This window comes from Papaver somniferum, chromosome 8, assembly GCF_003573695.1.
Source record: "Papaver somniferum cultivar HN1 chromosome 8, ASM357369v1, whole genome shotgun sequence".
Taxonomy (NCBI): domain Eukaryota; kingdom Viridiplantae; phylum Streptophyta; class Magnoliopsida; order Ranunculales; family Papaveraceae; genus Papaver; species Papaver somniferum.
Window position 1 is genome coordinate 141,122,710 of NC_039365.1, and position 72,089 is coordinate 141,194,798.

The 72,089-nt window shown below is 38.4% G+C and overlaps 1 protein-coding gene and 1 pseudogene across 1 annotated transcript; both read left to right on the forward strand.

Moving 5' to 3' along the window:
* Positions 1–22,747: 22,747 nt before the first annotated feature.
* On the forward strand, positions 22,748–24,728 carry LOC113306114 (flotillin-like protein 4). Its single transcript, XM_026555091.1, has 2 exons — positions 22,748–23,733; positions 24,192–24,728. Exons 1-2 carry the CDS (start codon positions 22,801–22,803, stop codon positions 24,726–24,728), a joined length of 1,470 nt encoding a protein of 489 aa, XP_026410876.1. The 5' UTR covers positions 22,748–22,800.
* A 17,788-nt stretch (positions 24,729–42,516) lies between these two features.
* On the forward strand, positions 42,517–44,415 carry LOC113304672 (annotated as a pseudogene).
* Positions 44,416–72,089: the final 27,674 nt, after the last annotated feature.

Sequence of the window (72,089 nt, forward strand, 5' to 3'; positions counted from 1 at the left end):
CGAGGCGATTATGACAATGGCACCACCAACTAATGCCAAAGATCTCCAGGCGTTTATTGTACGAATATCTTATATACGGCGCTTCGTGCCCGGTTTGGCTCAGATAATGTCGACGTTCTTGCCCCTACTAAGGAAAGGGACCATCTTCAAATGGGAGGAAACTCAACAGGTCGCGTTTGAAAAACTAAAACAATGCCTCGTCATCCCCCAAGTTCTCAAACCACCAATAAAAGGAGTGCCTCTTTACTTATACACGGCGTTCACGGGCTCAGCCATAGGGGCAGTCTTGGCACAAGATATGGGAGGAAACCAATTATCACCCATCTACTACATGGGTCGGGTTTTAAGAGACGCAGAATTGAGATACCCACGAGTGGAACAATCATGCCTAGCCCTCATCTACGCAACACAGAAACTAAGGTCGTATATTCTGACGCATAAGACGATCGTTGTAGCGGCGGCAAACCCCATAACTTACCTCGCCTCTAAGCCTGTCCTGACTGGGAGAACATCCCGATGGATATTGCAGTTATCATAGTTCGAACTCGATTATCAGCGACCTAAAGGAGTACGAGGGAAAGAGATCGCCGACCTAATGGCTATGTTTCCTGGAGAAGGAGATGACGAGATTCACGACCAGGTGCCGGGAGAGGTAGCTGCCGCCAAGATTAACAAGCCTTGGACCATGTTTTTTGATGGATCGTCATATGATACCGTCGGAGGAGAGGGAGTATTATTCAAATCACCACAAGGAGAATTGCTCTCATATTCATTCAAGTTGGACTTCCCCTGCAGTAATAATGTCGCCGAATATGAAGCTTTGATCATAGGGCTCAGAATAGCAAAGGATCTTGGCTTGGGAGGCGTCGAGATAAAAGGTGACTCGAGGTTGGTAACTAACCAAGTCAACAGGGATTTCCACGTCAAAGAGCCACATTTAGCTCCATATCGAGCAGAGGCTCAAAACCTGATAAGTCAGACAGGGTCGACCCTAGATCATACGGGCAGAGGCAAGAATAAACACGCATATGCATATTCCCTGGAAACACTAGCTAGCAAGATGCAACTAAATGATAAGGAATAGGGTACGGTAACATTTAGGAGGAAGGATCTTCCCAGCACCTGGAAAGAAGACATGGCCTTCGAAGATGCAGATGATTGAAGGCGGACTTACATCGACGATCTGACCAAAACGGAAGAGGATCGTGTAATACCTACCACGAACTATGAAACAATTCGTTTTGATCCAAGGAGCTCTTTACTATCGAGCAACAAGGGGATCTCTTGTCAGGTGCGTAAATAAGAGAGAAGCAGAAAAAATACTCCATGAGCTACACGCGACAACATGTAGGAAAACTACAGCAGTTCACCTCTGCAGAAAGCTTCAGAGGAGAGGGGTATACTTCCCTAGTATGTCAACGCAAGCAGCGGCCCCTCCAAGACAATTTCTCCGATTTCCAAGCCCAACCACAACCCGTCGAGGTCTGCACAGTCGACGGGATAGATTGGAGACAACCATATATGGATTCATCCAAAACGACAAATCACCCAGTGACAGAAAGGCGTCCCTAAAAATCCAAAAGAAAGCTGCGCGTTTTTTCATACATGAGGGGATCCTCTACCGCAGAAGCTATAATAACACTATGTTAAGGTGCTTATCGGACGAGGAGACCGCTGAAGTAATGACTCGGTCCCACAATACAGAACATCAAGGAATGCAGAAGTTGTTTCTACAACTCTATGAAGGCGGGTTTTACTGGCCCATTATGGAAAGAGATACCGCAGAACATATGAGAAGATGCCTCAGCTGCCAAACAAACGAAGACCTAATCAGAACACCCCACACCCTGTTGCATAGCGTGGTAACACCATGGCCGTTCCACAGTTGGGATTTAGACATTATAGGGAAGATCAACCCGATGTCCTTGAAGCGCCACAAGTACATAATAACCGCCACCAAGTACACCACTAAATAGGTCGAAGCGATACCTCTCAAAGACTATGTCGGGGCAACTATTGCACATTTATCAAAGAATACATTATTTGCAGGTTTGTCATGCCCATGATTATCAGGGCGGATAATGCAAAGTCGTTCGTAAACAAGGACGTAATAGATTTGCTACGCCAATATAATGTGAGGCTTCATACGTCAACCCCCTACTATCCTCAAGGGAACGGGAAAGCCGAGGCGAGAAATAAGATGCTCATCCAGATATTGAGCAGGATGGTGGAGGACCACCACCGAGAGTGGCATGAGCATCTCCTGCTCGCGGTATGGGCATACAGAATCTCGAAACGAAGTTCCACGGGGGTGTCGCCATATTCTATGGTTTATGGGGAGGACGCGATATTGCCGGCAGGGATTTCAATTCCATCCGCGAGGGTAGCAATGGCCAGTCATATGATGAGATTTTTAAAGTTGTTGTAGTAAAGATTTCGTTCAAGACTTGTGCAGGTTCGATTTTTAAATTAAATTTCTAAGCTAAACAAAGATAAACTTAAATAAAGTGATATCAAGATTTTAAAACTAGACCAAGACTCCGGATTCCACTATTCCTTTAACTGATTGGCTGATAAAGATTATTTCAAGAATTATTATTAAACCCTTTTTCACATTAACTCACTAATATCTGTAACGTTTCCAAACATTAAATTGTAATCCCTAAGCATGAATTATCAAAGAAATATTTCTAAGCATAAGACATCAAATTGATTCACAACTAATTAAGAAAAACCACTTTCATATCATAAAATACACAATTATAATGATCTTAGTGTATTAAATTAAATTAATAATAATTGAAATTATAAAAAGAAATTACCAATCAAGCATAAGTGAATAGTTTCCTCTGTCGCCTTGGTCAAGGGAGAATTAGCTCATCATCATGTTGGAAACACGCTCAAAAGTTGATTTCATTGTTCAAAGTGTTTACAAATGATGAAAATTGGGAGAACATAATTAACACTGGGTTTGTAACAATTATATTTGTTACAAACCCAACTGTTACAGAGAACGATAAATAGTAATTGTCGTTGACACTGTAGCGTAAACGACAGTCGCCTGTGCGTCTTATGTTCTTGGTGTTCTTCACAGCATCAGAAATGGAAGTTCTCTGCAACTTGATTTTCTCGCTCTGTAATGTTCTGAACTCTCCCTAATCACTTCGTAGCCCTTCTACAACATCACAACAGCCTATTTATACATCTCAACGACAATATATCTCGTCTTGATTGCAAAATATTCTTCATTATTCTCCATGCAGGGTACGGATTTTTCTTCCTCTGATTTTGATTTTCACACGCTATGCAGCTGTCAAATCTCCATATTTATCTTCTACACGCTCCAAATGGTTGCTTAACTCTGCCGTACATGTTTAAAACTCACTACAGCTCATAAAATCTCGTGATTGTCTCACTTTGTACATGTACTCCTTGTTTTCTTCTCTCCGATGATGTATCCCAAATTCACCGGTTCTGATGGACTTACCAGTCCTGTTAAGCTGAAACATGCCCAATCCAACCAATTGTAGTGTTGTAATCTCCCTAGAAGTCGTCCAAAACCAAAACAGCCATTAACGGGTTTATAAAGTACGTAACTCCCTGAATTACGTAATCTGAGTTTCCAGCCAATTCTAACCCAAAACATTGATCGTACCATGCATGTTAAGATCAATCAAGTAGAACCATGAAGTTTCAGCCATTGAGTCTACTTCTAGCACGCCCAAAAATTAAGTCCTAATCTGTTCTTCAACTGCAACAGTTACCCGCCACTTTTTAAGTTTGAAAGGTAGGAGATGACCTCTCCCTAACAGAGATGGGGGTGCGAATAGCAGCTGGCACCTAGCGGTGCCCTGAGGGTGCCCTTATCCAAAGTGAGAGTGTCTTTAGTAATTGTTCTCCGGGTGTCCAAAAAGCACTTTTCGAGCAAATTTTTCCACACAAATGTACTTCTTCAAAAACACTTACAAACACATAAAACACCATAATAAGTACAAAATCAAGCACTAACAATACAGACACCGAGGACAATTCAGACACAAAAATGTGTCTATCAAATACCCCCAAACTTATTATTTGCTAGTCCTCGAGCAAAACTAATCTAGAAAAATAAAATCCTAACTCACTAGGTGGCCGAGTTAATCTCGGAAAGGTTTACCAGAGGTGTACCCACAAAACCTTTACTCCATATCCTAGCTATCTACGCAGAACCTTGGAAGGCACTAAAGAATCTCCTTGGTTGGCATACAATCATTGACTATAGGAGGAAGTACCCTGATGCGAAATTCCAATTGTTGTACACGAGTTTGCACTCAAGCATACTAAAATTCATATATAAGTGACAGAGCTCTACTCAGATAGTTTCTGGACATCATAACCGGAGTCAACCAATCACATGGAAAGATCAAGAAGATGGGTGTAGAGAAAAACGTAGATGGTTTTGATGTTGACTAAGGTGAACGGTGTTTCCCATATCTGTCTGAAGGCCTCTACCAAGGTGAACCTATCCTAATGGACTGAGATACCGGTCAGACTAATATCAACACAACTGGCATATACAAGGGAACCAGTGGTCGACCTTATTGACTTTATTCCGGTTGGTCTGATGGTCTGGTCTCATTTTATTTTTTTTGGTATCTCAATCACTTTATTTCACACTAGAAATGGTAACAACTTGAATCGTGTGACCCACCAAATCACTTAGAAACATATTTAAAAGAAAATAAAAACAGAAGTGAAAAGGATTCAACGAGATATGGAGAAACTACCATGTTTTTTTTTTCTAACACCTGAGCTTTGTGCTTTTATGAATAGACTCTTTAGATGTTTCCATCTAATCAGATTGGTTCCTCAACTCCTACAACCAAGATGATTCCATCCACTTAGATTGGTTAGTGCCATCCTTAATAAACCTAAATTTCTAGGCTCTGGACTTTATTTATTTCAACTAAAAGCTAACAAAAAGTTTCTTCCCCACCCCCAAACTTAAACCTAACATTGTCCTCAATGTTTCTGATGAAAGCGCAATACCAAAAAGTAAAGTAACATGAGGAATAAGTAAAGAGAAAAGTCGGAAAGATAGTACCTGGGTGAAGATAGAAATCAAAAACTAATATACAACATACAATCGCCTCGATGGTCAATCAAGGGTAAGAAGGGTCCTCCAGAGGGACCTCCTCAACATCACCTGTAGGAAAGGGTTCTAAAAAGGGTTTCAATCTCTGACCATTAACCTTCGAAGAACTACTACCATCAGGTGTCTCGATCTCAACAGCTCCATGAGGAAAAACAGTACGGACCACAAAAGGACCGGTCCACCGAGAGCGTAACTTCCAGGGGAATAGATGCAAACGAGTATCATACAAAAGAACTTTTTGACTTGGAGAAAATGACTTTCTTAAAATATTTTTATCATGCACAAGTTTCATTTTGTTCTTATACTCCTTAGCACTATCGTATGCATCTCTACGAATCTCTTCCAACTCATTGAGATGGAGTTTCCTATGGGCTCCTGCCTTGTTAAGTGAAAAGTTTAGCTGCTTAACAACCCAATATGCTCTATGTTCTAACTCAACAGGTAAGTGACATGCCTTTCCATATACAAGTCGATAAGGTGACATTCCAATGGGGGTCTTAAACGCAGTACGGTAAGCCCATAAAGCATCAGTAAGCCTAGGCGACTAGTCTTTCCGATTAGGATTAACTGTTTTCTCTAATATACGTTTTATCTCCCTATTGGAAACCTCTACTTGACCACTAGTCTGTGGATGATATGGGGTATCTACCTTATGTGTAATACCATATTTCTTCATCAAAAGCCTAAAAGGTCCATTACAAAAGTGCGACCCTCCATCACTAATTATAGCTCGCGGTGTACCAAAACGTGTAAGTATATTATCTTTCAAGAACTCAATCACAACCCTATGGTCATTGGTTTTACAAGCAACCGCCTCAATCCACTTAGATACATAGTCTACGACGACAAGGATGTATAAGTTACCTAAAGAATTAGGAAACGGACCCATAAAGTCAATACCCCACACATCAAAGACCTCAACAACTAATATAGGGTTCAAGGGCATCATGTTCCTGCGGGAAATGGTTCCTAATTTCTGGTAACGTTCACAAGTAACACAATAACTGTGGGAGTCTTTAAACAACGAAGGCCAATAGAATCCACACTGTAATATCTTAGCAGCAGTCTTCTTAGCACTAAAGTGACCCCCACAAGCATGATCATGACAAAAGGAAATAATACCGGACTGGTCACCCTCAGGTATACATCTCCCAATAATATGGTCTGGACAATACTTAAGCAAATAAGGATAATCCCAAAAAAAGTGCTTAACCTCGGCTAAAAATCTAGAACGATCTTGTTTACCCCAATGTTGGGGCATTCGACTAGTAACAAGATAGTTCACTATATTCGCATACCAAGGTAATTGGGTAACAAAGAACAGTTGTCTATCAGGAAAGCTATCCCTTAAGGGAATCAACAACTAGCCTAGACAAGTGGTCTACTACTACATTTTTGGCACCCTTTTTGTCTCCAATGTCTGGAGAAAACTCTTGCAACAAAAGGATCCACCTAATCAATATAGGTTTGGTATCCTTCTTAGACAGAAGATATTTCAAAGCAGCATGATCAGTATATATTACGACCTTAGAACCTAAGAGATATGGTCTAAACTTGTCTAAGGCAAACACAATGGCTAATAGTTCCTTCTCTGTAGTGGTATAGTTCAACTGGGCATCATTCAAAGTTTTGCTAGCATAATAAATCACATGAAGTAATTTGTTTTCTCGCTGACCTAACACAACACCAATAGCATAATCTGAAGCATCATACATGATCTCTAAGGGTAGGTTCCAGTTAGGTGCCTAGACTATGGGGGTGGTAGTGAGTAAAGTTTTAAGCTTCTCAAAAGCCTCTAAACAAGCATCATCAAAGACAAACTTAACATCTTTTGCAAGAAAATTGCAAAGAGGTCTAGAAATCAAGCTAAAATCCTTAATGAATCGACGATAAAAACCTGCATGCCCTAAGAATGACCTAATATCTCTTACGTTTTTTTGGACCTGTAAAGTCTTGACAAGGTCAACTTTGGATTTATCTACCTCTATACCCTTAGAAGATACAATATTCCCTAGAGTAATCCCCGAACGAACCATGAAATGGCATTTCTCCAATTAAGCAGTAGATTCTTTTCCTTACACCTAGTCAACACTAATGACAAATGATACAAGCACCCATAGAAAGACAAACCAACCACTTAAAAGTCATCCATAAAGACATCTAAAAACTTTTCTACCATATCTGAAAATATGCTCATCATGCAACACTGAAAAGTCGCAGGGGCGTTACATAGCCCGAAAGGCATGCGTCTATACGCAAGAATTATTATTAAGCCCCTTTTCACATTAACTCATTAATATCTGTAAGGTTTCCAAACATTAAATTGTAATCCCTAAGCATGAATTATCAAAGAAATATTTCTGAGCATAAGACATCAAATTGATTCACAACTAATTAAGAAAAACCATTTTCATCTCATAAAACACACAATTATAATGATCTTAGTGGATTAAATTAAATTAATAATAATTGAAATTATAAAAATAAATTACCAATCAAGCATAAGTGAATAGTTTCCTCCGTTGCCTTGGTCAAGGGAGAATTAGCTCATCATCATGTTGGAAACACGCTCAAAAGTTGATTTCATTGTTCAAAGTGTTTACAATTGATGAAAAATGGGAGAAAATAATTAAAACCGGGTTTGTAACAATTATATTTGTTATAAACCCAATTGTTACAGAGAACGATAAATAGTAACTGTCGTTGACACTGTAGCGTAAACGACTGTCACCTGTGCGTCTTATGTTCTTGGTGTTCTTCACAGCAGTAGAAATGGAAGTTCATGTAACTTGATTTTCTCGCTCTGTAATGTTCTGAACTCTCCCTAATCACTTCGTAGCCCTTCTACTACATCACAGAAGCCTATTTATACATCTCAACAACAATATATCTCGTCTTGATTGCAAAATATTCTTCATTATTCTCCATGCAAGGTACGGATTTTTCTTCTTCTGATTTTGATTTTCACATGCTATGCAGCTATCAAATCTCCATATTTATCTTCTACACACTCCAAATGGTTGCTTAACTCTGTCGTACATGTTTAAAACTCATTACAGCTCATAAAATTCCGTGATTATCTCACTTTGTACACGTACTCCCTGTTTTCTTCTCTCTGATGATGTAGCATAAATTCACCGGTTTTGATGGACTTACCAGTCCTGTTGAGCTGAAAAAGACCCAATCCAACCAATTGTAGTGTTGTAATCTCCCTAAAAGTCGTCCAAAACCAAAATAGCCATTAACGGGTTTATAAAATACGTAACTCCCTGAATTACGTAATCTAAGTTTCCAGCCAATTCTAACCCAAAACATTGATCGTACCATGCATGTTAAGATCAATCAAGTCGAACCATGAAGTTTCAGCCATTCAGTCTACTTCTAGCACGCCTAAAAATTAATCCATAATATGTTCTTCAACTGCAACAGTTTCCCGCCATTTTTGAAGTTTGAAAGATAAGATATGACCTCCCCCTAACAGATATGGGGGTGCGAATAGCAGCTGGCACCTAGGGGTGCCTGAGTGTGCCCTTATCCAAAGTGAGAGTGCCTTTAGTAATTGTTCTCCGGGTGTCCAAAAAGCACTTTTTGAGCAACTTTTTCCACACAAATGTACTTCTTCAAAAACACCTACAAACAAATAAAACACCATAATAAGTACAAAATCAAGCACTAACAATACAGACACTGAGGAAAATTCAGACACAAAAATGTGTCTATCAAATACCCTCAAACTTATTATTTGCTAGTCCTCGAGAGAAACTAATCTAGAAAAATAAAATTCTAACTCACTAGGTGGTCCTTAAGTCAACTCCTCATGTGCAAAGAAATGCTAGTGCAAGGAAATTCGCCGCAAACTGGGAAGGACCTTTCAGAGTAAGGAGGTAGCAGAAAGCGGGTATTATAAGCTCAGACGCATGAATGGCACAAAGGTTAAGTCACCGATCAATGGCAAATGTCTAAAGAAGTTTTATGCATAAACAGATCAATGTAAAAACTATCGTTTTGAATAAAAGCCAACTTTTGATGTATGATTTGTAAAATCTACAAAGGTCGTGGGGACGCCAATGGCACCCGATCGACTGACAAAAGGCTGCGGGAATGCCAATGGCGCCCGATCGGTGGACAAATTTACTAAAGGTTGCAGGAATGCCAGTGGCGTCTGATCAACTGAAAAAAGGTTGCGGGAATGCCAATGGCGCCCGATCAACTGATAAAAGGCTGCGGGAATGCCAGTGGCGCCCGATCGCCTGACAAATTTACTAAAGGTTGTAGGAATGCTAATAGCGCCTGATCGACTAACAAAAGGTTGCGGGAATTCCAATGGCGCCCGATCGACTGACAAAAGGCTGCGGGAATGCCAATGGCGCCCGATCGGCTGAAAAATTTACTAAAGGTTGCAAGAATGCTAATGGCGCCTGATCAACTGACAAAAGGTTGCGGGAATGCCAATGGCGCCCGATCGACTGACAAAAGGCTCCGGGAACGCTAATGGCACCCGATCGGCTGACAAATTTACTAAAGGTTACAGGAATGCCAATGGCGCCTGGTCGACTGACAAAAGGTTGCGGGAATGCCAATGGTGCCCGATCGACTGACAAAAAGTTGCGCGAACGCCAATGGCACCCGATCGGCTGACAAATTTACTAAAGGTTGCAGGAATGCCAATGACGCCTGATCAACTGACAAAAGGTTGCGGGAACGCCAATGGCGCCCAATCGACTGACAAAAGGCTGCGGGAATGCCAATGGCGCCCGATCGGCTGACAAATTTACAAAAGATTACGGGAATGCTAATGGCACCCGATCGACTAACGAAAGACGGAATGCCAATGGCACCTGATTAACCAATTTAACATATACACCCCGACCTCTGGATCCCCATAAAATAAAAAAGAGGGGAGAGTAGGCGCGTTTAACATACATCCCGCCCTCTCAGTTCCCTGTTGAGAAAAACAGAGGGGGAGTAGGCGCGTTTAACATGCATTCCATCCTCCCAACCCCCATTGAGAAAAACGAAGGGGTTAGTAGGCGCGTTTAACATACATCCCACCCTCCTAATCCCCGAAAAAAGGGGGGGGGGGGAGAGTAGGCGCGTTTAACATACATTCTTCCCTCCCAACCCCCATTGACAAAAACGAAGGGGGGGGTATGCGCGTTTAACATTCATCCCGACCTCTAGATCCCCATCAAATAAAAATGAGGGGAGAGTAGGCGCGTTTAACATACATCCCGCCCTCCCAACCCCCATTGAGAAAAGCAAAGAGGGGAGTAGGCGCGTTTAACATATATCCCTCCCTCCCAGCTCCCTGTTGAGAAAAACAGAGGGGGAGTATGCGCGTTTAACATACATTCCGCCCTCCCAACCCCCATTGAGAAAAACGAAGGGAGAAGTAGGCGCGTTTAACATACATCCCGCCCTCCCAATCCCCGCAAAAAAAAGGGGGGGGGGGGGTGGGTGGGAGGGGAGAGAGGGTAAATATGCTTTATCACAAGTTCCTACCCAGCGTCCCTGTTAAAAGGAGGGATGGAATAAACATATCCTTAATTAAACCCTCACAAACAGAGGGAGAGAAGGAATGCAGACTGAGTGAAATACACTATATAGAATAAATACCCGAGAAAGCTAAAAAAAAACTAATTAAACCAAAAGCTAAAAAAAAAACTAATTAAACCAACGACAATAAGTCGTCTGTCACTCATTCATCATATGATAGTAACACGCGAGAATGAGAAATGTATGCATCTACGGACCGCACCATTAAGAGCGCTTCCTCACGCTGATCAATAGCAATAGCCAACACATAATCGGCTTCATCATCCAATTCAGCGAGCTCCTTTATTTCGTTGGGAACCTTTGATTTACGAGCAACGGCCAGCATTTCCTCTCGATCATGATAAATCGTGCGCATCTTTTCCATGTGCACCACTCGATAAGACAATAACATATCTATCTCCCCCCTCAGAAGGAGCAAACGCCTCAATTCACCAGGAATATCAAAGGAGCGAACAAGCACGAAAACCGCTGCAAGGATTAAAATACACCCGTGGAAGTGAGGGAAAGCCCGCTCAGAGATAGACAGACGACAGTCAGCTACGGATTGATCTATACTTGCCGTCATAACAACAGACTCTTCAAAGAGATGATCGGTAGCTTGTCGGATCTTAACCGTCTCGTCTAATGTGCGTCGGATTTGGACATACACGCGCCACTTCACCTGAACCCTTTCAGCCATCTGCAATGTATCATATTGATCAGAAAATTGGGCTCGTTCGGCATCCCTGTCAATCTACCTCCGCGCCACGAGCGCTTCAATCTCCGCTTTTACTAACAAAAGCCTCGTGAGTTCCTCCTCCTTGTATCGAAGGTCAACCAGCGGGGGTATTGGTGCCAACGAAAGAACATAACCATGAAGAACATATGCCATTTAGAACAAAAGAAAGAAGCAGACAAGTTGGAGCTTAAAGAAGCCAATATTGCATATTTATAAAGAATCATGAAAGTATGAACGATTACAACGACCACAAAAACCATGGCTTACACGTGGACAACATCGAAGGGGGGCCATATCTCGAGAAACCACGTCTTTGGAAAATCGGATACCTTCACAATTTCAAACCCCAAAATTCTAGAGAAATACTAAAAAAAGGGAGAAGCAAAAAAAAAATATAATAATAAATAATAATAATTTGGTCTGCCAATAATGAACGGCAACGAGCAATATCCACGTCCAGAGCCTCCACCATCAAGTGACTGTCGCTGACTTGTGTGTCAGCCAAGCGCAAATCTTGATCATCCTCGTGACTCGCTTAATAATTGCCTGAATGATCTTATCCTCGGCCCCATCTCCTTGGGCAAGTGAAAGGGTGTCCTCATGTTCATCATATTCTCTACGTGTTTTGTTCCGGTGGAACGAACGAAGGGTCCATAACATTCCCGCTTCCTCCCTTAGAACTAACATACGAGCTAGTTCGTCCTCAATGTAAGGATGAGGTACAAGCAAAGTGGTCGTTGTTAAGACCAAAGTGTGACCGAGGAGTGGCCGCACCACTCGGTTGGAAATCCAGAGGCGACAATCTGAAATAGCCCGGTCTATTGTATCCACCATCGCCAGGGAATCTGCATACAACTGATTAGCCGCGCCATGTGCGGTAACGGCATTATTGAGAGCGCGTTGAGTCTCTGGCGACACACGACCCGATGGTTCCGTATCTAGCGTGGTTTGATAAGCTTCAGACACCTCCCTAAAATTAGTATTCGTGCCATGTCTATTAGTAATTTTCCGCTCCCATAGCGCTTCGACTTCAACATTCACGAGCAGCAGACGCTTCAGTTCATCATGATTGAACATCACAGAGGTTAATGCAGGAATAGGCGCTAAGACTAGCACGTACCCGTGAAGAGAGTCAGCCATGCGAGTCGAGTAGCTCACAAAAGTAAAAGGGAAGAAGAAAAAATCAAGAAATAAGATGAGAAGGTACCAGTTCTACATATATATATATATATATGTATACATGAGAGAGACACCATTCACGAGGCAGTAACCGGCGATCTTCTCCATGCGCAAAGGAATGCTTATGCTGACTCGACCATATAAGTATGACTATAAGGTTATCTTACGACTAACCTCATAGTCAGGGGAATAATTTTGATACATGAAAAATAATTCCCCTTAACCAGGTTAGGGTGCCTCAAAGAGGGGAAAGGCCACACATGGAACATGAAGTATCCATGAGGTGGAAGGGACAATGAAGGAATTAACAAGGAAGAAAAAAGTTATATTAGAAAAGGGATATCATTAGTAGTAATTAAGGAGGTTTATGACACATGGAAAGATGTCATAAAAAGAAGGGGCTTTTGGAAAGTCTATATAAGGAAGGACAAGGTACAATGGAAAGACAACTCTCTCTCATACTATTCTAAGAAAAGTGAGGTCATCTTGGTACACTAGGACAGGTAGAACCTAACGAGAATTCCGGTATTAACATATACTATGCTTGTTTCCAATTGTTCTAAACTCCATTTCAATCATTGAAACATTCTCGGAAGACGACAATAGCTGTCTCACGCAAACTATTAGCTTCAAAGCAATTTTCAAGTGATCGAATGATCAATACGAAACATTTTGAGTCTACATCAAATGACTGTCTCACACAAGTCATGTAAGATGTTACAAGACGATTTTCACATGATCATCTTTTGACTTCCGTCAAGAATATAAGATGAACTTGGTTAAAGTGAAAGCTTACCATCACATATTTCGAGAAATATATAAGCGAGTTAAACTCAGCTCGAAATATCAAATGTGCATAATTGAAGTCTATATAGCTATATGACTTTTGTCTCAAATAGTAGATAAAGTAGATAGACTTTCGAGTGATAGATGAGTTCAAGTCTCCAAATACCTTTTGTTGATGAAGTTCCACAATCTCCTTTTAGTAGTTCTTCGTCTTCAATCGATGAACCCCGTGAAGTCTAATGCTCAACTACACTTTCTATCCTAATCTGAGACTTAGTTATAAGTAGAATAGAAATCAAGATTTATAATTTTGGCAACTAAACTTGACAAACAAGCTTGAGATAGCAACTCTTTCGAGTTCGACCGAGCAGTGCTCTAACATTAAGAGTATATGGTCCTCTCTAGACCCTGTTTTTTTCTTTAAGAATTGCTCAATTGAATATACTTGATTGGATCGGAGATTGGTTCAACAACTCTCTTGGTAAGAAATAGTATTATATCTTTTGCAGGTATACTCATGTGGTTTATGTGGAAGGGATGATGCTCAATTTTTTTTGAGAACTGTGATACTCAACCTAGTTCATTGGTTGATCAGATAACCCAATACAGGAATGAATAGAGTAGATCTTGTAATGGTAGTATATCTTCTATTGTAACACATAAGATGAGCAAGAATGTTGTCTGGATAAAGCCTAGTTTCCCTTTTATTAAGATAAACTTTGATGCTAGTTTTGTTAAACACAATAAAGCTGGGATTGGATTAATTATTCGCAACTTGACAGATGAATGCAAAGGAACGGGAGGAATAGTGTTACTAGCGTTTGATGAGTAACAAGATGAGGCGATTGGAGCTCTGGAGGAGATTGTCTAGGCTAAAGAAAAGAGAATAAGCCATTTGCATTTTAAAAGGAGAAAGCCATAATGTCATAACTGCCATAAATGGGAATATGACAACAGTAAAATGGACTACAAGTTCAGTTATTTTAGACTGCTTAAATTATTAGTAGCTTTTCAAGGATGGAAATGCACTCATATTGTTAGGGAAACAAATAACACTGCAGACCTAATAACGAAAGAGGCTTATAATTCCAATTCTGAATTATTTAGATTCCAAGATTTTCCTTTGTGGTTATCAGCCTCAACTGATGCAGAAAATATAGATTGATTTTAATTTATTCAAAAAAATAAAAAAGAGAAACAAGACATATCAGATCAGAGAATCCTTGATAAGATCAACCAAGTCAAGTACATAATCACGACAAGATAAAAATATCAAAGTCTTCAATCTTCTTAATTTTCAAAGTAACAACCTGCATTTGATTCCACTAATGATTTGTCAAACAAATCGGAGTCTGTTAATATTTACAAATCTTCAAATTTCTTGAGTGGTCATATATCAGAAGAAAAGGACTACAGAATAAACAAGAACGTATATTGCTAGAGCTTCTTAATTCCAAGGATGTCTTTAAAGCAGTTAATCGTTTTTTTCTTCCAAATTGAGTCAGACTACTTGCTACAGATAATAACCTCACACTTGTCTCAGGTGTGCTATGTGATAAGTTTGTGAGAATACAAAGCTTCACTATTTATAGTGTTATGACCAAGGTTCATTTGGAAACAAGATATACCAAAATCGAAAATCAAAATATATTCAATAAATACCATTTCTGATTTTTTATCAAAGATCGATATCGTATGATTATATTTACATGTATAACTCATTTGTAATACATAGAAAACTATTGTTTCAAGATATATAATCAATAATACATTCCAACGTTAATACTTGAGATATCTACTAGTATGACAACTATTACTAGCTAGTCGCAAATCCTTGTAGTTTTCTGAAATAGTAAACTAGTTATGTGCAATGTTTTTGGAAAGGAAAGCACATCAATATTGATTCCAAACAGGGTATCAAAAATATATGTTGAAAGTATTAATAGGATCTTATCCTTGAGGAGAAAATATGAATAATAAAATATTAGAGTTAAATACATGTTCAACATTTTTGTGACATATGAACTTTCCATATTCAAACTTGTATACCTCTTGTCATATACTAATTATGAGAAACAAACAACTTGAAATATAATCAACAAGTCAGATTATAACGAGGATCGATTATGGAATCGATCATGCCGTTTGGGATCAGTCCTAGAACCGGTCCTAAATCGTATTTGAAATAAAAATGTAATTTAGAAGTTTAGAACAACTTAATACTTGTCCAAAAAATTTCTTTCTAACATGTTTGTCAAAGTACATGAAAAGACAAGGGTACCCAAATACACCTCAAACTAAAACTTTTCCTACCTATAAGTCCTTTCTCCGAAAGTAATTGTCTATGGACTGAGTCGAGACAATACAACTAATCGATTCATTTGTGTGATCGTATATGGATACGATATTGAGACAATACAACAACGAAGTATGTTTACTTGATAAAAAGGTTCGGACTTAACCAAACATAATAGGATTGCTTATCAAGTAAATAGGAATTAACGTTTGTGTGAATTACTTTAAATTATAATAAAGACAATTATAATTGCGGAAAATAAAATTAAATGACACGGCAAGATTTTGTTAACGAGGAAAACCGCAAATGCAGAAAAACCCCGGGACCTTGTCCATAATTGAATACTCTCAGGATTAAGCCGCTACACAAAATTACACCAACTTCGTATAGCTGAGATCAAGCAACTAAACCTATAGTTCACCTAGTTCCGTATGTATCCCACGCCTCCAACTTATAAATAATTCACGTACTTGGATCAATTCCTTTGGTTCGTATTCCAAACAGTAAAGGAACAACAAATCTGTTTGGTATCAACTCTTTCAACCAAGTGATATGAGTCGGACAAAGGATCTTCTGTTTATCTTAGCATAAACTCCTTCGTCAGGTCCTTAGATATATCTTATGTTTAATTACCAAAGTAATCATTAAGATTTTACGATCAACACTCTTAATACAAAGATTTATGTTGATGCCGATCTACTCAATTAATCAATCCAATTCTATCACAAAGATAAAACCGATTATTAATTGGATCCTCTTTTTACCGAAACAAGTATTGTGCACATCAAAGATTATGAACTCACAAATCATAAATCTTCAATATCTTCTTCGTCTTCAAATCTTCTTAGATCTTCAATAAACACCTGCACATAATCACTTGAATCTCTTGTGATCAATCACGCACAGAACGGAGTTTGTTAACAATGGATTATCACAAGATCGTCTTTAGAACTAACAATAGTCTAAAGATCCCTGTCGAAACTCTGAACTAGTTTGAGTGGATCTTATATCAGAATACAAGATTCTCAAGCATAAACAAAATAGGTGCAATCAAAGTTCAACCACCGTTAGTCAATCAAATCAATGAAAACAAAAGATAAACCACAATTATCTAGTTTCCCACCAACGGTACTGACTAGAGCTTCTCAATCCCAAAGAAGACTTTAAACCGAGGGGACGTGAGAGATTCCGCCTAATTAGGTTACTCTCCTTTCCGAATAGACGGCTTCACCAATAGCAGCACAACAAGAGGTAGTTTGCTGTTACGAAGGATTAGTTTGCTAGAAATGCAAACTTCAGTATTTACAGACTAAGAAGTTTGGACACCAAGGAATTTCCAAAATCGAAAATATTCTCAAGAAATTCATTAAAGCACAAATTCGGTTTCCATAATTCCTGGAAATGCTCTGTCCAAAAATAATGATCGAAATCTCTCAGAAAATCTTTAATTAGTAAATGCACATTACTAATTCTTATTTTCCTAAAAATAATAACCTTAATTAAAAGATTCTTAACTTATTTATGTTTTGATCCTGGGATTCTCTTCCCTTAGCTATTAAGGAATAACTTTGAACAATTAAATAATAAACATTCACAGCACGTGTTCAAAGTATGTCGATATCTTAACTTTGTAAGTTCTCTTTCATACTTACAACCTTGAAACCGATTTTCCACACTTCCAAACAAGTTTAGAATTGGTTTATCTGACTTTCAAGAACTATGCGATTGATCAAATAACATTCAATCACTAATCATGGGTGTAACGGTTCTACCAAAACAAGTTTCGGTTCTACCTCCATGTGAGTACTGTGCATAGTCACACTAACTTTCCAAAATTCGGTTGACTAGGTACTAGGATCGGTTCCCCATATATATATGGTATCTAACTTAAATGTGTTGCACATGTCCATAGGATAGGTTCCCCTTTCCTAAAAACGTGTTGCACATGTCCGTAGGATCGGTTCCCCTTTCTGCTATAAACCTGCTGCACCTCATACAAGGATCAGTTCCCCTTTGTGATGTACTGCACCTCTTACTAGGATCGGTTCCCATTTTCCCAATTTTGGTCAAATATAAAATCACAAACCCGATCAAACCATCTCAGGTGATTACTTAATATCGGTTTCACTAATAAAAGTCATACCAATACATAAGTCAGGCCTTTGTGAATAGTTTTACCAAGAACACAATAAAGTCATGAACGGTTCTACTAAATCACACATATTGGATATTCACAAGATATGCAATGAATAACAATCCCAATAACGCCTGGCGATTTCCTTCGATTCAAAGACAAGTTTATGAACTTACTTCCTTAGAACACATGTAAACATTCTTCCTTAGGATGAAATCATCACCTCATACACATACATAATCACAATAGCGTTCACACGATTATTGCGATGTGTTATCTACAAAGTTTAATAGTTCAGCAATAAACCTCGTATTGTATTCCTTAATACTATGTCTATCTAGAGTTCAAATATGCTTCGCAGTTTTGTTTTCAATATGCACGACTTGAAAGATACGTTAGGGAATGAAACAGTTCAAGTCAAATATCACTAACCTCAGGTGGAAGGATGATTGTTGTCATTGTAGCTCCTTGCTTCTTCACATCTTCAAGTCTTCGCAATACTTGTAATGGCTCATATCCTAATACTTTCAATCTAACCTATACGAAGTTGACTCTAGTACATAATCAAGCGACTCTTAACATGAGTTTTGATTCACTAAAATATGACAACCAAACTTGACATACCAACGCTTGGTGAGTTCAACCGAGCTATACTCTAACAGTACAGATTCCAGCCAAACTTTCAACACTAATTATATGACAAAAATCATATTAGTATATGTAGAAACATCAAGGTATAGAGCATTATACTTAGTAACTCTATATAGTTAAGTTATGAAAAGCAATTTAATTAAGGAAGCAATTACATTTTAGAAAGCAATTTTTTGGACAAGTATTTAGGTGTTCTAAACTTCTAAATTACATTTTTATTTCAAAAGTTAAGTTATAAAAAAATGTTATATATCTTTTCTTTTGATACTTTAGTTATAGATAATAATCAAGTCATCTACATATTAGAGTCATATACATAAATTTCGCATGTTATGTTTTCAATGAATACGACCGTAAGAACTTGATAGAAATGGAACAAGTCAAGTAAATAACCTCAATCTGAAGGATGATGTCTTTGTTTGCTCTTCAATACGTATTTAGGTCTTCAATGAATCGACATTTCTATGTGTCAAGTCTAACCTAACGAAGGTGACTTTAGTAAGAAACTCAAAGAGGTGGGTTAGGAACTAAACCTGATAACCAAACTTGATATACCAAAGCTTGGTGGGTTCAACCGAGAAGTACTCTAACAAAATATGTGAGTTATCTAGTAAATTTTTACCATGACTGGAGAATTATTAACACTAACAGATGTTTACCATGGATATAACTAGAGCTATTTTAGGCATAAGTCTTGAAGGTAATGGAATGAGGACAGAGTAATGTGGCCTCTGTCTAAGGATGGTGCATGAATCCTCCGTTAAGTCTCTATACAATAATTTGGTATAGGAAACCAGTCCTGTGACATCTGATCCCCTAAGGAGTCACATATGAAAGCTCAGTATAGTTTCATCCATAAAAATATTTCTAGAGAAATGTGATCACACTATTCTCCCTAGATATTTATAATATAGAATTTCCAAAATTCTAACTCAAGTTTATCCTGCAAATTATTCAATGGGGAAAATGAAACTCTTACATGCACACTTATTCATGTAGTATGAATGTGCAAAAGAAATATAACACTTTAGATTTCCATGAATGACTACGCAGTTGGTTCACAATCAAAACAAGGTAAAATGTCACATATAATGGGTAGAGATATATGTTGTTGCAATAAGACATATCAATTTGGAATGTTAGATCCTTGTTTTATTTCCAAAAGAAATATGTATTTATCTAGAAAATGCCTAAACTGATTCCAGCACGTACACCTTGACACCATGATGGTTATGTTGGATAAAAAGTAAGATAACTACTATCATGTGTCTTACACTATTGTTCTAGTTAGAAATATAAGAAAGTCTTACGGTGGAATCCAAACAATTCCAAGCTTGAAAAAAGTGTGGAACATCAAATATAATGGCTTCCTAACAGGACCTTCGACACTTTTCCAAAATAATTTCAAGGTCCCATGGATGAGATCTTGGAATCCAAAAAAAACGAAAATCTAGTTTACGCTCAATATCGATCAATATAACCCATATATGAATTGCTAATGTAAAAATTCCCAAGATAAATATAAAGGCTTAGAGAATGAGCGCTAATTAAATTGACCCTTTGTGTTAATCCGATTAACCCTCGACACTAAACTCGAGGTGGTCAATCCAATTAATGCAAACCATCGTTTCTTTCACTTCGGTAGTTCCCATTGCTAAACTTGCACTTGTATAATGTATTCTAAGCAGTGAATTGGCATGAAATTTGGAAAGAGACTTAACCTTATAAATTGTAAGAATCATTGAACCTTCTAATTAAGTATCATGAGCCACATACTAAATATAGTTATCTCATTACCAAGCTTTATTGATGAATTGCGATTTATGGTCTAATACTTGCTAATTATTGGGGAAACTGCAAAGGACCTAGAGGCACCACCTACTCCAGCTACAAAGAAGATTGATACATGAGAAAGCGGATACAACTTTTCGATGGGCAGTTAGAAAGGAGGTGAAGATATAATTCAAAAGTGAGACAAAGAAAGTCTCTCAATTGGTGTCTTGAAAGCATGCAGATGCTATGTGGGGAAGATTCACCAATATCTATAAACATCAAGACAATGGCATCCCATCAGTTGTCATTTTGAATTAGTAATATTAAAAGAAATTAACGAGGTAGCTAAAAACCTTGCTCTAACATGCAGGAGAACTGATAGATTTCAATCCTGGTCTGGAGAAAATTTAAGGTTCTTGGCATTTTGTTTAACTAGAGGAACCTGTAGAAAATCATCCTCCAAAGTCCCGGCTCTAGTTAGAAATTCGGGATACGGGGAAAGTTCGAGACTGTAAACGTACAAGTATTATTTATTTTAATAGAACATAAATTCGATCCACTTTTCGATCAACGGTTCATGATTTGAGGATATTTCAGAACGACATACTTAAATTTATAATTCGTTTTAGAGATACGAATTCGGTACACAAAATTCGATATACATTAACCTTTAAATCTCGCCGTAGGTACTATGATTTTAATGATTTAAATGAACTGTACATATGATATATACATTATAATAAGTAATTAACATGTACGCTGGTGCTATTGGGCTTTTTTTTTTTGAAAGTAGAAATACATTACTGGAAACAGAGTTGGCTAGGAGCGAGCTCAGGTAGAGTTGTCCTGTTGATGACTGTATCTATAAGATTAGCCTCCTCTTGAACTGATACAAGGTTTGTACTTATATTACAAGATTCATAAGCTTTGACAGTGTCAAAAGCAATTGTTGGAATTAAAAATAAGGGAGTTTGGTCTAACCAAGAAATTGCAGTGGTACTTTTTATTCCTTTCTTTGCCAACTGGTCTGCCACTTTGTTTGCTCGTCTGTCTAGAACTGGAAACCCCAAAAAAAGAGACCATTTGTTCTACTAGCTTCTTAACTTCTTCTAGAATTGCAATGCTTTGTCGTTTGATAGTTGATTCCTTTCCTTATAGATACCTAATTTTTGCCATGTTATGTTCTTCTATGACTAGATGTTGTATATTATGTAGTTTGGCCCATTTAACTGCTTGAAGGAGAACTAGTGCTTCTGCTTCTTCAGAAGTGGAAGTCCTGAAGATGCCTGATTCTGCTCCTTTGAAGGTTCCTTTCCAATTATAAAGAACAAAACCAAAACCTGCATTAGTTTTTTCAGACAACCAAGAAGCATCACAATTTAGTTTGAAAGTATTTGTGATTGGGAAGGTCCAATGTGGTATTTGTTTGATAGTTCTGGTGTTATAGGGCATAGATTGGTGTGTGTAAGATTTTAAAAGTAAAAATTGTGATACAAAAGAACCATACAAAATGATAATTTGATGATGATATGACAAGTGTTATACAGGTCGTAAATACGAGTATAATTCATTTTAGGCTAAAAATTCGTGAACCATACAAAATGATAATTCGGTGATGACGTGACAAGTGTTATACAGGTCATAAATACGAGTGTAATTCGTTTTAGGCTAAAAATTCACGGATTCGGACAATACATACGGATTCGCGAATACAAGTATAAAATTCACGAACTTACTGACTAGGTTCTATGGTCTACCACCGTTACAATGTTGGGAATAACACTGATGCTACGCACACCGAGAATTCACCGACACTCACAGCCCCGGGGACCCCACCAGGAAAAAAAGAGGGGTCAGTTTTTATTTTTCAGTGGGCCCACCATTTTTTGTGTCTTGCGGGGATATCATCGTGAAAAATCACGGTGAATCTAGACTTATTGTGGGAATAATGGGGTGAATTTTTTAGGGTGGTTTAATCCTTCCTCTTTGGTAAAAAAAGAAAACGTATATGCATTTAAGAACCGCACTCAAGTACTTCCCATAATAAGACCCTGCTCATCTCTCTTCTCACCATCTCTTCCTGAAACAGACTAACCAAAAATATACATATCTGTGTCATCTAGGAAATTTCTGTGTCATTTCCTACATTCCAAACTAATCACATATCGTGCCTTCGTGTACAGTCTGATAAGGGTAAGATGGCCAGTGTCACATGCCCATAAACGTTTCAAAATTTATTACTGTGATGTGAATTAGGTTACCTTTTCCGTTCACAACCACGTGGGCCGCGTATCTTTAGGGTGTAAATAAGAGAAAGTGTGGGAAGAAAGTTAGAAATTCTGTATTACACTGAACCCTAAATATATGAGTTACCTGATTACATTGTAATTCAGAGTCCTGCGAAAAAACAAAAACCTCACAATTCCGTTTCTTTTTTAAATAGGGAAATTCTGATTGAAATAAATAAATACCCTCACCTTCCTCCCTTTTCCTCCAGAACTCACACATTATTCACCTGCTCTCCCTTCTCTCTCTGATTTACAAATTTCTTGTTTCTTTTCTGTCAATCAACAATGGTGAGTTACAGAGTCGCAAGAGCTTCAGAATACCTAGTAATTACAGGGTATGGTATTACAGACATTAAACTAGCAAAGAAAGCATGGATTCTTCCTGGTCAAACTTTTTCTCGTTTCGATGTCTCCCCTGTCAACTACACCTTCGAAGTTCAAGCTATGAGTTCAGAAAAACTTCCTTTCCTTCTTCCTGCTGTTTTCACAATCGGTCCTCAGATTGACGAGCGTGAAGCCTTGTTGAAATATGCAAAGCTTCTTTCGAATCATGATCGTCATTCTCATGAGGTAAGAGATCTAGTTCAAGGTATTATTGAAGGAGAAACTAGAGTTCTTGCTGCTTCCATGACTATGGAAGATGTATTCAAGGGTACTAAAGATTTCAAGAAGGAGGTGTTTGATAAAATTCAGTTAGAGCTTAATCAATTTGGGCTATGGATTTACAACGCAAATATCAAACAACTTGTTGATGTTTCAGGACATGAATACTTTTCGTATTTGGGTCAAAAGATTCAGATGGAAGCTGCAAATCAAGCGAAAGTTGATGTTGCAGAAGCAAAGATGAAGGGTGCAGTTGGTGCCAAACTGAGAGAGGGACAGACCATACAGAACGCGGCAAAGATCGACGCTGAAACCAAGATTATTGCAACTCAGAGACAAGGACAAGGAAAGAAAGAAGAACTTAAGGTTCAGGCTGAGGTTAAGATCTTTGAAAACCTAAGGGATGCTGATGTTGCTGAAGCTAATGCTGAATTGGCTACCAAGAAGGATGGATGGGCACAATTAGCTGAATTGGCTCAAGTAGAGTCTGTCAAGGCTGTTTCCATCAAAGAGGCTGAGTTGCAGAGACAGGTTGAGCTAAAGAACTCTTTGACTCAGACTGAGAAATTGAAGGCTGAGTATCTCAGTAAAGCTAGTGTGGAATATGATGTCAAGGTAAATTTTACTCCCTTAGAATTCGATTCCATTATCTTAGTGTATATGTTTATAATAGCTGCTTTAGTGTCCTTTTTAGTCCTTCACCAAATTCATTGATATGATAATAAGTAGAATCTTGCCTCAAAACCCCTTATCGATAGGATTTGAATTAGGGTATTGTTTCCTTTGCCCTAGAGCTTATAATATGTTGTTGAACTCTTCTCAAGACTAATCTAGTTTAGATATTTCACCAATGCATTGTTAATTAGAATTAGCCTAGTTACTTAACAGATATGAAATGTCTCTTAATCGCATATCAGTAGCGAGTAACTGTTTTGCTGTGTTCCTAAATTTTAAAGACATTGATCTTTCGATTAATTAGTTATCAATTATTGATTAAAATCAGCCGTATAGGATACTAATATATCTTACAACTTTAAAGCTATTTTTGATTAACAATTGATTAATGTAATTAGGTCCAAGAGGCAAACTGGGAATTGTACAAGAAGCAAAAACAAGAAGAAGCTGTTTTATATGAGAAACAGAAAGCAGCCGAGGCTCAAAAACTTGCTGCTGAAGCTCAATTTTTTGCACAACAACAGGCTGCTGATGGAGAATTATATGCAAAAAAGAAAGAAGCTGAAGGAATGTTTGCTGCAGCAGAATCACAAGGAGTTTATATTCAAAGTTTGTTGAAAGAATTTGATGGGAACTATGCTTCATTGAGAGATTATCTGATGATTAGTGGTGGAATGTTTCAAGAAGTTGCTAAGATCAATGCAGGTGTTGTTCAAGGTTTGCAGCCAAAGATCAGTATATGGACTAATGGAGATGGTTCCTCTGCTGGAAATGGTAGCCTTACTAGAGGTGGATTAGCTTCTGGAGCCATGAAAGAAATTGCACAAGTATACAACACATTGCCACCATTGTTTCAAACTGTGGAGGAACAGACTGGAATGACTCCACCTGCTTGGTTGGCTGGACGCACTCCTAACGTTCAAAGGTGGGATTGATTTCGAGTTTTACGGTGGGATGAATAGAACTTATTAACCTTTAGGCTGTGGTACGTTTAAGCAGGTTATTGTCATAGCACTTATTTTTAAGACACTGAGTTTGATTATGGTATTAGTTGTTTAGGATTATATATATATGGTTATATGATATTTCAGTATTTGGTAACGTCACTTCATACTTCACAGTTCATTGAGTGGGAAATATATTATTGACCGTAAAATATCTTGCATGTCTTACCGTCTTTAGAGACTTCGGTGGTGTGTCTCCATCGGAGTTTCATCTATCACCAAAATTTTGGTGACTGCACATTTAAGTTGTTTAATTTGCTTACTACTTAATGATATAATGATAATTTGTTTTCCATCATATGAGTTCTTTGAGTTTGATATGCAATTTCACCTGAGATGGGAATTTAACAAAGGGAAAAGATTCATTGACATGGAATAGTGTTAGAATACCCATGTCAATGAATCCTTTGTGTCTCATGTTGTGTTTCAACTCTGTGTCTCAGTTTTAGGTATTGAAAGAAGACACTGCCAAGGTTGTGTCAATTGTCATGGTACATGTACGTAGATATCTTTCAAATGCATGGTGTTAATTGAAACACAAACGGAAAATACTATTTTGTCTGCAAGATCGTTTATCAGACAGCAAAATCAAAGAACATATGTAGATCACCGGATAAATTCCCTTCCGGCATTTTTAGATTCCCAACACTTGAACTCCATCGACATCTCCTTCCCATAAGTTAAAAGAGTTTCATCGACTTACCTACTCAAAAGCATCTCATATTTGACTGGTAATAATCAGTTTCCCGTGGATGATTTAGACACCTAACAAGAACAACCTTTTGCGTTGTAATTAACGTTTTCTGATACTTAAATTGAAATTTTTCACAAGATGGACGCTGCTGACACTGTGAAAACTTTAGTACATACAGATATACAAACAAGTACGAAAACAAATGAAAACCTACCTAGTGAAACAGAATGTCTATGTCGAATTAATGCTTGATGGTGCGTTCCATCCAAAGTCGAAATAACACTTGCGATAAATAGGTAAGCAAAGTAAGAGTAATGGAGAAAGTGAACTCTAAAATCACTTAAATTAGTCATAAACTATTGTTGATGGGGATTTTACAGTGAACAGTTTGGATGGTGCTGTGGGTTGTGATAATTATGAGAAATTTCTTGGTTGTTTCCAAGTAAAGGGGAATGCACATGCACATTCAATACTACCATACTTAGAGTTCACATGGTTGTTGGTACTTGGTAGTAACCCAATTGTTTTTCTTTTGTTTGAATAAGGCAAGATTAAAACAAATAAGAAAGAGTGCCAAGATATAGCATCCTCCATAGATACACCGAGAGAGTCGAAAAGAGAGGAGAGGCGAATAGAGAGTTTACAACAAACTAGCTACTCCCTAAACAAACTCACCCAATCAAAAACAAAATCATCAAGCTTGATGTTCTTAAAAGAATCGACATTAACAAACCAACTAAGTAACAACAATTTGATATTCAATATAAGAGAATTTAAAGTTTTTCTTCTTTGTTTATTCTCTACTAAAATGTCATTTCTTCCTAATCATACTGACCACCATATCGCAAACGACAAACAAAATCTCAAGAAAGTAAGCGGCTTGGTTGAGATCTTCAACTTCCACTTCCAAAGGAATTCGATAACCGTTGTGGGATGAACCCAAACGAACTCCAGTTGTTGTAACCCCATTGTTCTTGCTCTTTCCTGCAGTTTGGTAGAATTACATGGTTGAAATTTACACTAGAATACTACATTCTAGCGCCGGTCAGAATCTAGGTGCACATGTGTGCGGAGGTTTTAGCCTATATCAGTAAAGAAATCAAAGAAACCTTATTAAAGAGATCAAACATTTAGCATTAGGTTTCAATTATTGTTTTTTTTTCTTTTGTTAGTCGAGATGATAATCAGGTTGCAGACTGTATCTCTAAAAAAAAAAAAATCTATCAGTGATGTTAAAATCTGTGGGCATCCAACTAAATGCCAATTGGCAATGACCGGAGTGGCCTTTCATATTTTATTTCAAGCTCATTATGCGGATACAAGCGATGTGGGACTATTGTCCCTCCACACACACCCCTCATGTGTAATGCCAGTAACTTGGCCTAACATGTGGACCTACGTACGAGTGACCAAAGTCGGGTCACGGTGGCCTATAATCCGGCCTCCAGTATACATGCCTATCTCTGATACCATGTTAAAGTCTGCGGGCATCCAACTCAAAACTAATTCGCAATGAGTGGAGAGGCCCTTCCATATAATATTTCAAGTTCATTATGCGAATACTAACGATGTGGAACTATTGTCCTTCCACAAGTAAGAAACTGCATAGGCAGGAGCTGACTAACGATATGTAAGAAATGTGCATTCAGCGGGCAATACCAACAGAGTTGTAACTTCATGTGGGATAAAAAGTAGCACGATTTACAAAGAGGATAGTATGACGTACACGACAAACAAATTTCATGGGGTAACCAAATTTATATAAAATAAAATATTCTTCACCTCTTGATTGATAACCCCCATATAGAGGAATTGTATTACTGGGGCTACAAATCAAATGGTTCTGCGGCTTCGCTGGATTATTATGTCCAAAACATAGATATGGGGCTTAATCTACGTAAAATTCATAAACACTGTTGATCAATTATAGTTTATTACCTTAATACATACTGTTTATCTAATCTAATTAAAAACTAAAAAACCTAAATCTAATTTTGCCTTCTTCACCTCCTCTTTTTTCCTTTCATCTTCCTCAACTCGTTTGGACGACGATTAATCGTCGATTCTAAAAAAATTCTTCGTCGACTAAATTTATTATAATTCATGTTGAGAACAAAGACAAATTGATAGACACATTTTTGTGTCTGAATTGTCCTCAGTGTCTCTATTGTTAGTGCTTGATTCTGTACTTATTATGGTGTTTTTATGCTTGTATAGGTGTTTTTTGGAGAAATACACTTGTGTGGAAAAAGTTGCTCAAAAAGTGCTATTTGAACCCCTGGATGACATTTGCTATACGGACCCCATATTTGGCTAAGGAGCACCCAAGGTTATGCGTAGCTCAAATTCATCCTCAGCACCCAAATTTTTCCTCGACACCCATACGCACTTCAGAACAGGACACGGGCACTTCATCTTCAACATTTCAAAACTGAATTTTGGCGGGAAAATAAAAACAGAACTGTGTGATTTTTCGATCGATATTTGAAGGAGTTCTGGGTAGATTAAAGGGCTAAAATTTGTTGAGTAGTTGTGATATGTCCCAACAAAATTATCATGAGTGATTTGATCGACTAAATTTGGCTAGATAACTCGCGAGAAGAAAACATGGGAGTTTATTCTCGGAAGAGGTTATCACGAGATTTGGGCGAGCAGCAGAGGAGTTTGCACGTGTTTGGAAGACCCTAACAACTATTTGGAGTGTGAAGGAGTTAAATATGGAAATTTGGAAGCTTCAGAACGTGTGTAGAGATAAAAAATATGAATTATTTCCTAAACTGGACGTGAAGAATAATGGAGAATTATATGAAGTTATTACGTGAGATTTTGCTGTTGCTAGGTTATAAATAGGTGCTGGGATATCATAGAACGTTTACAGAGAGTTTGGGAGAGTTTTGGAACATCATAGAGGCGAAATACGATCACCAGAAAAACCTGCTTCTGCTGCTGCTCATCTGAAGAACGCGAAGAACAGACCATCCAAGACAGTCGTTTTTCAACAGTGGAAACGACACAAGGCATGGGTCGAGAATCATCGACGGTACTGTTCTATCGTTCTTTTCTGTTTGTAACACATATAATTGTTACAAACCCGATTTTATCATTGCTTCTCCCATTTCATCATTTGTACACCACCTTTGAGCAATAAAAAAAATGATTTTTGAGCGTGTTTTCCTAATGATGAGCTAAACCCAATCCTTGGGGCGACGGAGGAAGCCATTCTCTCAAGAATTATGTCGTAATATTATTTTATAAATTTATGCAATATTTTTATATGATTAATTGCATTGATAAAAAATAAATTAAATGATTCTTATTAATTAAATGTGTTTTCTCTTGATTATGCATGCTTAGTTTTAGACTCTTGATGCGTTATACTTGCGACTACATTTGATATTTTGGGAATCTGATTTTGGCAATACTTTAGAATCGAATAAATTGTTCAAATTACATGATATAATTTAATTTAGAACCACATAAGTATTGATGAATGGTGAAATCCTAGCTCCAGCCTCTCCATAATTTTCACAACATATCAACATTTATTTGCTTTGTTTTCTTTGCTTTAAAATTAAATCTAAAATCTATTGCTTTCACAAGTCTCAACGAACTTTTTACTACAACTCAACTTGAAATAACATCAATTTATGCCGGACTTGTCTTTAGGCTAGAGTTTTTTTAGATTTTTTTTTTAGGTTTTTATTTGTTTTTCATTTTCATTTTATTTGTTCTTCTTTACGTTTTTTGGGTTTTTGTCTTTTCCTTACAGATTTTGGAATTTGGAGCGAAAGAAAAATTTGCCAACGCTTTTGGTGAATACTTAAAGATTTGGAGTAAAAGCAAAGCGAAAGGAGCGAAAGAAAAGAAGAATAAAAATTAATTAAAAAAGAGAGAGAGAGAGACAATTTTTTTAGATTATCTTTTTCTTTTGCACTTTATTTTTGGACTTTGGATTGTGGACTTTGGGAATTTATTTTTTTATTTTATTTTTTAAAACCCTACGGAAAGGTAGTTTAAATATCAACTGTTTGCAGAGAAGGACGACGATTACGATATCGCCTCGGTCCCTCGGGTTCGTACATGACATAGAAGTCGTGGCCCGAGTCGACTTCAGCGGTTCATCCCCCGTCTGGTACGAGAGGTAAGTTTGTCGAAACACTCGTGAATCCCCTGTCAGCGAGTTACTATATTATTTCGTTTGCATATATGCTGAGGATTTGAAAACGGCTGCTTTAATTTCCTAGTAAAGGGCAAGGACTGTCCATACAAGATAAGGGTTCGGATTTCATCACCGTTCCCTTCTTCCCTGCCTTAGGAAAACGAAACCAAACGCGAACCGAAGCCTAAAATTTGACTAGAACGAGACCTATAAGGTAACGAGCTTAATAGGAAAGTCATTTGAAAAATATTGGTTACTCTTTTAAGCATGCTTCAAAGTTCATGATGGTTTCTGCGAGTTGAATACGCCGCCTTGTAACGCCGGTGAGGCCTTGGGTATCAAAGATCCACTGAGCTTCCCTCGTCTCGATTCAACTTACTTAAATTCGGATTGATTCCAGAGGGGTTTGCTTAAATTCTAACGAATTCCCTTTCGAAGGATTAGAAGCTGGTCTAGAAACAATCTAAGTGGAGCCATCATGCTTTTTGTTTGCTAGAAATTAGTAGGTTTGTTGTGGTGGAGTCAGCTTTGTTTGTGTTTGCATAGAACTTCCCTTACTTTTAGGATTTCTTTCTTTTTATTTTGTTTTTCTAGTGTATGCCCAAGGTTATTAAAGAGCGGTCTTGGAAAAGAAACGCTCTAGTTCGTTTGATTAGTGATAAGCCTAGTAGTTCTTCTTGTGAAGGCAGGAAGCTCGAAGACTCTTCTTTTGAGAACCCTGTTTTTGGAAACTTCAGTTTTTAGAATCTGTCTCTTCGTGAGGAAAATACCCCTAGTACTCCAGTTGTGCCAGCGATGGCAACTTTGAAAGATTACATGTTCCCAACTAGGTTCACCCGAGCTTCGTGCATTAAATTGCCAGCCACTACGGCTAATTTCGAGATAAAACCTAGTATTCTTCAGATGATCCCTATATTCTTAGGGAAAGATGATGAGAACCATTATTTTCATATTATGGACTTTAAGGAAATTTGTGGGACAATTAGAATAAAAGACCTTACTGATGAAGTCTTGAAACTTAAGATGTTTCCCTTTTCCTTGAGAGATAAAGCCAAGACCTGGATGAACAACCTAACATCTGAATCCATTGAAACATGGCAGGAACTTATTGTTGCTTTCTATATGAAATTCTACCCTAAGCATAAAACCATTGGGTACTAATAAAAGGAACCCAGGTGAAATCGTGGTTTATGAGCACCCAAATCTAAAGATTCAAGAAAAAAACTTGGCTGAAACAAGTGTTGCTGCTATTGATAAGGGTAAAGGCATAGTGGGGGAGAATAGGAGAAAAAGAAGTATCCAGCAAAACCTACAGCAAGACAAATCATTGATGTTATGTTGTTTTTATCTCCCAAGACGTATGAGAGAACTTGGGTGAGCCAAGAGATCGATCCGTCCATGAGCTGCGAGGGTTTGTGCCACAAAGGTAATAAATCTTGAAAAAGCGGGGGTCTAACACCACCACCCAATATTTCGCTTAGCAATCTGTATGGACAAACTCGAATATACTTTTAAGAGAATCAACAAGACTCAATCAATTAAAAGTATATCAACGAGTTTATATCTCTCTCTTGATTTGATTTACTCAAGCAGGAACTGCAAGTTCTAATCAAATGTAAGGAAAAACTTGGATGGTACCAAAGACCAATAACCAAGGATCAACCAATGACAATCTACAACCAAAGGTTGGATTATTCTAATTGATGATCTAAACGCACAACCTGTATTATTTCAATTATAAAGATAAAACAATATAATGCAGAAATTGAAATAAAACAGACACCAGAAATTTTGTTAACGAGGAAACCACAAATGCAGAAAAACCCGGGACCTAGTCCAGATTGAACACACACTGTATTAAGCCGCTACAGACACTAGCCTACTCCAAGCTAACTTCGGACTGGACTGTAGTTGAACCCCAATCAAGCTCCCACTAATCCAAGGTACATTTATGCTCCTACGCCTCTGATCCCAGAAGGATACTGCACACTTAATTCTCTTAGCTGATCTCACCCAAAGCTAAGAGTTGCTACGATCCAAAATCGCAGACTTTGACAATAAACAAATCTGTCTCACACAGACAAGTCTATCAAAGGATCAATCTGTCTCCCACAGATAAACCCTAAAGGTTTTGTTCCATCTTTTGATAATAATCAAGGTGAACAGGAACCAATTGACAATACGGTCTTATATTCCCGAAGAACATCCTAGAGTTATCAATCACCTCACAACAATCTTCATCGTATGGTAGCGAAACAAGATGTTGCGGAATCACAAACAATGAGACGAATATGTTTGTGATTACTTTTTATATCTTGCCTATAGGAGATATCAATCTCAAGACAATCAATCTGATTGTACTCGTACGATAGAAGATACACGATCAGATCACACAACTACGATAATAGTGTTATCGGTCTGGCTCCACAATCCCAATGAAGTCTTTAACCTAATTTTAGAAGAAGAAAACCAAAGGTTAAAGGAGAATCGACTCTAGTATGCAAACTAGTATCACATGTAAGGTGTGGGGATTAGTTTTGCACAATACTAGATGTATCCTTTATATAGTCTTTCAAATCAGGGTTTTTCCTTGGTCACAAAGCAAACAATATCCACCGTTAGATGAAAGCATGATTTAGATTCAAGATAATATTTATCAACCGCTAGATCGAAAACTTAGCTTGTTACACACACTTGTAAACTGCATTCCTTAGTCTTTTTAAGTTTAAGTTCAGAAATCATCTTCATATATATAACCTTCTTAAGTTCGCAGACTAGGTTCGCGGACTTAAGCAACCGGGCAGAGTTTACAAACTCCAGCAGAAAATCTCGGCAAAAGACTTTTCACCGGTTCGCGGACAGGTACTCATGCAACTAGTTTGTCAACTCCAGCAAAATTTCTCGGGATGAGAAGTTCGGCAGTTCGCGGACTTGGCAAAGCCATTCTTCCGGTTTCTCTTGATCAACAAAGTTCGAAAACTTTGGTTCAAGGAATAGGACTTATACATAAATGTGTTTCCATAACAATGCTTATGTCCATCATTGGTTATGTAATCTAAACTCTCATTTCAATCATTGAAACATTCTTAGAGGACGTTCCATTTCTCGTCAAAGCAATTTTCAAAGTGATTGAAACATATCATGACTTTCGTCACTAGGTAAAGATAAACTTGATCAAAGCGAAACGCTTACCAACACATATTTAGAGATATAGATAGGCAAGGTATACTCGGCTCGAAATACCAAGTGTGTATAATCCATGTCTATATATAGCATACGACTTCTTGTCTCAAATAATAGAAGATAAAGGAGATAGACTTTTGAGTGATAGATAAGTTCAAGTCTTCACATACCTTTTTGTCGAGAAGTTCCACCGGTTCCTTGAGTAGTTATTCTGCTTATATGATGAATCTCCATGAAGTCCTTGAGCTCAACTACACTTTCTATCCTAGTCCGAGACTTGGCTATAATAGACTAGAAATTAAGACTTATAGTTTTGATCACTAACATTGACAAACATGCTTGAGATAGCAACGCATGCGAGTTCGACCGAGTAATGCTTTAACAATCTCCCCCTTTGTCAATTTTAGTGACAAAACTATCAATACATATGAAATACAAAAAAGATAAAGAAACTTTAGTAGATCCTATTCCACATGTATAATCTTCAACATTCCTCGAAATCTTCGTCATTTCAAGTACTCCAATGATCCCAAAGGTTGTAAGTTTAGCATCACCGTTGTTGAAGATCCGTAGCTATAACAATGAGAAAGCATCGGTCTCGATCATTGTTATATAGTGTCATAGTATTATTACACATTGTCAAAGTCCAATTGTACACAACTTCAACAATAATACTATGGTGATATGTATCACCCCCCCTTAGTCAATACTCCATCTCGCATGGAAACCACTCCCCCTTACACAATGATCCGAAAACCATATGTATTTGTAGTGTGAACTACATATTAATTCTCCCTTTTTTTCAATAAAATTGGCAAAGTTACAAGAACGGGATCATAATGAAATTTCCGTAAGAGACATTTCATGACTAAAAGAAAATACATACCATCTAATTTAGATGTAATCATATAGCCGAAGCTAATAGCATTCATCAAGGAGTTTAAAGATACAAGATAACCCCTCTAATATTCCACAGCCGCACTCCCCTCAAAATATTACCATTAAGCACAAGTTTAAAATAACTCTCCCCCATTTGATGTCACTCTAGAAAGAACAACAAGAGCGACCTTAATTTCGAAAGAAAATAAGGATTTTATTGGACACCAAAAACCATGAGAATGATTTTCTATATCCAAAAACTCAATCAAATTAATCACAAGTAAACCCATGATTAATTTAATCGAAATAAGCAATCAAATAAAACACAAGAGGTGATCAATTCAATTGATTATGCTCAACATAAGAGGACTTATGGAGACACGAAAATACTCAACTAGATTAATTACAAGAGAACCCATAATTAATCTAATTGGAATACACAACCAAACTAATCACAAAAGTAATCAATTTAATTGTCATTTGTTTTGCTCGACATAAAAAAACCTACGGAGTAATAACTAAATAACCAAACAAGATGATTAATTTAGTTTAATATGCTCGACATAAAATATCTCACGGAATAACAACTAAGCTAGAAATAATCAACTTGGTTGTATAGTGCTCAACATAAAATACATTACGGTGCCTCACAGTAATACATAAAATATGGATCAGGGATGATCAATACTGCGGAATACACAAGGATTCATTCTATTTTCCATCACTATTTGCATAAAAATATTTAATAGACATAATCCTTGACCACAAAATATTTTAACCTATCTTCCATCAAAGATTGACATAATAGGCTTAACTTTTGTATTTGTCAAAAGTCCATTCACTGTTTTATCAATACATGAATATCGACAACGAACGACATTACTTTTGACAAGATATGGGAAAATCATAGTTCACGGACGCAAACACACATATCCCATAAGAAATTGCAATATATAAAACCATAAAGATTAATACTGCAAAAATCATCTTCCAAACACCTTTAGAGTTTAAACAAATAAATCTAAAAACATGAAGATGAAAACGTTGGACATAGTCATGTGAAGTCACAATAATTGCTATTCCAAACTCTAGTAATCCTTCTCAAAAACAAGAATAAATTCTCATAAGAAGTTTCCTAGAAATCAAGACAAACTCGTAATGCACATATAAGATGATTTGTCCTTAGAGAGTAGAATCAATATTTTTTGCTAGGATTTATACCAAGAATATCTACCAAAGGCGTATAAAAATATTTTCAAAGAACATACAAAGTCATTAACGACCATGCACCATAGTTTACATAAAATGATTGTGAACATTCAAGAATCCCATAGTAATGCGTACTACTTCCCATTCTTGAACTTCCCTCTTTGTGATTCACAAACAACATTCTTGTAAAAGCTAAAAATGATCTTAGAAGAGTACTTCTCCATGAATCCAAGTGCCCAAGTCCAAGAGAAGTGGAACAAGTGCAACGAAACGGAGCAAAACACTCAAAAACAAGAGACAGGACAAATACCAATCTTAACTCATCCAAAATCAATAATTATCATCTTCATTTTGAAGAGAATTCAAATAGGAAGAGAATGCAAAAATAATGAGGGCATTCCGAGTTCGGACGAAGAAGATACGGCCAAAACAAGTTTACCGAATATCGACGTCAAGTATGCATACGGGTTTGCAAACGAATTTTTGTATCCTAGAGCAGTATGCAGACGGGGTTTGCGAACTTAAACCCCTGGATTTTGGTTTCAAATGATGTTATGCATACTTGGTATGTGTACCATGAAGTCTAAACATCCCGCACTAATGTTTTCAAACCTAAACATTTAAGAACCTTAAACACAGATCAAGTTAGGTAGAAATGAACAATAAGCAAGGTAGATGGATCATTATAAAAACACAAATCTTGCTCAGGTTAATAGAAATACCTTTTTAGAAGAATCCAGTTGAATTCTACAGCCTCATCGAACATAATTTGTGTGCCCTAATTCTCGTGCTTCCCTCACCGTATACATAACAGGGCATTCCTTGGTGAGGATGCACTTACAACATAATCAAGTTGTGTTGGGGTGAACAACGTCTTGCTCACCAAAAGTGACCTTTGGATTATCATGAAAGAGATCGCTTTTAAAACCTTTCACATCCAATTCTATTTTTCAAAAAACCTTGTTATGTTCCAGCATCATGGATACTGCCTTCTCCATAGTCATGGAATTTTCTGGAATATCATTCCTTTTCACACTCAAAGCATCATTGGATTTCTTTGATACCCACTTCTGAGTGCGTTTAGGAACAACCGGAACCTTCTTCCCATTACTCTCTTCTAGAATTCTCGGACGAGAATGGATTGACTATTCTTTTGCAAGTTAGTCTTTCTCCAATTGGGAGCATCGGATCTTGTCTTCGTCTTTACGAAGTTATCCTTTTGATAACCATTACGATTGTGAAAAGGATTCGTATGATGTTTATAGGCAAAACTAGGATTATCGCAGCACTGATTTCTTTGCCTAAAGGTTGGACAGTTACATCCTGTAACGTTAAGGGGATTAGTCTTAACATATGATCTTGGTTTCACAACTTCTTGTGATTCCCAAACAAGAACATCATGAAGTTTCTCATTCCTTATACGAAAACGACATCTCCTTTCCAGGTGACCTTTATTTCCGCAATAGTGGCAAACATAAGGAATGTTCTTGCCTCGATTCGTGTGTGCTGACTTGGGAGGTTGATATACTTTTCTCTTTCGAACTTTAACTTTTGGTGAAGGTATTCATTTTTTCCATCAGTGGAAACCTTTTGTTGAGAAGAATCACTAGCCTTAACAAATTTTACCTCTTTGCTAATACTTGGAGCATCTATTCCCTTATAGCCCAATCCTCGTGTATCACGATGATTTTTACTTGCCCCTAGCATAGTGGTTAATTTGCTTGAACTAATATTGAACTTTTTCAAGTCATCTTCCAACATCTTGATTTTATCAAGAGCAACAGCTAAATCAACCTCAAGGCGTTTTTCTCGAGTGAGACAAGCACTTTCTCTGTCATCAAAACTAATTTGTTGAGAGTTAAACCTTGCTTCAGATTCTGCAAGTTTATCTTCCAACAAAAAGTACTTTTGATAAAGATTATCACATTCAAGTGACTTCATACGTACGTTTTCCTCAGAATCCTTGAGGATCGATTTGTTAGAACGATTCAAAAAATAAACACCTGCGTAACATCTTCTCAATTTCCTGTTTTCTCGACATAGAGGAGTCAGAAGATGTGTGACATGAGAAGTTGTAACCTTCTTCATTTTCCATGAATCCAAAAACTTAACATACTCTGAGACTTCCTCATCAACATCTCTATCAATATCTTAATCACCTTCATCAGAAAGTTCATCCAACTGTTCTTCTAGGAGTGTTTCCCAACCAACAATTTTTGCATCAAGAGAATGTTTAGATATTGACTTAGATGTGACAGTTCTCTCAGGTGAATCCAAGCTTTTAGAATCATCTGGTAATTTCTGAACTGGTACGTTATTAGAGATAGACTCGTCCATAATCAGATCGCTACAAACACAGACTTATAAGGTCTTTAACGTGTTTTCCTGCTCTGATACCAATTGAAAAAGCGGGGGTCTAATAACACCACCCAATATTTCGCTTAGCAATCTGTATGGACAAACTCGAATATACTTTTAAGAGAATCAACAAGAATCAATCAATTAAAAGTATATCAACGAGTTTATATCTCTCTCTTGATTTGATTTACTCAAGCAGGAACTGCGAGTTCTAATCAAATGCAAGGAATAACTTGGATGGTACCAAAGACCAATAACCAAGGATCAATCAATGACAATCAACAACCAAAGGTTGGATTATTCTAATTGATGATCTAAACGCACAACCTGTATTATATCAATTATAAAGTTAAACAATATAATGCGGAAATTGAAATAACACAGACACAAGAAATTTTGTTAATGAGGAAACCGCAAATGCAGAAAAACCCCGGGACCTAGTATAGATTGAACACACATTGTATTAAGCCTCTACAGACACTAGCCTACTCCAAGATAACTTTGGACTGGACTGTAGTTGAACCCCAATCAATCTCCCACTGATCCAAGGTATAGTTATGCTCCTACGCCTATGATCCCAGCAAGATACTACGCACTTGATTCCCTTAGATGATCTCACCCACAACTAAGAGTTGCTACGGTCCAAAATCGCAGGCTTTGACAATAAACAAATCTGTCTCACATAGACAAGTCTATCAAAGGATCAATTTGTCTCCCACAGATAAACCTTAAAGGTTTTGTTCCGTCTTTTTATAATAATCAAAGTGAACAGGAACTAATTGATAATCCGGTCTTATATTCCCGAAGAACAGCCTAGAGTTATCAATCACCTCACAAGAATCTTAATTGTATGGTAGCGAAATAATATGTTGCGGAATCACAAAAAATGAGACGAAGATGTTTGTGATTACTTTTTATATCTTGCCTATCATAGATATCAATCTCAAGCCAATCAATCTGATTGTACTCGTATGATAGAAGATGCAAGATCAGATCACACAATTACGATAAAAGTAGTATCGGTATGGCTTCACAATCCCAATGAAGTCTTTAAATCGTTAACCTGGTTTTAGAAGAAGAAAACCAAAGGTTAAAGGAGAATCGACTCTAGTATGCAAACTAGTATCACACGTAAAGTATGGGGATTATTTTTGCACAATACTAGATGTCTCCTTTATATAGTCTTTCAAATCATGGTTTTTCCTTGGTCACAAAGCAAACAACATCCACCGTTAGATGAAAACCTGATTTAGATTCAAGCTAATATTTCTCAACCGTTAGATCGAAAACTTAGCTTGTTACACACACTTGACGATGCACGCTTCTAGGTTTGTTAACCGTACCCAAACGTATGCACTTGTTGGTTCAATAGTTAACCAAAAGGTTAGCCATATGAGCATTTCATATTAACCATGTTCTTCTTCACCATAACTAGTTCAAATGACTTCAAATGAACTAGTTAGAGAGTTGTTCAATTGCAAGGAAATCTTATGTACTACACAAGAAGCAATTGAAGCAAAGATGATTTGATTCACTTGAATCGGTTCATGAACTTTTATAGCCACGGTTTGTAAACTGCATTCCTTAGTCTTTTTAAGGTTAAGTTCAGAAATCATCTTCAGATATATAACCTTCTTAAGTTCGTAGACTAGATTCGCGGACTTAAGCAACTGGGAAGAGTTTACAAACTCCAGCATAAAATCTCGGCAAAAGACCTTCCGCCGGTTCGCGGATCAGTACTCATGCAACTAGTTTGTCAACTCCAGCAGAATTTCTCGGGATGAGAAGTTCGGCAGTTCGCGGACTGAGTTCGCGGACTTGGCAAAGCCGTTCTTCCGGTTTCTCTTGATCAACAAAGTTCGCAAACTTTGGTTCAAGGAATAAGACTTATACATAAATGTGTTTCCACAACAATGCTTATGTCCATCATTGGTTATGTAATCTAAAGTCTCATTTCAATCATTGAAACATTCTTAGAGGACGTTATATAATTGTTACACCATTTCTCGTCAAAGCAATTTTCAAAGTGATTGAAACATATCATGACTTTCGTCACTAGCTAGGTAAAGATAAACTTGATCAAAGTGAAACGCTTACCAACACATATTTCGAGATATAGATAGGCGAGGTATACTCGGCTCGAAATACAAAGTGTGTATAATCCAAGTCTATATATATAGCATACGACTTCTTGTCTCAAAGAATAGGAGATAGAGTAGATAGACTTTTGAGTGATAGATAAGTTCAAGTCTTCACATACGTTTTTGTCGAGAAGTTCCACTGGTTCCTTGAGTAGTTATTATGCTTATATGATGAATCTCCATGAAGTCCTTGAGCTCAATTACACTTTCTATCCTAGTCCGAGACTTAGCTATAATAGACTAGAAATCAATACTTATAGTTTTAATCACTAACATTGACAAACATGCTTGAGATAGCAACGCATGCGAGTTCGACCGAGTAATGCTCTAATAAATCTAATTCTAAGGTTGTTTATGTAATTTTAATTTAATTATGGACTGTTTATTATAACAATAACATTTTTATTATTCGTGTAGAATCATGAAAAAACAGTTCCTAAACTGAAGCACCGGCAGGGAAAATACGAACGTGATGTTAATTTTATATTTTATATTCTAACTTCACTTCACAAGCAGATTTTTTTATTATACTATATTTGTTATTTGTTATTTTTATTTTTAACAAAAAAAAATCAATAGTGGGATCTTAATAACCAAATTTGTTCCTTTTGAGTAGGTTTCTCGTAATGGAAAGACACGTCCGTTCATCCAACTGGACTAGCAAAAAATAACTTTAGAAAATTGCCAACTAAGTTCTTTCGACAATGCTCAACTTATCTATTTGGTTCTTCCAAAATAGCTTTACTACGCCAAGAAGTAACAACTGAGTTTCCATTTAGGTTCTTGATTAAGGTTTCACAATCATTTTCAATGTTGAAGTTGGTAGTCTCTTTCTTCATGCCCGTGTTGCTGACTGCAATAATCCATTGCTTCTGCTTCTTGCGGATTTGAACAAGATAAAGGTATTTCTCTTCCTCTTTCAAAAGTACTAGTATCATTTCTGAGGATTGGAGCAAAGCTAGAAGGTTGAGTTTCAGAAATTTAGACTGCATCCACATTGATTTCTTGAATATTTTGTTTTGTAACTCCTTATTGGTTACTGTTTTTTCTAGTATTACTCTTTTTTTTTGTCTAGGATCCAAGTGTATTTGAATGAATTTCTAAAGATAATTGCTGCGAAGATTGTGATTTCTCTTGAAAAGTTTTATTACATCGTTCTTTCCATATAAATCATATTTTGGTTATAATTAACTATAGGAAAATCATCATTTGGAGTTTGGAACCAATCCTTACAAATATCTATTAATTTAGTAGAATCACTGAAATGTACCGGAGCATGATTAAGACATAATCAAATAAATTTAGCGTGGGAACAATGCAGAAATAGATCTTCCCCACAAAAGAGCACTTACGATTAATGATTTTAATTATTCCTTTTAGTTTGGAGTATGTTGCTAGAGCATTTTGAACACACTTCCACACGAAGAGTTTGATACTCTGGGAGACTTCTCATTTCCATAAAGATTTCCAAAAAGATTTCATCTATATATAAGCTAGAAGGATTAATTTCATTCTCATTAAGTTTGTTGTATATGGATTTGATCGTGAATTCTCTAGAGATTGTTAACTTCCGTCTCAGGTTATGGTTTTTTTTATTTTTATTTTGAGAGATCAGAATTGGTTAGGAATAAGTTAATCTTACAGACAACTTGTTTCAGTTCTAGGTATTGGTTTTCCAATCACATATGGGGTATTTTATGCCCGAAAGAAGACATTGGCAATTGTACTTGGATACCTTCAAATGCATAGTGTTGGGCCTGTTGGCTCGTGCGTGACTAATTCAAACACAACGACCGTACTATTTGTCTACAACAATGACCATTCGACTAGATGAGAGAATGTATGCAGCTCATCGGAGATAATCCTCTCTTCCTGATTTTTTTTCTTTTCTTTTCTGCATTGAGGTTCCGAACACCTGAAATCCATCAACATTTCCTTCCTATAAAAATAAAATAAAGTAACCCAAAAAAGAAAAAGAAAAGAAACTAAAAATTTCAACCACTGACCTATTCAAAAGCATCTTGGATTCTAACTGTGGTAAAAAATCAGTTTACCGCGTTTGATTTAGACACCTAATACGAACAGTTTTGCATCGCATGCATTTGATGTTTTGTGATACTGACGTTGATGTTTTCACATGCTGGCCGCTGACACTGTGAAAACTTTAGTATGTAAAAGAAGTAAGAATATAAATGCAGAACCAACGTTATGAAACAGAATGCCTATGTTGCGTTAAAACTTATAGTGCATTCCATCCAATACCGATAAATAGGTAAGCAAAGGAAAAGTAGACAGCAAAAGTGAATTCAAAAACCACCTAAAGTAGCTAGTTATACGCCATAAAAAGCTACTGTTGATGGGGATTTCACAGTGAACAGTTTGGGATTATGTGAAGTTTCCTGGTGGTTTCCAAGTAATTCATCTGCACATTCAGTATTAAATTGGAGGGCATCTACTGATAGACCTGGCAAGTAGTTCATGCTCTTTCGGGTGGTTTAGTTGAAATTTACACAGTGTTTTACCACTTGAATGCGGTTAGAGTCTAGGACCTAGGTGCGCATGTGGGTGGCGCCTGTATAGTCTCTCGGATAAAGAAGGGTTTTCACATTTCAAGATAGTAAAACCGTTAAGTATTTTACAGATTGAGAAACTGACCAACCAGACGTGACGTGCATTCAGTAAAATCGGAGCATACCAAAATCAGAATCGTAACAGACTAATAATCGTGTGGGATAGAAAGTAGAGTTGGGTCAGTCGAGTAGTGCAGTAGTGGGCTCATACAATATGCCAGAGCTGATGCCGGGGTTATCAAATTTAATGGGGTCACCAAATTCCTATAAAGCAAAATTATTGATCACCCCTGGATTGTTAACCCCCTATAGAATTCACCAATCCCTTTAGCAGTCATGCAAAGTCATACCAAAAATGGCAAAGCCCAAATTCCGTTTCTGTGTTGCCGTGTTGGCGAAGATTTATATTAAGCAACAAATCACAGAGTTGTTTAGAGTCCTAGGTAGACTCGCTGGAATTGCGAGAGAATTGCGAAGATTTTAGAATTCCAAAATTAGGGTTCTCTCTGCGTTAGGATATAAAAACACCGACTCCCATCTTCATTAACTCATTCACGATCGGTTAATCCTGATAAAATATTTTTGGTTCTATCTCTGAGAGAGATCTTTGATCGAACAAGATGGTGAGTTACAGAGTCGCAAGAGCTTCAGAATACCTAGTAATCACTGGTTGTGGTATAGACGACATCAAACTAGCAATCCTTCAATCATTTCGATGTTTCACCAGTCAACTACACATTCGAAGTTCAAGCTATGAGTTCAGAAAAACTCTCTTTCGTGCTTCCTGCTGTTTTCACAATTGGTCCTCGTGTTGATAATCATGAAGCCTTGTTGAAGTATGCAAAACTCCTCTCTAGTCATGATCGTCAATCTAATCATGTCAAAGAACTTGTCAAAGGTGTTATTGAAGGAGAAACTAGAGTTCTGGCTGCTTCCATGACTATGGAAAGATGTATTCAAGGGTACTAAAGATTTCAAGAAAGAGGTGTTTGATAAAGTTCAGTTAGAGCTTGATCAATTTGGGCTATTGATTTACAACGCAAATATCAAACAGCTTGTTGATGTTCCAGGACATGAATATTTTTCTTATCTGGGTCAGAAAACTCAGATGGAAGCTGCAAATCAAGCCAAAGTTGATGTTGCAGAAGCCAAGATGAAAGGTGCAGTTGGTGCCAAACTGAGAGAGGGACAGACCGTACAAAACGCGGCAAAGATCGACGCTGAAACCAAGATTATTGCAACTCAGAGACAAGGACAAGGAAAGAAAGAAGAACTTAAGGTTCAGGCCGAGGTTAAGATTTTTGGATGCTGAGGTTGCTGAAGCTAATGCGGAGTTAGCTACTAAGAAGGCTAAATGGACACAATTGGCACAGTTAGCTGAGGTTGAATCCGTTAAGGCTGTAGCTATTAAAGAGGCTGAGTTGCAGAGAGAAGTTGAGTTGAAGAATGCTTTGACTCAGACTGAGAAATTGAAGGCTGAGTATCTTAGTGAAGCTAGTGTGGAATATGATGTCAAGGTAATTTAATTGATTGTTATTTAGTTACTATTTCACAGCTAATTATTGTTTAATTTATTAATCAGATTTCATAGTTTATTCGTTAGTAATGGATGTGCTGGTACCAATATCTGCCTAAATCTTGGTGAGAATATCAATAATGATGATTCATAATGAAATTTTCAGGTGCAAGAGGCAAATTGGGAGTTGTACAAGAAGCAAAAACAAGCAGAAGCAGCTTTATATGAGAAACAGAAATCATCTGAAGCTCAAAAGCTTGCTGCTGAGGCACAGTTTTTCGCCCGACAACAAGCCGCTGATGGAGAATTATACGCGAAAAAGAAAGAAGCTGAAGGAATGGTACCTGCAGCTGAAGCACAAGGAGTTTATGTTCGAACACTTTTAAAAGCATTTAATGGGAACTATGCTGCACTAAGAGATTACTTGATGATTAATGGTGGAATGTTTCAACAAATTGCCCAGATTAATGCTGGTGCAGTTAAGGGTTTGCAGCCAAAGATTAGTATTTGGACTAACGGTGATGGTTCTTCTGTGGGAGCTAATGGCGTAGATGGTTCAGCTTCAGGAGCTCTGAAAGAGATCGCAGGATTATATAAGACGTTGCCAAATTTGCTTCAGACTGAGGAGGAACAAACTGGAATGACTCCTCCCACATGGTTAGCTGCAAGTTCCGGTACTCCAAAGTGACTATGTTAGCTAGCTCACTAGATGCTTTCATGAAGGTACAAATATATATTTTAGGTTTTGATTTCATTAGCCTTATTGATCATAGTTTGAGGTTGCTTAAGATTTTAGAGGTTATCACACCTGTTCTTTTTTAATGAATATTTAGGTATTTAGGTAATGTGAACTATATTCAACTTACTTTCTAATATTACTGCGCAAACTGCCTTACAGAAATAGTTTCATTGTTTCAACATCTATATGCTTATGGAGTCTTTCTTTTTGTTAAATTAGTTGTCTCGGTATAAAATACACATCTATTTTGCGCATATTGGCATCCAATTGTGTTTGGTTTTTCGATCTTATTGTCCATAGCACCCACTGTGATTGGTGCATAAAATAAGTCAGCGCAGATGCTTTCTCTAGTTAGCTAACAATTGCCGTTGTAAACTGTTGAACGTAGCTAATATCAGGTGTAGAACTACTTTTAGAGTCATTAAAAACTGGAGACTGTTGCTTATCATTATGTATACTTGAATGTCTATTTGCCATGTCTGACTTTATTACATACAGGAACATCACAAATGAAATGAGAACCAAATCCCAATCTTTCACAAATTAAACAATACCTTAGCACCAGTATTTTGAGAGAAAAAAAGTACATAACCCACACCCCATTATACTTGTATGTCAAAAAGAAATATCATGATTAGAAGATGTAACGGACCGAGTAGCCAACCATGAAGGTGGGACCATCCCAGTTTGTTCTTCAACAGTCTGAAACAATGGTGGTAACATCTTGTAAACTCTCTGCCACCTCTTTCATGGCTCCTGAAACTGAACCGTCTATAGCATTATAATCTTGGCTATTTTTTGAAACATACCACCATTTATGGATAATCTGTTAAATGCAGCATAGTTCCCGTTAAATGCCTGTAATAAAGTTCTAATGTAAATTCCTTGTTCCTCTGCTGCGGTTACTAAACCTTCTGATTCTTTTGTTTTCGCATATAGTTCTCCATCTGCTGCTTGTTTTCGAGCAAAAAGAGTTGCTTCTGCGGCTAGTTTTTGGGCCTCAGCTGCCTTCTGGCTCTCATAGAGTACTGCTTCTGCTTCTTTTTGTTTCTTGTATAGCTCCCAGTTTGCCTCTTGAACCTGATAATTGATTACTTAGGTCAAATAAACATATTGTTGTCCAAATGCTTGTGTGGTTCTTTTTTCTTGCTTAATTGCTTATGAGAGGGAATGTCTATAAATATTATTTTAGTATTTTTGTTTCTTGTAAATGCCTACCTTAATTGCTTAATAGGGAGGGAATGTCTTAAGTATGGTCACTGCTGATCTATATTATTTTAGTGTCAGTGTCTTCTAGAGTATGATAGTTATTGGTAAACAAAGCAGGTCTATTTAGTTGGAGTAGATAATTTGTCAAAGGTAGGTATTCAGCTCTAGTTAGAATCACAATCTCCAAGTTTTTGGGGTTTTCCACCTATCCAGCTGTTCTCGTTATTATTATACGTAGTGATCCCTCGCCATAGATATGAACTCTGTTCTAGTTGTTATTATACATAGTGAGGGTTTAAGTTTGAATTGGAAATCATTTTAATAGAAACTTTTGTTCTTTTTGAAAGTAAAAATGAAAGGTTTGCCAAAAATCGAGTAATAAGTTGTTTACGTCAAGATTTTGCGAGGTTCTGCGTTCTCCCTGTTTCCTCCTAATATATTCTCTCCGTTCCTCCTAATTTGAGATAATCAAAACGATACAAGCAGAAAACTACCTAATCAGGGGTGTTAGAAAATCTCTTTATTCTACCTCCAACAGCAGTTTTGCTTCTTAGGTATGGTCTCACTCATACGGGCTTGGGTGACCCCTGCGAGTTTAGAAAGTTCATTTTCACCAAGGGGTTTCTATAACGCTGGTGAAAGCAGGGGTGAGCATTTGACCCGTAATCTGTGGATTTAACCGGGACCAACCGTTAATTTGTGGATGGATGTCCGAACCGTTCGTTAATGGGTTGGATGTGGATGGAGTTTTTGAAATCCAACGGATTACGGATCGGATCCGGATACAACTATGAAAATCTCTCCACTTAGCCACTGCGGTTATCCGGCAATGTGGGTTTTTCAACGGGCTTCGCTGCGGTCATCCAGCAACAACTTTTCGGGAGGTCATCCATCCATGGATTGCTCCCGCCGAGCACGCTTAACTGCATAGTTTTTTGCCAACTCTGGAGCCAAATGTGCTGAAAAGGCTTCGGTATAATGTAGAGGTTCCTTGTCTCCTATGAGAGCAGTATCTGACATAATCCCCCAGCATACTCCCCCATCCGAGCACAAGCGAACGACCTTTAGTTGTATCTCAACTAAAACCGATATTGTTCTCACTTATCCACTGCGGTTGTTATCCAGCAGTGTGGGATTTTTAACGGCACCACTGCGGTTATCCAGCAGCAGCTTCCCGAGAGGTCACCCATCATGTGACTACTCTCGGCCGAGCACGCTTAACTGGGAAATTTTTCCCCACAACTCGGTCAATTGAACCCATCAGGCCTCGGTGTTAGGAAAGGACAAATCCATGGATTGCTCCCGCCGAGCACGCTTAACTGCATAGTTTTCTGCCAACTCTGGAGCCAAATGTGCTGAAAAGGCCTCGGTATAATGTAGAGGTTCCTTGTCTCCTATGAGAGCAGTATCTGGCATAATCCCCCAGCATACTCCCCCATCCGAGCACAAGCGAACGACCTTTAGTTGTATCTCAACTAAAACCGATATTGTTCTCACTTATCCACTGCGGTTGTTATCCAGCAGTGTGGGATTTTTAACGGCACCACTGCGGTTATCCAGCAGCAGCTTCCCGAGAGGTCACCCATCATGTGACTACTCCCGGCCGAGCACGCTTAACTGGGAAATTTTTCCCCACAACTTGGTCAATTGAACCCATCAGGCCTCGGTGTTAGGAAAGGACAAATCATTACTTATCTTCCAATCGGCCAACCACTGCCGAATATCGGGGTATTACAATACCACCACCTTAAATTAGAGTCGTCCTCAGCTCCAGAATATATTCACAAGCACAGATCTCCGACGTTCCCTTCCCCTCATGAGAAGTACATGTCCACCGATACTGTCCATTTTTTAACGGGCATCGCTGCGGTCATCCAGCAGCAACTTCCCGGAAGGTCACCCATCCATGGATTGCTCCTGCCCGAGCACGCTTAACTGCAGAGTTTTCTGCCAACTCTGGAGCCAAATATGCTGAAAATCCCTCGATATAATGTAGACGTTCCTTGTCTCCTGTGAGAGAAGTATCTGGCATAATCCCCCAGCATACTCCCCCACCCAAGCACAAGCGAACGACCTCTACTTGTATCCCAACTAAAACCGATATTGTTCTCACTTATCCACTGCGGTTGTTATCCAGCAGTGTGGGATTTTTAACGGCACCACTGCGGTTATCCAGCAGCAGCTTCCCGAGAGGTCACCCATCATGTGACTACTCCCGGTCGAGCACGCTTAACTGGGAAATTTTTCCCCACAACTCGGTCAATTGAACCCATCAGGCCTCGGTGTTAGGAAAGGACAAGTCATTACTTATATTTCAATCGGCCAACCACTGCCGAATATCGGGGTATTACATTTATTTGGGGTGTTGTACATCGCATTTTTATATTTGTATACATATATAGGATATGTAGGTTCTATGAAGAGTTATTTGTGTTAGCTTTGTTTTGTTTATTATAAATTTTGACTAAAACAAATCCATTGGATTATCCGTATCCAATCCGCCCATCCATGTATCCAATGGATATGGATTGGATGTGGATGCCAAATTTGAAATCCGTAATGTATTGAAATGGATGCGGATGGGGTCAAAACTGGTCGTACCTCCCATGCTCACCCCTAGATGAAAGGGTCTGGCAATTATGCCCAGTGGCAACGCTTTTGTTTGAAGCTAATTAGAATTTAGAAGGGAAAATCAAATATTAGTCTTGGATAGGAGGGAAAGCCACCAATTTTCTCATTAGTTGCTGCCGCCAACTTGACCTGTTAAACTGCATCATTCATTGTTTTTTTGTTTTTTGTTTTTTTTTATTTGTGGTGTTCTGTAGGGGCTTTTCTACCGTGGTAGAATTCTCCGTTTGTACATTCTTTAACGCCACTGTTTTTCTTTTTAATTTTATGTTTAAGAAAATGCCACCCACACATTTGATCTTTTCCATCACGTTTTTCAAAAAAAAACAATTAACATCCGTTAGCGTTAGCGCATATGTGGCAGTTATTCAGCTTAGTAAAAGACATATATGCCCTTGAATCATCTCACTATACTGAGTTAAATCATAACGAGTCATTACCGAGTTAAGTCGTGAGTAACTGCAACAACAGAACACAACTCTAACCATTCTCACTGCAACAACAACATTTTCATCTCAATACCACCTCAATCCATAGCCGGCACTTCAGCTGCAATACTTGTATCTTCTCAGCTTCAAGCTCCGTTATTCTCTTGATAAAATCATTTGATCCAGCACCACCCACTGCTCAAAACAGCATCCTCCTGCAACTGTCCCCTAGCTACCAGCATTTCATTCCCATTACAGTATCATTACAACCCGTAGCAGCATCAATATACACTGCAATATACACTGAAAATATCTGCACTTGTGGTTTGTACCTGCCCTAGACATTCATCTAAACATTTCCATACACCCTGTAATAGCATCATTCAGTTGTAACACCACCATCATCAAACTTGTAGCTCAACTTTAGTTCAAAGCACATCACCAACACAAGCTAATAACTGCAGCAGTTCTTGTACCTCAAATTCCATCTCAGACTCTCAAATAGTTCAATTTCTAAATAAATTTCAAACAAATTAAAATAAGCTAGCAGACATAAGCTCACAATAAGAACATACATGGATCAAATGGTATTACCAATGAAGAATTGAATCAAAATTATTGAAATTTTCCATTCGATTCAATCACTAAACTAGATATATCTGCACCCTGCCATTAACATCAACCCCATTCATCTGTATCTTTTCTTTTTTCAATTAATTTAACAGATTTCCTCCACCTTCAATTTCAGATCCATTTCCACCTCTTCAGTAGCTTCTGCGTCACCTACACCTCAAACCAGTTCAAACCCTAACTCAATCATATCACACAAACCCTAATTTCAGAATCCCCATCTTCCTTGTTCGAATTATCAACTCAAACCCAGTTGAATTTCTACTTTAAATTCTTCCATGAGTTTTTTCTTCGGAACTGTGAATCTCTTCAACCCATCCTCAACACAACAAACAGATCAAATCTTCCCTGATTTCTCATAATCTTGGCTTCAAACATGCATCGACAAACCCCTTCTTTCTCAATCTTCCAGATTCTAGAAACTGAATCCACCTTAGACTTCTTCTCGATCTGCTCTCAGCCACCAGCAACAATCCCTAACCTAACTCAGAAGCAAACCCATTGAATAATTCTTCATATACTCTCGATTTCTCCTTGGGACGGCTTCATCTTCTCAATTTCTCTCCTAAGTTCTTCACGAATTGATCCCCTAACCCTAACTCTGAAATAAAAAGCATAACTCTCTCTTTGTACGGAGAAGAAGAAGATTAGAAGAAGAAGGAGAAAGATGTGGTGATTGTGGTGGTTCTGGTGGAGATGAGATCATGGATTCATGGTTGCCGATGCTACTCTGTGAGTGAAAAAAAAAAAGAAGAAGCCGAATATGAAGGGTAAATGGGTGAAGATGAACATTTGCTGGACTTGTTCAACGATTATAGACCGGTTTGGTGGGCCTTGACCGAATATATAACAGTTGTGGCATTTTATTAAAACATGAATAAAATAGTGGCATTTTATTAAAACATGAATAAAATAGTGGCACTTTTATTAAACCGGAAATTGGAAGTGTGTCATTTTTTTAAAATTCCCTTATTTTTTTTATTTTATGAACACTGAAAAAGCAAAGAAACTAACAAGCTACGGAATTAGAATGCTCAGCCTGGAAAAAGTGACCAATACAAGGAGGAGGGGATAAAAGACACACATCAGTTATGCGGTGAATAGCTGTGAAAGCAGCATCAGAATGCGCTGCACTATTACCATTCTTTTTGACATGAACGAATCGGATGTCTTCACAATAGTGAATGTAGTCTCTAATCTTGCTAATCTGGTTGTTCAAACGCCAAGGGAAATCAGAGCTGTTGTTCTTCAGGATATTCACCACCGAAGCATCTCCTTCTACCACAACATTTGTGAATCCCTTCTCGATAGCAAACTCTATAGCAGTGAGAGCTCCACAAATTTTAACTTCTAAGGGAGTGGAAAAATTGAAAGCTAGTTTTGCAGCCACGGAAAGACTCTGCACTATGTCTTGTAATAGCCGAACAAGCGTACCCCTTAAGACCCGCAGCTCTATCAAAGTTGATATTTACAGTATTTCCATGGGGAGGAGCCCAATCCGAAGCCTTATCATCAAGCAGGTGTTCTTCAGTATACGGCTCTCCTGTATGCTCGGCAATATTCTCCAAATTAAATCAATACATGGCTTCCCTTAGGATGGACTGCATCTGTGGCTTTCCTTTATTGAAAATTACGTTATTTTTGGTCTTCCATATGTCCCAAAATAGACAGGATCCCATTCTGAATTCTGTATACTCCCCATCTACATTGTTGATAATCCATCTCATAGTAATCTCTCTGACAGTTGTAGCCTGGTTCTCATCAACCCTTAATGTCAGAGTGGAAGCAAGCTACCCTTATTTCCTTTTCTTTTCTTTTTTAGTTTTAATTTTTTTTTAAACCTTTTATTTTTGTTTTAGTGTTCCTTATTTTTTTTATATTTACAACACACTAGGTTCGGCTGATAACTTATCCGTCGAACTTTCGGGTATGAGCAGTTCTGCTGAGTACTAGTCAGCTGAACCTAGGTCTTCTGAAAACATACATAGGTTCGGCTAACATTTTAGCAGCCGAACTTCATTTTGTAATTGTCAAACATAGTTTCGGCTGATTCGAGAAAAAAAATAGGACAACCAAACTTAGTGTTGTTTTTCATAAAGTGAAGTTCGACTATCATTTTTGTGTTTAATTATCAGTTCATCAACACCTTTAAAGTGAGAAGAAAATGATTAGTTCGGCTGATAATTCTTTTCAATTATAAGCCGAACTTCATTCTGTAACTACCAAAAAACTCAAGTTTTTTATTATTTAAAGTTAATCTATCAAGCAAACACAAGAAAAATAATTTAAAAAAGAAAACTTGAGGCCTGCCGATATTCTTGTTCTCAACTGGGAAAACAGGCAAGATGTCTGTATGGATGTTATTGTTGTCTCTCCCTTTACTGGTGATGGTGTTCGTTCTTTTGTCCCAGGTAAAGCCATTTCTAAGGCAGTTTCAAGGAAGCGTGCTAAATATCTGGACAAGTGCACTTCACTCGGTTATGGTCTGGGGGTCTTGGTCTTCTCTACTTTGGGTGAGCTCGGCGAAGATACTTTATGTTTTTTTAAGCGTCTGAAGAATTGTCTTGTTAATAATGACGCTAGTAGTGGTTATGGTAGTTTTGTTTTTCATAGAGTAGGCATTGCTATTCAGAGGGGGGTTGGTGCCCAGCTTGTTGCTAGGTTGCCAACCAATAGCTCTGTGTAATTTATTTTTGAACAAATAAAATATAAAGATTAAAAAATATACATATATTGATATAAAAAAAAAAAGAAAATAGTAATTAAAAAAATAGTAATTAAAAAAAATTATTAAAAAAAAATTATAAATGTCACAGGTGAAGGTATTCGTGCTTTCATTCCGGGGCAAGCTACTTCGAAGGCTGTATTGCACAAGAATACTCAATATTCAGATCAATGTGTTTCGCATGATTATGGTTTAGGTGTCTTAGCCTTTTCCACGTTGGGGGAGCTTAGTGATGATACTTTGTGTTTTTTTAAGAGATTAAAGAATTGTCTAGTTAGTAATAATGCCAGTAGTGGTGTAGGTAATTTCTTTTTTATAGATTAGGTGTTGCTATTCAAAAGGGTGTTAGAGCAAGTCTTATGGTGGAATCCATCCTATTCCAAGTGTGAAATATTGGTATTTTTCATGAAAAATCCAAGCAGGGTTCCACGGTTTCGTGGTACGTCTTCCATTTGAGCGTTACTCAGATTAGAGTAAAACGCTATTCGGAATAGCGCACTAAAAGACAGGAAATTCCAATCAGTATAGCGTTGTACGCTATTGTGAATAGCTAGTCAAGCGCTAATAAGAATGGCGTCGAGCGCCAATCAGAGTAGCGTTAGCCAGACGCTATTCCCAATAGCGTTGAGCGCCGGTAAGAATAATGTTCGGAGCTATTAAGAATAGCGTCATCCACAATTTGTTTTAATTACACTCTTCTCACACCGCATGAATTAATTTTCCGTTTTTCATGTTCATGTTTTTGTTTATAAATTGAAATTAAAAAACTTAAAAAATTCTAAACAAAATTTAAAATTTAATTGCTTAAAAAAAATATTTGGAATTAAATTTTTAAAAGTAGCTACTTTGAACCAATAACATTACGTGAACCGAATTTCATTTCATGGATTGAAATAACTTAAAGTTACATGGATTGAAATAACTTAAAATTACATGGATAGAAATAATTAAAATTTAGACTTAAACAAGATCTTATTTTCATTCTCAAGCTTCATCATCGGTATGTCGCGAGATTTAAGCTTCGGGAAGGTTCTTAAGAAATTGGTAGACATGATCATGTACTAAATTATTGCCCTTAATTCCGAAATAGAGAGTTTTGGCCTACAAAATAAATAAACATAATCTCACATGTTTAGAAAGATCAATGATTTAAAATACGTATGTAATTGAAAATAAGAGGTCTCATTGAATAATACTTACAACTTCTTCTAACGTACGGCCTCCCATAGGCATATTTGCATAAATTGATTATATGATGCCCATATAAATTTTGGTTTCTTTTTTCGTCACATCCCACCTATTTTGTACAGTACTCCTTGTTCTTCCATTTTCATTTCCACCATCTTCTACAAAGGCTTGAAACACCCTCTCCCAAAAGTTGTTGATTGTAGCATGTCCAACAATCAGAATGAGACTAACTCTCGAAAAAGCTCTTGTGATTGGCAAATCTTCACTTATAGTGTATGCCATACTTGCAAAGAATTGAAAGAAGGTTTGAAATTAGAAAAAAATAAAAGAGATAAAAAGAAAAGAAAATCTTGAGATTTTGGGATGGTTTGTTTTGATCCGAAGAACGAAATTTATAGAGAAAAATTTGGATTCGAAAAAAAAGCCGTTGAAATGCTATTCTGAATAGCGCTCAGCGCTGTTCTTATTAGCTTTCTTTTTGATTCGTTGATTAGAAGAAGCCGTTGGAAAACCAATGGTTAGGAAATGAACGCTATTTTGAATAGCGTTAGGTGTTGAGGGGTTGTTTTAGTTTTAGTCATACCCGTCCTAACTACACCAAGTGAGCTCACTTTACCAAGAATAGTAAGAGAGAGAGTTGTCTTTCCATTGTACCGTGTCCTTCTTTATATAGACTTTCCAAAAGTCCCTTCCTTTTATGACATCATTCCATGTGTCCTAAACCCCCTTAATTACTCCTAATATCATTCCTTCCTTAATATAACCTCTACCTTATTCATCAATCCCTTCCTTGTCCTTTCCATCTCATTTGGACTTGGGCTTAGTCATAAAGTTACATGTCTCATGTTAGTCTTGCCACTCCTTTTGGGGGCACCCTAAGTCCGTTAAGGGGTATTATTTTTCATGTATCAATATTAGTCCCCTGACTATTGGGTTATTTATAAAATAACCCAATAGTCATATCACTCTTCTATGTGAGCCGATATGCGTCGCTACATGCATGCAGAATGCAAGCGGCTGTTGCATCGTGGACGGTGCCACTCTTTCCTATATATATACATGGTCTTCATTTCGTATTCTGGTCACTTCACTAATAATTCAATTTCTTCCTATCGTCGTATCATCGACATGGACGATTCTCTTCACGGGTATGTGTTGACCTTGGCGCCCGTTCCTGCACCGGTATTATCAATGTTTAAGAAAAACGAGCTGAAACGGTTATTGCTCGTAAAGGCCGAGATCGAAGCGCTGCGAGAGTAAAGGATAATCAATAGGGATGTCATGCGTGCCAGATTCAAGGAACGCTTCGAGGCACATCAGGCTGCTCAGCAAACCGAACCGTCCGGCCGCGTTTCGTTGGAAGTCCAGCGTGCTTTAGATGATGCCGTCATTGCTCGTTACGCGGCTCACCAGTTGTGCATGTATTCTTCGATGATGATGGCTACCATAGACCGATCCGGCCGCGTTTCGTAGGAAGTCCAGCGCACTTTAGATGATGCTGTCATCTCTCGTTATGCGTCTCACCAGTTGTGCATGGATTCTTCGATGATGATGGCTACCATAGACCGAGTCGTATCCGACTGCCGTCTCTGGATTTCGAATCAAGCAATGAGGCCGATCCTTGGTCACCCTGGCTTTAGCGTCCGCGAATTCTCTTGTACTTCATTCTTGTCTCGAGGACGAGTTAGCGCATTTATTAGTTTTGAAAGAAGAGGTGGGCTTGTTATGGACCCTCAGGTTGATGCGTCAAGATAAGGCGTGTAAGGATTATGATGAACATGAGGATACCCTCTCGCTTTCTCGTGGAGCTAAGGCTAAGGGCAGGATCATTCATCGACAAGTTGGTAGTTGCAGCCGATCAGGACTTGCGCTTGGCTGATACGCAGTGTGATGACAGTCGCTTAATGGTAGAGACCCTAGACACGAACATCGCTCGTTGTCGTGTATTAATATATGGTTATATTATGCGCTCTCCATTAGTTGTGTTATGTGTTCTCTTGTGGGGTCTTATCTTTTGTCTTTGTTTTGTTATTTCGTTCATGTTCCCGTCATTGTTTTTGTCATTTTTTTTTAAATGAACCTTTATGTGTGTTTTTTTTATAAGAATGCTACTATTTTCCTTCATAATGCACAGCATTTTCCATTAGATGGGTCTTGGGATTTAGTCCCCAGGGCTATTATCAAGTTGTTCTTCCCTTTGGGGTATCCTAGACCCACTGAAAGAGCATCGTTTTTCGCGTATCACCATCAGTATGGGCCGACACTGTAGATGGTGGATTTTTGACAAATACTAAAATCGTTAAACCATAATTGCAGTACTCCTGATCCAGCAATCAGATGAGTATTGAGGCTCATGTCTCTCGTCGAAAGCATGAAAGCTCGTGCCGCAAGAATCTCAGAGCATATGTGGATGTGCGGTCTCTCATCTGAGGCAACGGCATACCTCATGAATACTGAGCAATTTCAGTAATTAATTCTATATAGAATCGAAAGATTGGACGACCCCTAGACAGCTTGCCTGCTAGTATAGAGCAACAACGTCTTCAGGATGCAACAATGTTTTCCCTGACTATATAAAGGAAATATGACGTTTCAACAAGCTCATATTTCTCAATTCTCGGATAATTAATGCCCCTAGACAGCATGCCTGCTAGTATAGAGCCATCAATTAATTATCTCTAATCGTTAAATATTCAGCAATATTCTACGATTCTTCGTAATATTTCGTCACTTCAATTTGTGGTTCTTCCCAGAAGAATTCCACGGGTTAGTGATAAATATTCAAAGTACGGGCATCTTAACAGCTATCGAGTGAGCCCCGACCAAAATGGTGCGAGTGTACTCAACAATCATGCACAAACGAGCACATGAATGCGCAAACGAGCATTCCAAAACACGAAGGAACGATGAACCTATGCAAAATAGAAAGAAAAATAATAATAATAATAAAATATAAGCAAGGCACCAGGGGACTGGGCTCACCGGACGTCCATTCACGCCGTGACCAGTCCCACACCCAAATTTATATTTTATCATATTTTATTATTTTTCTCCGATCTCATGAAAATCCCTTCATTTGAGCAAATCTCCTTCGTCTCAGGGAAACTCCCCAGTCTCATGGTGTTTCCTCATATCAAAGAAATAATAAAATTTAGGAAAGGTGTCGCGGGACCGGGCCCACTAGCCGGTCGGCCATGCCCTAGCCGTGGCCGGTCCCACATCTCATGACTCCTTATTATTTTATTATTTCCCTCATCCCATGAAAATTCCCTGATTTCATGATATTTCCCTCAACTCATAGAATTATATAAATTATGGAGAAAAATGGACGGGACCCGGGGTCATTGGCCGGCCGGCCATACCCTAGCCGTGGCCGGTCCCACATGCCCATATCTTATTATTTTAATATTATTTGTTTCCTCGTCTCATGGAAACTCCTTCACTTCAAGGAAATTCCCTAGTTTCAGCAAACTCCTTGAATTCATGAAATTTCACTCAAATCATGAAAATAATATAAAATTAGAGAAACCCGTGGGACCGGGCCATAGCCGGCCGGTCATACCCTAGCCGGTCCCACACGCCCCTTATTTTATTATTATTATTTTTTGTGTTTCCCTCATCTCATGGAAACTCCTTGATTTCAACAAACTTCTTGATTTTATGATATTTCCCTATAATCATGAAAATATTATGAATTAGGAAAAGTGCCTTGGGACCGGGATCCTTGGCCGTCCGGCCATGCCTTATCCATAGTCGGTCCCACACTTCATGAATCCTTCATTATTTTATTATTTATTCCTTCGTCTCATGAAGTTTTCCCGGTTTCAGCAAAAATCCCTGATTTCTTCATATTTTCTCAAAATGTTGCTCAAACGCACACAGGAAAATATCGAAACTCTCAGGACTGAGACACGGACATTATGGTGACGCGGGCATGTCTCCTTGGAAGACCAAGGCCGTCCCTAGGGCTTGCATATCCGGTCCCATATGTTTTAATAATTTTGACATAATTTGCTCAATTGCTCATATTGGGTCCAAACTCTTCCCAAACAGCTAGGAGTTTTCTCAAACGACCACCAGCTGGTCCCATGACCACCAAGAGACGGTCCCATGACCCCTTGGTCGGTCCCTCATCTCTCCAAAATCAGGTTTTACCACCTGATGCTCGCACGAGCATTATTTTAATAAATGATTAAACCAGCATTTAATCATCTTGTCACCAACTGGTCTTCGGGAGACTTTGGCATTTTGCTCAATTGAGAATCTGGGTGCTACATGGTCGATTCATCATCCCATGTAGCCGGTTCCTCCTTCACTTAATGAATGATTTTTAATAAATCATCAATTTATCATCAGTTCAACAATTGATTAAAATTAGGGTTTCGAATCCAGGGCTCTGCAAAAAACATAATTCTGAGCAGATTCAAACGCTAATAATTTTACACGGATCCCGTGATCAACACTTTAATAATTATGCTCGGCTCAGATGTCAGCATCTTAAATTGACGTTTGTCAAACGAGCAATATTTGCTCAGATGAGCAATATTTGCTCAATTAAAGAATATTGGTTCAGCTATCAATGTTCAACGATGTCAACAATTCATCAAACGAGCAACATTTTCTCAGATGAGCAATATTTGCTAAGACCATGGATATTGATTCAACTGTCAATATTCAATCATTCATTAAATGAGCAACATTTTCTCATGCGAGCAGCATTTGCTCATACGAGCAATATTTGTTCAGATCATGAATATTGGTTCAACTGTCAATATTTAATAATTCATTAAACGAGCAACATTTGCTCATACAAGCAGTATTTGCTCATACAAGCAACATTTGCTCATACGAGCAATATTTTTTCAAATCATGAATATTGGTTCAACTGTCAGTATTCAATAATTCATCAAGTGAGTAACATTTGCTCACACGAGCAGTATTTTCTCATCTCAACAATCGACATAATTATACCTTTGTCTCAGCAGACATGTTCGAGTCATAGAATATTTGCAAATAACGTTCTTCTCAACAATACAAGGACTCATCGTCTCATGAAGTCATCAACTGACTCCACAATCACGTGATGTCAATCATGTCACATTGGGGGATATTAACTAGGGTTTCCGTCCGGCGGTCTACGGCACGTGTGTTCATACACACGATGAGAATGTGAGCAAGTCGTGCAATCAGTTGGAGGATTTAGCAAAGTAGTGAGTGGAAAATTAACCAAGTCTCTGCATGATGAATAACTGGTTTTGACACGATTTCCCACTTCCCCACTCTTTGACTCCAGCAACTGTCACACTTCATGGGATCAAGGTGTTTACAATTCAAGCAATATAAAAGTCTCTGAATCCTGATTGAAACAGATAAGAATTTCTCGGCAAGTTCATACAGACAACCTTTCATCTACACGAACTCATCGTCTGAGCAATCACTCTCAACTGAGTAAATTCAATCATTCAAAACTTTCTTACGGAGAATACACAACACATCTACAATCTCGATCACCATTGATCTCATACATTTCTCATCTTCCCTCCTACATATCAACCCATCCTCTCTTGTGATCGAATTGACTCTAGAACGGCCATTGTCTTGGTTTAGGTCGGAGACCTACAGATTGATCTCTTGAACTTAAATCACTCCCTTATTGCAGTGCATCTGTGTGAGGTTCAACATTTGATCGGTTCAAGGAGTCTCCGCACGGTCATCTCCTCAATTCCGTAAAAACCAGCAAATCGTTTTTCCCCATCAACAGATTGGCGACCACAGTGAGATATTAATCTCTCGGTTGCAATCTCAAGCTTTCACAAGATGGTTGATCTTAGGTCACGCACGATTGCAGATCCTAACACAAATGATGCTAACACTAGCAACAACACTAATGATGATATTCCAAAAACCATTCCTTCTTCCAACAATGGCGGTGGCGTCACTCCTCACAGACCGATACTGGAGCATATCCCCTGTTTGGTCTTTTCCCTGAGGAAATCAGAGAAAACCCACCTACCATAGCTGATCTCATGAAAGTGCAATAGACTCTTGCCAAGAATCCGACTGACATGGATGCAACACAGAAGGAGTTGTGCAATTATCTCAAAACTCTCACTGACAAGATGTCAGAGAAGACTCAAGAAAAGGGGAAAAAAAGAAACATCCTCATATGTTGATCCTGAAGTAGTTCCAATTCATACAGTGGATGACAGCGAAGTACGCAAAGCTGCAGATGATCCATCAGCAAAGGAATCATCGAATTTCATTACTCGAGAAGATTTGGAACGCCTCTTGGACAACCGTGGAAAAGACAAGACATCACATGTCCATCGTCACCAACCTCCGTACCCTGCTACTACGCAAAGGATTCCTCTTCCAAAAGGTTATACCTCTCCAACCTTCACTTTGTATAACGGAACATGCAATGCTCGGGAACATGTTTCTCGGTTCCTTGAAGCCTTAGGTGAACATGAACATAACCATGTTGTTCGCCTCAAAGAATTTTCAAAATCCTTGGAAGGCAGAGCATACACCTGGTACAGCAACATCGCACTAGGAACTATCAACAATTGGGGACAAATGATTAACGCCTTCTACAGAAAGTACTTCTTTGTGTCATAGAAATTTACTCTCTCTGATCTTGGAAGAATGTTTCAGAGTAGCAATGAGCACCCCAATGACTACGTGAAAAGATTCAGAGTCCAGGCTCTGGACTGTCATGATCCAAGCGTCATGGAGAAACAACTGGTGGACTTGTGTATTAACGGCATGATCCCGGTTTACGAAGCTTTATTGGAAAATATTAGTTTCCATACCTTATCGGAACTTCATGAAGCGGCGAAGAGATCGGAAACTACTGCACCCGCTTTACTGGAAAGAACAAAAGATACAAAGGCTGAAGAACCGCGAGACACTCGAGGTAGAAGATGTATGATCAAAAAGTAGTATAACCTTCAGCCTTCCACAAACACTGTTGCAGAAGGGAGCAAATCCGAACCTCCATGCAAGCATACCTCAGCTCCTTCGAAAGCACGAAGAAAAGATAACCAATCCTGAAATGCATAAATCTTGACCCGACATCAACGAACAGGAAATGATCGACTCAAACTTCTCTCTTCTCATGAAGGAGTGATGGAGTTACTGTAAGTATGGGTTCAAGATGGTGTAATTAAATTTTCGTTCATCATGAGAGAGCCAACTGAAGTAGAAATGGAGAATCCCAGGTACTATCACCTTCATAGATTCATCAATCATCCAACAAGAAACTGCAATATTTTGAAGCACATCTTCAAAGAGAAGGTTGATCCACAATAGATTCAACTGGGGACTTAAGGAGTACACAAAAATCCTCTCCCAGTCAGAACCTTTACACTCTCTGAACAACCTATCAAAGAGGCAGTTCAATCCTTGGTCGAAAGTGAATTTCTCTATCTGTCGAAGGCACAAAGGAGATACATGTTCACAATATTGAACCACATCATGTCAAGAAGTCCATTCCGGAAATACTTCTTGAGCCTCCATCCACAGACCAAAAGATGTACGACTGGAGACTGCTTACCACAGTTAATCTCGTAAGAAACGAATTTGGAAGAACGTTGATCGATGCTGGCACCGCCATCAACAACATTCCACTGAAAACCATCGGATCCACATACATCACTCGATAATAAGCTACCCATGCTCCCATCTCAATTATAGACCTTGAAGGAACTCTCGGAAATACTTATGGCTACATCACTCTCAAAGTGAACATAAGTTCAACCTGGACAGAAACCAAGTTTCACATAATCAGGAAGATCCAAGATATGACATGTCCTTCAGATGGGCGTGGATCCACGCTGAAAAGATGGGTACTTACAAAGCGCCTTTGGTTACACATCTCTCCAATGAAGAAAGTTCTGATCCAGAAGATTTGACGGACATTCCATCATCAGAGTACTTGGAGGAATTTCAAACATTGACGAGGTTGAAGCAAGAACATGCAAAAGATGTATAGACATTCACCAAGAGGTTCCGCACTCATAAAAGTCTCATTCCATGTCTATGTCATTTATTTCCTCACATGCTATCCTAGCATGGGGACTCAATTCTGCTAGCAACTCCGCAAGACGTTATGAATGGTAGCTTCACCGTATTAGTATTTTACCAAGTGGTTGAATCTGACGTTTCTATGAATCAAGCACTGAAACAATCATTACTGAGATGATGTCCAAACATGACAAAGAACGCTTTGGGTGTTTATCCTGCAAGTTCATGTGTTCCACAAAATCAGAAAGCTCTGATGTCTGCACAAGTGTCGAATCCCACTACCGCAACAAAATGGATGCTGAATCGACAGAAGATACTCTAAGGCTGAGATGATCAAACCCCTAAGACATTCAATGCTTAAGGAATGAACGCTTCAACACTCAAGCATCTAAGAAGCCTTCAAATTGTACTCCCAATCAGAGAGTACACCTTCGATAATGGCGCATCTGGCTTCAGCACAAACATCTCGACGACACACTGATTCAACACTAGCACGATCAAAGTGTAACTGAATTTATCCCATGATAAGACTTCTGAAGCGGATGCAATATCTTTCATCCATGGATGGCACAAACTCCTTCAACATACACTGGGGACTTGATCTTATTGGAATTTGCAATCTGATGTGATTCCATAAAACTTCATCAACGGAACCTCTCTACATCACAAGCCTTGCACGACCAAGGAACTTTTCTCCTCACATCCAGAATGGAGACTGCCGCTGTTATCCGTCGCAACAACATTGATTCTCTGACGAAGCCACTTCATAGTAAAGTCATATTCAGGAGAATTTGGGTTAAAATCCTAGAACATCTTCATCTTAGGAATGCTCAACTCACCAATTAGTTCGTGAATGTAAAAGTCTCACTAGATGAAGGAGCAAAGGCTATATCGATAATCATGGTTCTAGCCTTTTTCGGTCTTGGAGAAACTCCAACCATAGTATCGGCATCAACAACGATATGTGTAGGAACTCTGTTCATGGTCTCAGCATCAACAAGAATTCATGGAGAAATTCTATCGTGATCCAGCATCAACGACGATCTCAGGAGAAACATCCTCATGACAGAGCTTCATCAACTAACCATTCTCTGAAGTGTTACACATGAAGAAGACTTCTCCAAGAACTAATGATTCATATCAATATGTGTATACATGATAATATGTTCACATGAAAGTCTTTCCGAAGCTTTCACAACAGGCGGGCACAATCCCAAGTCTTCTACAAGAAGTTCTCATCACCTCTACAAATGAGATACGACATACTTCAGCCCATGGGTTTACAAAAACGTACCAATGAGTGAGGAATGAGACAATACTTACTCAACAAAATATGTTCTTCTATGTCTCTTCTACAACATACCAAAAGGGCGCATCAATCAGACATACGAGATGAAAGATATGGTTTTTACCGTCAGGTCTACGAAATCTGAAAAAATTGTACGGGATTATAAATTACAAATGTGCACGCTTCGTTGGCTGACCTCTACAACTCCAAATTGAGTGATTCTTTTCTCATATGATAACTCAGTCTCTTAGCTTCAAAATTTGGGGTCAATCATCGAATTCCGATGTCGTATGAGGTTCCTAAAGCTTCCAGAGAATATAACATGCATGCAGCAATTCTTGGACGGGATTCATAACTTCCACAGTCGATCGGTGTCCATCAGGTCTTTCCACCAAGTCCTTCATCAAGGTACCTCCAACTTCGACCACCTAGTTCTTTGCATCAATTTTTCTACCCGGCTCCTCTATCCAAGTCTTGCCAGAAGAAGAGAAAACGAAAAGGAGAGATTTAACAAAATACTGGGGACTGACAGTCCACTGATCATGATGATCTGTTTTACAGCCCAAGACCCGTGATACCCGACTCTCATGTGCTAATCGTTCATCATAAAAGGAATGCTACCACCAGGACATGCAACCATGGTCATTACATCACCCCTTCTTGAGACCAACCTCAGTTATGGTCCCGTGACCAGGGTTTCAGAAATGATGTTTCTACGACTGAAAGAAACAAGATGGCACCGCAAGCACCATGCTCATGTATCAATCAAGGGGTCCTGATCTCAAATGAATCAATGACATTAAAATCCTTCACCAACCGTTCCAGACACAAGTGAATGGTATAAAGACACGACATGAGTGTTTTACAACAAGCTCGCCTGAGATGATTTTACACTGTCATGCACAAAGCAGCGAGCTCGGAGAAATTGGTGAAGAATCTAGGGATGGTTCATATACCATTCTCTTTGTATGGATGTCCTCTACAACATATCCAAAACTCACAGAAATTGGAGAAACGAGCAAAAAGAAGTGGCCAAAACTTTGGACTACATGACAGCTAAAAATTTTCTGAAAACCTCCTGGAAGTTTACTGTTTCGTCAATTTCGGCCCTTAAACGTGGTCAAAAGCCGAGAATCTTCTTTGATAAAGCTCAAAAAATTTTGAGGATGAAGAAACATGGGTAGATCACGAAAATCCGACATCGGAAGAAGATTCTATAACATTTTCAATAAAGACCTGACTTCTGAATTTTCTGATGACGAATTATGACGAAATTCTTCATTCATCTACATATGAATCAGAAGCTACGCCTTCCGCGTGAGATCAGACTTCATCTTCAACCGCTAGTCTCATTTACTGAAGCCGGCGCCGTTTTGCTGATAAGCTGCAAGCCTTTCATCTTCAGTTTTCCTTTTCAGTAATAAATCATCTCGCCCCTGCTTCTCTTCTGCATCCGCTAAGGCTAAGAAAGCGTTGATTCCACCACGTACGACTCCCAGATGATCGAGAGACATACGACGCATCATCTTTCCAGCGTCTCTGAAAGGTTGATTTACCTCGGCATGAACATCTGCAGAAGTCTTCATCTTTGACTTGATATTTCTGGAGTGTTCCCCGGAAGAGCCAGAAGAGTGGTTGTAACCAGAAGTCACCATTATCTGAGGAGAAATACATGGATTCATGGATATACCAATAAAAAACGCGTAACAAAATTGTAACAATCCAACTCTTACCTATTTACAATTTCACTAGCTGTAGTGATTATAACGTTAGAATTTTGAAAACTTGCTCGTTCTCTCAAACCTGCAAAGACGAGCAAAGTTCATTATTCAAAATCATGACTTGATTTTCATAAAACTGTGAACAACTCACGTGATTTTAACATCCACTGGTTTTTTCAAAAACTAGACAGACATCCATTCTACAATTGTGAAAACTCACATACAGACATTATTTCACCATGTATAATGGTCTACTTTCAACAGTTGTTCAAAATCAAAACATGATTTCACAAAATATATAAATATTTAACGTGAAACTCACGTAAATTTGAAAAATATATCTATATATTTTTGCTCCCTCGCACGAGCATCTGTCTTTGAAGCGAGAGTATATTTTCAAAAATTTCTGAAAGCTGAAAGATAAAAAAAAATTCATGAAAGCTCATAAAAAAAAATTTATTACTAACAGACGCACGTCTATTAAAAAAATAAAAACTTTTCTCTCGTACGGGCATCCACCTTTGAAACGAGAGTTTATTCCACTTTGTGAAATCTCACATATTTTAAAACATAAAATTTTGGTTTTCGTGAAAGCTCACAGACAAAATTTTATATCATCAGACTGAGGTGTATTTTGTTTGTTTCTTAAACTAACAAATGAACGAGCGTCTGTTCCTAAAACAAGGATTTCTTTTCTTGGGCCCGAACCCATGAATCCTAAATCGACCAAGGTTCGATCACCAAACCATCGGTTCAACACCAGTTTGTGCTCATTAGACGATGATATATCATACCACTGGTATCTTCGTTCAAGTCATGGTCACCTCGCGCAATCGAAAATTCGGTAACGTCTTATCTTATCTTACGGCTAAGTTCAATTACTTATTTCGTTCATAACTTGAAAATCACCATTCATTGCTGACTGAGGAACATGACTGTCCCTCACTAAGCAAAGGACTTAATGTAGATGGTGGATTTTCGACAAAGGCTAAAATCGTTAAACCATAATTGTAGTACTCCTGATCCAGCAATCAGATGAGTATTGAGTCTCATGTCTCTCGTCGAAAGCATGAAAGCTCGTGCCGCAAGAATCTCTGACTAAGAAATTTTATCTCTAACAACATATGTGGATGTGCAGTCTCTCAGCTGAGGCAACGGCATACCTCATGAATACTGAGCAATTTCAGTAATTAATTATATATAGAATCGAACGATTGACGGCCCCTAGACATCTTGCCTGCTAGTATAGAGCAACAACGTCTTCAGGATGCAACAATGTTTTCCCTGACTATATAAAGGAATTTGACGTTTCAACAAGCTCATGTTTCTCAATTCTCAGATAATTAATGCTCCTAGACAGCATGCCTGCTAGTATAGAGTCGTAAATCAATTATCTCTAATCGTTAACTGAATATTCAGCAATATTCTACGATTCTTCATAATATTTCGTCACTTCAATTCGTGGTTCTTCCCAGCAGAATTCCACGAGTTAGTGATAAATATTCAACGTACGGGCATCTAAACAGCTATCGAGTGAGCCCCGACCAAAATGGTGCGAGTATACTCAACAATAATGCACAAACGAGCATTCCAAAACACGAAGGAACGATGAACCTATGCAAAATAGGAAGAAAAATAATAATAGTATTAGCAAAGGCACCGGGGGACTGGGCTCACCAGCCGTCCAGTCACGCCGTGACCAGTCCCACGCCTAAACTTATATTTTATCATATTTTATTATTTTTCTATTATCTCATGAAAATCCCTTCATTTGAGAAAATCTCATTCGTCTCAAGGAAACTCCCCAGTCTCATGGTGTTTCCTCATATCAAAGAAATAATAAAATTTAGGAAAGGTGTCACGGGACCGGGCCGGCCGACCATGCCATAGCCGTGTCCGGTCCCACACCTCATGACTCCTTATTATTTTATTTTTTACCTCATCCCATGAAAATTCCCTGATTTCATGATATTTCCCTCAACTCATGAAATTATATAAATTAGGGAGAAAACGCACGGGACCCGAGCTCATTAGCCGACCGGCCATGCCCTAGACGTGGCCGGTCCCACACGCCTATATCTTATTATTTTAATATTATTTGTTTCCTCATCTCATGGAAACTCCTTCACTTCATGGAAATTCCCTAGTTTCGGCAAACTCCTTGAATTCATGAAATTTCACTCAAGTCATGAGAATAATATAAAATTAGGGAAACCTGTGGGACCGGGCCATAGCCGGCCAGTCATGCCCTACCCGGTCCCACACATCTCTTACTTTACTATTATTATTATTTTTTATGTTTCCCTCATCTCATGGAAACTCCTTGATTTCAACAAATTCCTTGGTTTCAACAAACTTCTTGATTTTATGATATTTCCCTAAAATCATGAAAATATTATAAATTAGGAAAAATGTCTTGGGACCGGGATCCTTGGCCATATTCAGGCCCACACTTCATGATTCCTTCATTATTTTATTATTTATTCCTTCATCTCATGAAGTTTTCCCGGTTTCAGCAAAAATCCCTGATTTCTTCATATTTTCTCAAAATGTTGCTCAAACGCACACCGGAAAATATCGAAACTCTCAGGACTGAGACACGAACATTATGGTGACGCGGGAATGTCTCCTTGACCGACCAAGGCCGGCCCTAGGGCTTGCATAGCCGGTCCCACATGTTTTAATAATTTTGACTTAATTTGCTCAATTGCTCATATTGGGTCCAAACTCTTCCCACACAGCTGGGAGTTTTCTCAAACGACCACCAGTTGGTCCCATGACCACCAAGAGACGGTCCCATGACCCCTTGGTCGGTCCCTCATCTCTCCATAATCAGGTTTTACCACCTGATGCTCGCACGAGCACTATTTTAATAAATGATTAAACCAGCATTTAATCATCTTTTCACCAACTGGTCTTCGGGAGACTTTGGTATTTTTCTTACTTGAGCATCTGGGTGCTACATGGTCGATTCATCATCCCATGTATCTGGTTCCTCCTTCACTTCATTAATGATTTTCAATAAATCATCAATTTATCATCAATTCAACAATTGATTAAAATTAGGGTTTCGAATCCAGGGCTCTGCAAAAAACATAATTCTGAGCAGATTCAAACGCTAATAATTTTACACTGATCCCGTGATGAACACTTTAATAATTATGCTCGGCTCAGTTGTCAGCATCTTAAATTGACGTTTGCTCAAACGAGCAATATTTACTCAGACGAGCAATATTTTCTCAACTAAAGAATATTGGTTCAACTATCAATATTCAATGATGTCAATAATTCATCAAACGAGCAACATTTGCTCAGATGAGCAATTTTTTCTAAGACCATGAATATTGATTCAACTGTCAATATTCAATCGTTCATTAAATTAGCAACATTTGCTCATGCGAGCAGCATTTGCTCATACGAGCAATATTTGTTCAAATCATGAATACTGGTTCAACTTTCAATATTCAATAATTCATTAAATGAGCAACATTTGCTCATACAAGCAGTATTTGCTCATACAAGCAACATTTGCTCATACGAGCAATATTTGTTCAACTGTCAATATTCAACAATTCATCAAGTGAGAAACATTTGCTCACACAACAATCGGCATAATTATACCTTTTGTCTCAACAGACATGTTCGAGTCACAAAATATTTGCAAATCACGTTCGACTCAACAATACAAGGACTCATCGTCCCATGAAGTCAGCAACTGACTCCACAATCACGAGATGTCAATCACGTCACATTGGACGATATTAACTAAGGTTTTGGTCTGGCGGTCTATGGCACGTGTGTTCATACACAGGATGAGAATGTGAGCAAGTCGTGCAATCAGTTGGTGGAGTTAGCAAAGTAGTGGGTGGAAAATTAACCAAGTCTCCGCATGATTAGTAACTGGTTTTGACACGATTTCCCACTTCCCCACTCTTTGACTCCAGCAACTGTCACACTTCATGGGATCAAGGTGTTTACAATTCCAGCAATATAAAAGTCTCTGAATCCTGATTGAAACAAACAAGAATTTCTCGGCAAGTTCACACAGACAACCTTTCGTCTAACGAACTCATCGTCTGAGCAATCACTCTCAACTGACTAAATTCAATCATTCAGAAATTTCTTACGCAGAATACACAACACATCTACAATCTCAATCACCATTGATCTCACACATTTCTCAGATTCCCTCCTACAGATCAACCCATCCTCTCTTGTGACCGAATTGACTCTGGAATGGCCATTGTGTTGGTTTAGGCTGGAGTTCTACAAATTGATCTCTCGAACTTAAAGCACTCCCTTCTTGTAGTGCATCTGTGTGAGGTTGAGCATTTTCTCGGTTCAAGGAGTCTTCGCACGGTCATCTCCTCAATTCCGTAAAAACCAGCAAATCGTTTTTCCTCATCTACAGACACGTATCACATTTATGCAGGAGGAAGAATGATTAGTTGTTGCCTTGTAACTGCGCCACTACCCTTTATTCATGGTTCTCATTTCTTAGTTTGGTCACTAGCTTTTATTTTTCATATTTCTTTGGCCAGTGTATTGCCTGTAAGGATAATTCCCTCCACAGTTATGTGCTGTCTTTGGCACCTGTTCCAGTGTTGGTCTCGTTGACGCTTAAGCATTATAAATTAAAAAGATTATTTTTCGTGAAAGCTGAAATTGAGGCGCTTAGAGATCAGAGACTGGCGAACAGAAGTAGTGTGCGTGCCAATTTTAGAGAGCGTCTCGAGGCGTATCAAGTTGCCCAGCAGGCTGAGTCGTCATGCCGCGTGTCATTAGAAGTCCAACGTGCGTTAGATGAAGCTATAATCGCTCGTGAGGCAGCTGACCATTTATATGCGGATTCTTTGATAATGATGGCTACCATAGATTGCGCCCTTTCTGATTGCCGTCTCTGGGTTTCTGGCTAGGCATCCCCACCACTTCTTGGGAACATTATGACCTTAGCGTATACGTCTTCACTTGTATCGCATCCCTACATCGAGGATGAGTTAGCACGTTTGTTAGTACTAAAAGATGAAGCGGGACTTCTATGGACGCTTAGGTTGATTCATCATAAGGACACTCTCACGTTTGCTCACGGGGCCGGAGCAGAAGGTAAGTTGGTGAATGAGGCTGACCAGTACCTGCATCTGGCTACCGCGCAATGCGACGATGGACGTTTGATGGTGGAGGCTCTGGACGCGGATATTGCTCGTTGTCGAGCATTAATGGCTGATTAGGTTGTGTGTTCTTTGAGAATTGGTTTTTCCTTTACTTTGATGTCACGTTTGCTCTTCTTGTGCGTCTGTTCTGAATAAGTTATTAATGGAATTTTTGTTTTGGGTTGGGATATCATTCCCTTTTTTCCCGTTTTTTTTAACTTGGATGGGTTAGTGGTAGTGTCTATCCCGCTTCCCCCCCCCCCTATTTTTTTTATATAGAGGGGTGGGTATTTCGCGTCTACCGTCTCCTACGCCATCTCCCCTCTCCCTTTTTTTTAAAGAATGTGGATGGATGGATGGGCATTAGTAGAACGTACCTATTCCCCCTTCTTTTTATCAGAAGAGTGGAGGGATGGGTGGGCGTTGGTTGAAACACGCCTACTCCCCCTTTCTTTTTATCATCAAGTGGTGGGATAAGTGGGCGTTAGTAGAACGCGCCTATTCCCCTTCTTTTTATCAGAAGAGTGGCGGGATGGGTGGTCGTTGGTTGAATGCGCCTACTCCCCCTTTCTTTTTATCTGAGTGGCGGGATGGGTGGGCGTTGGTTGAACGCGCAAAATCCTCATTTATTTTTATCAGCAAGTGGTGGGATGGGTGTGCGTCAGTAGAACGCGCCTATTCCCCCTTCTTTTTATCAGAAGAGTGGTGGGATGGGTGGGCGTTAGTTGAATGCGCCCACTCCCTATTTCTTTTTATTTGAGTGGCGGGATGGGTGGGCGTTGGTTGAACGTGCCTAATCCCCCTTATTTTTATCAGAAGAGTGGCGGGATGGGTAGGCGTTGGTTGAACGCGCCTATTCCCCATTTCTTTTTTCCAGCAAGTGGTGGGATGAGCCGGCGTTAGTAGAACACGCCTACTCCCTCTTTTCTTAGATTTGTCAATCGACCGGGATCCTTTGGTGTTCCCATAGTATTTCATATATTTATCAGTCTAGCGGGCGCCTTCGGCGTTCCCGTGACCTTTTGTAGATTTGTCGGTCTAGCAGGTGACTTTGGCATTCTCGTGACCTTTGGTAGATTTGTCAGTCTAGCTGGAGCTTTTGGCGTTTGATGCATGTCGTAACCACAACAAATTAATTAGTATTTTTCCACCTAATTAACAAGTAATACAGTGTAGTCAAGTTCGTTCCCACGAGGAGAAAGAGTTTTAGTTGTTTAATTGTCACAAAAAGGGGGGTTTTGTTTTATAAAGCAAAAGGAAATAAACAAAGCAATTAAAAAGATCAATAAGAGAGACAAGATCAAGGAATCCTTCTTCGTTGCAAAAAAAATGATTCAAGTTATGTTTTTCATCCACATGTTATTAGTCACAGATTATCACCAACCGTAGGATAGCAGGTTCGCTTAGCTAACCCCAAAACTCCTTATTTCACTGAGTAACAGGTCCGCTTAGTTATCAGATTCTATTCAAAAGAACCACCTTGAGGTTCGCTTACAAGATGTAATTCCCCGAACGCATAAAGATTTATGAATTTAGGTTTACTACTAGTAGTTAAACTCGGTTCGCTTGGTCCACTTTCTAGCGTTGTTTTCATACACAATTGCTCCACGGAATCCCTCCGCAAGGTCTCGTGTTTGCTACTTGTGTAAATAGTCAAGAAACGATTACTTATCCCCTAAATTTCACTAGCTTTAGATAAAATTAAAAAATCAATTTAGCGTGCACTCTAAACAATCTATAGATCAACCATAAATGTATAAACATTCCTATTAGTAAAAACAAACGATAATCATGTGAAAAACTTCAAGGTAGATTTTAAAAACAAAACTCAAAATATGTTAAGAACTAGGAATTCATCCTTAATTAATAAGAAAATTAGCTACTCATAGTTTGGAGTTCACACAATAATAATAATTAAAGAAGAAAGAAGAACTTATTGAAAAGATGTTGGTTGCTCCTTCCTCCAATCCTTGTGCACTTTTAACTCCTTCTCCAAAATAGATGTGTGTATAAAAAGTTATAGATAACTCCTTTATTTATAGGCTTCAATGCTCTCCAATCCTTGTAGAAAAAGAATCCTCATTCCATAATAACACCACTTTCCCAATTCGAGCCTAATTCCAATTTTAAGTCCAATTCTCCAAATCTTCCATGTTTCCACCCAACTTCCAAATCTAAGTATTTACACCCATGAGAAGGATCCACATAAAAATCTGTAATTTTGGTCGTCTGAAAAGTTCTCGGGATCACCGGAATTTGGACGGAAAAGTCACTTTCGGCCACCTAAGTCAAACTAACAGTCTTTTCTGGGTCGCCGTCATCTTTAACGGTCCGACTGACGGCGTCGTTATCTTGTCAACTCACCTGGATCACTGAATTGACTCGTCTGAATCGGATTCAGACCGAGTTCTTGTTGTTCCCTGCTACAGTTCAAGCCATTCTATTGATCCTTCCCTGCAGTATTTCCTTGCATTCATCTAACAACTCAAGCATTCATTCTTGCGCACCAGTCAGCACCAACACTGCAACTCAACCATTGCATTTTCCAAACACATATCACAATCCCTGCAACCTCAGATGATACCCATCTGCTCATTAGACATTGCCTTCAGATCCTCTCCAGTCACTTCTATCTCAGGCACTCAAATGCAGCTCTAGCCATCATCTTCATCTCACATTAAATCATCACATGAAATTCCACCTTCAGAACCAAGCCACTGCTAACTGAAATACACCACCAACAACGGCTAGTTGACTGCATCTGAGCCATAAACCATATTCCATCTGCAATGTTGAAGCATACAGTAGCATCAATTTTGTACAAGCTCAAGTATTGAACCTGCACCACCAGT

What these genes read in the sequence shown, in the direction of transcription:
- LOC113306114 (XM_026555091.1), top strand. Translation starts at nt 22,801, where the DNA reads ATGGTGAGTTACAGAGTCGCAAGAGCTTCAGAATACCTAGTAATTACA. An exon ending in GTGTGGAATATGATGTCAAG is followed by an intron (nt 23,734 to 24,191) that starts GTAAATTTTACT and finishes TAATGTAATTAG; the next exon opens with GTCCAAGAGGCAAACTGGGA.